Source organism: Artemia franciscana, chromosome 17 (assembly GCF_032884065.1).
Source record: "Artemia franciscana chromosome 17, ASM3288406v1, whole genome shotgun sequence".
NCBI lineage: Eukaryota > Metazoa > Arthropoda > Branchiopoda > Anostraca > Artemiidae > Artemia > Artemia franciscana.
In genome coordinates, this window is record NC_088879.1 from 13,614,652 (window position 1) to 13,675,376 (window position 60,725).

The window sequence follows — 60,725 nt, forward strand, 5'->3', positions numbered from 1 at the left end:
TTTATAAAGTTTTAATGCTGCCATCCACAAAGGACGTAGAACAAATAGTTGAAATTAATAAAAATACTTTAGCGTAAAGAGTGATGTATTTGGAAGAGACGAACCCCCTTATATACGTAATAATTTCTGTTCGTTTCAGGTTCTAATGCTGCTCCTTACTGCCACCGAAAAAAACTTTTTTTTATTTATTTTCTCATTGTCTTTTTTTTTTAAATTATGCTAGAAAATCCTACGGCCCCTTCATGGAAATTTTCTTCTCTCATGATAAATTCCTCCATGGAAAGATCCTTCCACGTAACCCCTCCCCCGATCCCCATTTTAACTTGAAGAAGTCCCCCTGAAGACGTCTGTACACGTCCCAATAACCATTACTGTATGTAAACAATGGTCAAAGTTTGTAACTTGCAGGCCCTCCCCCAGAGACTGACTCCCCCAGAGGATTAAATAGTCACGAAAGACAATATTTATTAGGTTTTTCGACTATGCTGAACAAAATGGCTATTTCAAAATTTTGATCCATTGACTTTGGGGGAAAATGAGCGTGGGAGGGGGCCTAGGTGCCCTCCAATTTTTTGGTCACATAAAAAGGGCACTAGAACTTTTAATTTCCGTTAGAATGAGCCCTCTCGCGACATTCTAGGATCACTGGGTCGAAACGATCACCCCTGGAAAAAAAAACAAATAAACACGCATCCGTGATCTATCTTCTGGGAAAAAATACAAAATTCCACATTTATGTAGATAGGAGCTTGAAACTTCTACAGTAGGATTCTCTGATCCGCTGAATCTGATGGTGTGATTTTTGTTAAGATTCTTTGTCTGTTAGGGGGTGTTTTTCCCCTATTTTCTTAAATAACGCAAATCTTCTCAGGCTTGTAACTTTTGATGGGTAAAATTAAACTTGATGAAACTAATATATTTAGAATCAGCGTAAAAATGTTACTCTTTTGATGTAACTACTGGTATCAATTTTTTTTAGAGTTTCGGTTGGTTACTATTCAGCCGGGTCGCTCCTTACTACTGTTAGTTACAACCAGGATTGTATGCACCCCTGGGATCCTACCTAGTGCCGTACAAATACATACAAAGTATTATTTTACTACATTTTTAGAAAATAAAGTGATTCCAAGGGCTGTGGACCTTGGAAAAGGGTTGGATTTGGTGTTGAATTAATAATTCTTAACTTTTTTTGTCCTTAATAATAAACTTTGATGGTTTTATATAGCATTGATTTTGTGTTTATTTTTATTCGTGTCATTTTTGAAAAAAAAACATTTTATTGTCTCTTAATTGTTTTTTTCCTGCTTCACTTTTAATAAGCTTGGCTTTTGTTATTATTTGGATACGCAATTAATTTATGCTCGTTTATATTATTTTTTGAAAACTCGTAGTAATTATAAAATCTTCTTTTTTATTGTTTTTCTTGTGTCACTTTTAAAATGCTTATATCTTTTGTATTATATCTTTGATTTATTGCAGGGGGGTTATTTCATGGTAGCAAATTGGACCGAACTAGAGAAATATTCAGACTTAAGCCAAGAGCCTGACCCATTGAAAGATTACAAATTTGTTAAATGGTTGAGTAAAACTAAAAAACTTCAAGGGATTCCACCAAGTGCCTTCTATTCCAAGGAGCATAAGAGGTTGGGAGAAAACTACATCCGGTTCTGTTTCATCAAGCAAGATAGCAACTTGAAGAAAGCTGATGAAATTTTGACGAAGTGGAAAAGTGAACGGTAAACCCTAATTCGTCTCATATCGTTTGGCTGACCTTTGGTAAAACAATATAATTGTTGGTGATAATCTGGATTTGGTTAGTGAAAAAAAAATGTTTATTCAATAAATAGTTGTTGAAGTTTTAATCGAGTTCTGTTTTTGCATTCTTAGGTGCCTTGTTGTTAGTATCGTTTTTTTTTCGGGAGGGGGGAGGGGTCTTGACTGCTTGAAAAAATAAATTTTTAGGTATGATTATTTAAATATTACTGTCTGATGTTTCTACATCAGACAATAATATTTAAATAGTGACGTCTAAAAAAAAAAAAATTTTCGTGGCTCATGTGTCCACGAACATTTCGCTTGACTTTTGTGTTAACTACAATTGCTTTAAAAAGGCTTCTTATTCCAATTAAACGACCCGTATGTTTAAGGGGTTGTTCTTTAAGAATTGGGACAAAAAGTCAACTTTAGCGTAATCAGTGAGTGATTAAGAAGTGGGCAGCCCCTTTTATGTTCGGAATAGTTTCTATTTGTTTTAAGTTTTAATGTTGCTCCTTACTTTCATAAGAAAAACTTTTTTTTTGCATTCAGTTTCTGATCTTTTTCCAACCTCCCCCTCCCCCTCCGAAAATGTCTTTATATTTACCAATAGCAATTGCAGTATGTAAACAATGGGCAAATTGCATAACTTCCAGCTCTTTCCCTAGGGGTTATGGGTGGTCATTTCACCCCTAGAGGCCTAGTTATTGGATCTTAACTACGCTGAGCTACTCAAGTACCCTGAACCAAGTTACTTTCTCAAAATTTTGATTGAAAGTCTTTGGGGGAAAGGGGGGCTGGGGTTAGTTATCCTCCAACCTTTTTGGTCACTTAAAAAGTGCACTAGAACTTTTAATTTACGTTCGAGTGAGCCTTTGCCCAATTTCCTCGGACCATTATTTCGATGCGATCGGTCTTGGGAAAAAATAATAAATATAAGCTCTTATCTGTGATCTTTCTTCTGGCAAAAACAAATACAAAATTCCACGTTTTTGTAGATAGGAGCTTGAAACCTCTACAATAGAGTTTTCAGATTTTCTGAATTCTATGATGTGATTTTCATTAAGATCGCTTGACTTTTTGAGGGTGTTTCCCCCTTTGTTGAAAATCAGGCAGATTTTCACAGGCTTGTAACTTTTTATGTGTAACACTATACTTGATGAATTTTACATGTTTGGAATCAACGTAAAAAGCTAGCTCTTTTGATTTATTAATTGTCAACAAAATTGTTTTTTTCAGGATTTCGGTTACTATTGAACCAAGCCGCTCCTTACTTTCAAATTCTTGCCATGAACTGTTTGATGAAAAGAAAACTTATTTTATATATATATATATATATATATATATATATATATATATATATATATATATATATATATATATATATATATATATATATATATATATATATATATTATATTATATATATATATATATATATTATATTGTTCATTTATTTACAGTTTGCTGCGCAAATTTTGCCTTTCCAACTTCCTTCATTCATTCTGTGAATCGAGAGGATATAATGAGAGAAATTAAAAAAACAGTATTGAATATCTACATGGTACCTACAGAGCGGGGGAATGTAATCCCCCCCTTGTTTTTGACCATATAACTGTGAATGAAAAAGCTTCATTTTCTTATAATTTTTAATTTCACTATTCTTTATCTAAAACAGCAGCACATTATTGACGTAGGAAGACTGAAGCTAACCTAAAATTTGGTTTGACGCATTTTTACGTTTCTTGAAAAGTTGTCTGGGTATTCACATTATTATTTCGTCTTCCCAGTATGTTGTTGTTGTTGTATTGACGGTTAGAAATATGAAAACACTAAATAGGAATAATATTGTGGCTGGGGAAGGGCTCCTGAACCACTGCATTAACATTTTCATTAGTATCAAATTGCCTGCTGTGCAATTGATTTCTAGATATTTATTAAATTGATTTTGGGTTGGCAATGCAGTCACAATTTTTTTTTAGGAAATTTTTTGGAAATTCTTTTTTTTTAATTTTTAAATTTAAATTTTTTTTAGGAATTTTTTTTTTTTTTGAAATTCTTGGAAATTAGGCCAAGCTACGTGGGCACATAAGATTATTCGTCTGTGTTTTTATTTCATAATTAAAAATCGTTTTGAAAGACCATCCTGTTGTTTTTGCGGTTTTTTTTCCAATGCGTTGACTAAATATTTGTACAAATAACGAGGGGTGTTAACTCACAAGACTGTGGAAGGGGGGTAATTTTTTTTTCTCAGTGAAAAAGAAAAAAGGCTATTTTTCCATTAAAATACAAAAACACATGGATTTTCAAAAATCTGGTCTTGATAATTTTCCTGGGTATTCAAACGATCATGTCATCTTCTATGTGGGCTGATACTATTGTATTAGAAAAACAAATAGATGAAAAGATTAGAAACGATGAGACAAGAAGATGAAGGATTGTGGCTGAAGAAGTGTTCCTAGACCGCTGCAGTAGCTAGTTTGGAGAGGAAAAATAATTAGGAAATAATTGGCCGTTTTCTATCTGTCAAAAAAAGAAATGCGGATTTTTTGCTTTCCTTGTTGAGATGGTAAGGGTAAGAGTTCCTTTTTTCTTATTACCGTTATTTTCCCTTGTTTTCTTATTTTGTATATTACCGAATTATGCTTACCATTATTTAAAAAAAAAAAAAAAAAAAAAAAAAAAAAAAAAAAAAAAACTGCCAAAATTCAGTAAAGACACTATGAATAAGTGCTGACTCCTATGGAATACCCCCCCTGAGTGTCGCTTACTTTCCGCCACCTGATGGGATCGAAGTGCCACAGAATTCCGCCACATTTGGCATGCTTTCAATATGCTTGGTATTTGCCACCTATTTTCGTGGTTTCTAATGGTGCAGTTTCGTATAGTTTTCATTTATGTTTAGTGTCGTACCACAGAAATTACTTTCATTAAAACAGGTTCAAAAATGTTAATGAACATGAAAATTTGACTTTGGAACCTCTTATTAGTTAGTAACTACACCATTAGTCATATGATTAGAAACACCTTAAGCGAGATAGGAAGTGTGTTTTAAAATACAGTTATACATCTGTTATATTATTTTTTTCAATTAGGAAAATTAAACAGATGTTTAGAAGTGCTAATTAATTATGAAGATTACCAGTATCCAAATATCTCACTTCATCTGTGATTTAGTTTTTTCTCCACCTTTGAAATGTTAACTCTTGGCATAGCCGTAGCGTTCATGGGCCTCACTGTCGCTAGCAAAACAGCCTCAGAAATGAGGCAACAAGGTAGGACGTTTTTTCGTGAGGGGGGGGGCTAAAAAAAGAGGCAGAGCTGGAGTAATGTCTTAACATAGTATTATAATATATACTTGTTGTTGTTTTTTAGTGTCAAACAACATGTTCTTGGTCCTATTTTTAACCACTTAAATAACTATAATTATCAATCACGTTTTGAAAGAAAAAGTAAAACAACTTTTTTAAAATTTTGCGCTTATGTAGAGATATAATTTCATCTGGTGTTTTGTTTTCTTTTTCTTCTTCTTTTTTTTAAGAGTGACCAAGTAAGTATTTTTAAGGCAAGAGGGCCAAAACTGCGAAGCCCCTAACTTTGCCTTATCCGCAACAATGGTTCCCTTTTTGTGTTTTTTACATTATATTTTTAAACTAAGGGAGGTTCTGGTGTTCCGAACCTTCGCTAAACGAGTTTCTGCTCAAAAGGGTGTAAGCTGAACTGATGTCTGGCTGCTAGAAAACACCAGAATTTTATGAAATATATTTACAATCCGCCTAGATTCAACACAGTATATTAAAAGCTAGAAAATTGGTCACTTCCTTTAAACCTGAAGTTTTTGTATAAACGCGATAAGTTTTTAAAGTTTTGATTTTTATTTATTTTATAGTAAGACAAAATGACATGATATGGTTTTACATACTACGAGGGGTGGCTTTGTTGCTGCTGCACTAATGTTGTTTTTGTATATTGACAGAATGTGGCGGGTTTTTTGATGGTGCAAAAACAAGATCAGGAATCATTGAATCGCCCGGTTATCCTCATCAATACCCTGTAGGGATTAGCTGCCAATGGAGGATTACGGTAAGTATCATTTTGTGTGATTTGTTTTTCTAGAGCTACTTCTTCTAACAAATATTGAAATTAGTGAAATGGTAGTGGGTGCTGTTCTTTCGCCCTTGGAAGATTAAATAAGGATAGGAAGTGCCATAACCTTGTCATATTCTTGTAAAAGAAAAGGATGATTCTTTCCGATAAGTCTTTTACTCGGAAATTATGTACCCTTGTTCAAAGCAAGGACGTAAGCAGGGGGGGGGGGCTTCATACGCCTAGCCCAAAAAAATTCCTGCGTGCGCGTATTGTGAGAAGTTTCTGTGGTTTAATTCTTTCAATAGGTAGAAAACATTATGTCTCAATTCTGATGAAAGAACCAAAAAATTCCTAGATCCATAATTCCCAAAAATAATTATAGTAAAGAAGATTTTGAAATGTTTTGGAAAAAATCGTCATTAAATTTCACCATCCAGAGTATATTCAAATGGGTGCTAGGCGTATTCCATAGAAAATTATCCCAGCAAAAAATTTACCCTATGAAAATTCCCCCCGCTGAAAATTCCCTCCGTGAAATTTCTACCAAAATCCACCCCCCCCGCGGTAAATTCCTTCCACAGAATGAGTACCCATAGGGAAAGTGTGACAAATAAAAACAAAGAAGAACAGAAGGAATCTTGGAATATTCTGCCTTTATTCCAAAATTTAGGCAATATTGCATAAATTCAAAGACATATATTCTAATATTGTATGTTCCAAAATATTCTAGCACTATTTTGCCGAGTGTCTGAAAGCATTGGGAGGGGCGTCCCCTCTGTTTTCATAGGTGATATTCCTGCGGATAGCTATTGTGAATGATATTAGCTCACCCCTTGCGATTGAGAACGCGTCCACTAGGCGTATATTAGAAGTTATTCTCGTCTAAAGTGCCTGTAAGGGGCAATTTTTTGTGTTTTGTTTTTGTTTATTTCCTTTAGACTTTGTCCGGTACCTACAGTTATAGTAGATGATACCAGGTGACCCCTTGTGATCAAGAACGCGTCCACTAAGCGTACATCAGAAGGTATTCTCGTCTGGGGTACCTTTAACAATATTTTTTTAATTTAATATGAATAACATTGGGTCAAACTCTAAGACAGAACTAATCAAATTTAAATTGGCATCTTAATTTCCCTTTGGCTGCAAAATTTTTCATGTGCGGAGAAATTTTCAGGGAAAATTGTTCGGGAGGAATTTTCTGGGAGAATTTCTTTTAGGGGAGAGAGGGGGGTTGCGTAGGAGTATACACTAGATCCCATGTAAATGATACTTTGAAAAGCCAGTCTGACTAGTTCCATTATTAAGTGGGGCCAATTCACAAGAATGTTGGGGGCTGAGGGCAAAATGCATTTCCGAAATCTTGGAGAGAGGGCTTCTTCGTTTTTTTTTTACAATGAAAGTAAAAAAAAAGATATTATTTAATGAAAATACCAAAAAAAAGTTTTTTTTGAAAAATAGGAGGGCAAGTGTCCCGATTGGCTCCATTCTCCGTTTTTTTTGTTTTTTTTTATTACTTTAATTGCTTATTTATTCATTTCCGATGCTGATTCCTACTATGTTAGCAATCCTGTCTATTAATTTATCAATTATCGTCTAAAAAGGAAAAATGTATTCGTGCCTTTCTCCAAATATTAAAGATTATTTTGCATAGTTTCGGTACAATAGAATTGTCGTGTCTTAATTTGGCTTTTTTTCAAATTTTCCAAGTTTGACTTTAACTTTGAGGTTTATTTAACTTTAAGAGGTTTGGGCGAAAAAAACCCTTGTAATGAATAGTTTTAGAACAAAAACAAGGTTATAAACAGGTGTCTTGTTATTTACTTGCTAACAACCTTTTATTATATCGGTGGCTCATTAGCTCTTGAAACTATTTTATGCTAGACAGATTGTGTGAACTATTTAAAATGTCAAGAAGAACTAGTTCGAGTTTGACATCCCTCGAGGAACGTCCACAATAAAGGCCATATCCAGGGGGAGGGAGGCTGACCCCCCCCCCCACCGAAATGGTTTTTCAACTTTACAAACACATAATAAAAATGCACATAAAAAATTAACATAAAAATTATGTTGCGTTTTTAAAGTTTTTATTATACTCCCCCCCTCCTAACAAAAATCTTGGATGCCCCCTTGTTCACAATGCTGCCACTTAAAGGATTTCACAGGATATAAATGAACTCTCGGTCATGGCCAGGTAGCTGTAACTTCCCTAATGGAAAGAGCTTTTGGGTCTAGGGCTCATAATGTCTCTTTTAGGTTTATTTTGTTCAAAAACACTTTGTTTCCACACAGTAGACAAATTGTTCTGTTTTGACCCAAAACATAAACAAATATCCTTTCTTCTTTCCGAAAATAATTAGGCGTACACACCTGCCCTAGCATATTTATTATATTTCTTTTAAAAATTGAGTTTTTCCAGGCTCCAAAAGGTCAAAAAGTTCTTCTCAAAATAATCGATTTTGATATTGCAAACAGCAAAGATTGCAGTAGTGACAGTCTGCTAGTTAGTGACTCAGGTGATGAAACACTACAAGACGCAGTAAAGCTCTGCGGAAGCTCAGCACCAGAGAATATCACAAGCCTAGAAGAAGCTTTGGTTCTAAATTTTACGTCAAATCAACACGACTCTTGTCGGGGTTTCAAAGCAGAATTCCGGGTTCTTGAAGGTAAGCTAGGACGCCGATGAATTTTTCTTTTCAGTTTCTCAATAACAATCATATCCACTACTACTGCTACTAAAAATTGATCATTTCAGGTCCAAGCCGCCACAGGAGACCAGCTGCTCTGGGGGCCTTTTTACGTATTTGACTTTGACCTTTTCATAATTTTGTTCCTGTTTTTTTTTTTTTTTTTTTTTTTTTTTTTGACGCTAGAGCGCAAGTTTGGCTTAGTCTTTAATGCCAAGTCTATGCCCATTTGTCTCCCCTGTTCTAACTTTTCCGTTCGTTCTGTCTCTGAATTGCGGTGTTTAAGCACTCATATTTGTTCGAATCTATTAACTTTTAGGATCAATATTGTATGAAATGTTAAAGAAAAGTTTAAAGTGGGCTATGGTAAAATAGTGGCTAATAGGTGATGCTGTATTAATTTACGTTGTTTTCTCTTTTTTTCCTTACTGTGGCAAAGAAAATCTGGCGTAAGCACTACAATTATTTTTGCCACAGAAATGCATTATTACTTATGAATTATTTTTTCAGCTTCTCAAGAACAATCAAATCCACTACCACTGCTATTAAAAATAGATCACTGTAGGACGAAGCCGCCTGAGGAAATCAGCTGCTCAGGGGGTCTTTTTACGTATTTGACTTTGACCCTTTCATAATCTTGTTCCTGTTGTTTGTTTTTGGTTCTTTTTTGTTTATTGACGCTAAAGCGCGAATTCGGCTCATTTGGGTTTGTCATAGCCGTTTTTCAGTAAAAAGCTTATCTCTTGCACGATAAGCTTTCAATCTATTCAATCTATCAAATCTATCAATCTATTTAATCTATTCAAAGTCTTGCTTTTTATCTCTTTCTATGAAGTTTCAATTTTATTAAAACGAGCCCTTATGACCTCTTTCTACGCCAATTAGGGACGATCTACTTTTTGTTTGGCCCTAGACAGATGATCAAAAAGCATAAAGTTCAGCAATCTGTCATCCCTTGTTTATAAAACGCAGCCTAACAAACTTAATATTTCTTTTATTATAGACCTAGAAAGTAGGATATCAATTAAAAGCAATAAAATAAACACAGAAACTCGGTTTCAGTTTTTTATCATATAACTTTGAAGCATTTGCTATGAACTGTTAGCGTTAATACTTTTTTATGTTGATAAATCAATAAAAGGTTTGACCTCTCCTACATTCCCAGTCAAGTATTTTACCCTTGTTAGTGATTGGACGCCCTTGTATTGGGACCACCTATAGAGTCATATTTTTAGAAAGGTTGTACCATAAGGTTTTATTTAGTCACCATTGTAGTCCCGCAGACTTTTAGTCCATCCATATCTACTACTACTACTACTACTACTAATAACTCACTGCAGCACCAAGCCGCCTGAGGCCAACACAGCTACGTACGCTAACTAATAAAATTATTCAATAAGTTTAAAAATCTCTTGTAGGCTTCAAATAATACCTAAGTTTCCCATTGTTATTTAGTTTTAGTGTAAAACAATGATGCAAACCATGAAAAATGCGTAGTTTGATCCGCATTGGCTACATTTTTAACCTTAATTAATAAGTAATTTTGCATCAATCTCACAAAATTTAGAAGATTTATTAACCTTTTGTTATTACTAGGACCGGATTCGTATGTATTTACATATTATTAACGGAGTTAGATATCGTAATGCTCTTAAGTTTAAAATACGTATCAAGGCCTTTTGAGTCATCCAGGCCACTTTTATTTTACATGTTTCACAAAAGCACATATTTTCACATATTCTACCCATTCTTGTATACATCCATCGCCTATAGTCCATTTCTTAAGTATCATGTTTCCAGTTAGTTTTTTTTTTCAGTAGAAACGAATACATGGATGTTGAAATTTGGTTTCAACTGCCTCACTCGTGCTGTTCATTAGGCAAGATGATGGGTGGGTGACCAAAGAGGAAGTATTCTCATAAATTGACAAAGTGCGTAAAGACAGGAAGAGACAGCTACCCTAGTCTGGTTGTTTTCACTCAATTATTCATAGTAACACTTCAACATCCATGAGCGGAGCTTATTGATCAGTGCCCCATCGTCAAAACAGAAAAATACGTGCGTAATATCAAACCTGTAGCACAGGGATAGAAATGCCTATAGTACCAACTAAAAAATCTGACCTAGGGAAGAAATATCTGCAGTTCTCCGATGAGACATTTAAAAGCAATTCTTCCATATTATATCATTCGTGCTAAGATACATCGGTATCTACTTCACAGCGTTTTCAGGCTATTCAACACATTGCTACAGCTAAAAATAAGGGGTAAAAGGAAACACGATCAGGCCCTCAACAGACTTTTGCAGCATGTGAGTCTTCATTTAGTACAAATTTATGTTAGGGCAGACATCCCCTTTTAAAAATCTCAGTAACCTCAATAATTCTTACATCAGTGATGGGGAGTGTTCTTTTAGCCGTGACAAGGCAATTTTAAGACGAAACTGTCGATCTTTAGGATTTAATAATTTGAAGATGTATATAGTTAGTAAGACTTTCAAACAATGAATTAGCTACTTCAATGGGATGGTTTTTTTTTTATTAATGCTCTGTTTTTATAACTGAGCCAATCTATTTATCTTCGATGCCGATTTTTTTTTCACATACTTTTCATGCAATAAAAATCGTATTTTTCTAAAAAAAATTTATATATTCTGTCATTTTACTTATATATTGTCCAAAAAATAATTAAATATATATGTACATATTTCGTAATTATATCACATATGAATCCGGGCCTTAGTTGTTACCATGCAGTGCTACCCTATCTACTCACATCTTGGTTTACATTCCATCGTGCTATCAATCTTACAACTTCACTTGAGAACCAGCGTTGCAACGCGGTACAATTGTTCTGTTTTTGGTACATTTTATAGATCCTGGCACACTGTGGCACATTTGGCCATTCTTTAGTACAATCAAAACTTTCTGTTACATTTCGGTAAATTTTCACTCTATTCGCCAAGTCAAGTTTTCCTCTTTCTAAATTTTCGACCTTCTCCTCCAGTTCGCTCTTAGGGAAATGAGTGAGAGAAAAGAGATATTTCGTCATACACAAACTCAACACAAAAATAAATCTCCATTAATTTCAGACTAATTATCATGCGACAAAACAGCTCTTAAATTCAGTTCCTGAGATTGGGTGGAGATTTATGCGAAAAAAAAAATGCTTGCTTTCAGTTTATATCAGCATTTTCCCAGTGAAACGGAAACTGATTTAGAAAGCTGCATCTGTACCAGAAAAATCTTTTGTGCTACAATTTGGGTCAGAAAAGTGGTGCACTTTATCTCAAAGCGTTGGTAGCGCTATTGCAAAAGTGGATTGATCAAAGAATTCGTAGTAACAAACTGCAAGTAAGGAGCGACTTCTCCCAATGTTAAACGAAACTCTAAAACCACAATTTTGATGACAGTAGATACATCAGCAGAATTGGCCTTTTATCCTGATTCCGAATAAATAAAATTCATTAAGTTTAATGTTACCCATTAAAAGCTACGAGCCTGAGAAAATTGGCGTGATTTTCGAAAAAGGGGGTAAACACCCCCAAAAATTCAAGGAATCTTAATGAAAGTTACAACGTCAGATTCAGCACATCAGAAAACTCTGCTGTGGAGGTTTCAAGCTCTCATCTGCAAAAATGCGGAATTTTGTATATTTTTACACATATTTTTCACACATTTTTTTTCACACATATTTCGAGGGAGGGGGAGGTTTTCTATGAGAAGAATCCTCCACGAGGAAGGGGGTGAGTTTTCAAGGGAAATTTTAGGTTAGGGGAATTCGCCAGAATTCCTATGCAAAGTTCCTCTTATTTGTCTTACTTTCTCTTTGACGATTCATTTTACATCTGCAGATGTCCCGGAAGAATTGTTCGGGGAAAATTTCGAGCGGGATAGGGATTGTCTGGGGGATTTTTCTGTGATGGAGGATTTTAAACCATCTGCATATGGTTTAAAATCCCGTTTCATTAGAACAATTAGAAAACTGTTGGAACAGAAGCTGCTGACCTTTGGATTGGAATAAGAAGCTTTTTTAAAGTACTAGAGAACTTTTATGTCAATAGTAAAAGTTTGAGGAGGGGGCCCCTTCATATACGTAGTAGTTCTTGTTCGATTTGAGTTTCATTGTTGGTCTTATTTCCAGTTGAAAAAATTATTTTGTTGAATTCTCTAGTGACTGGTTAGGCTTTGTTATTCTTTACTTTACAATATAATGATTATTATGACACTTTTTCAATATTTTATGTTTGTTATTTTTGCTTTGCTTTGGCTACAGATTATGCTAATTTCCAAGAATTTTCAAGGCTTTTTTCTTTCTTATGCGTTTATTATGCTTAGTTATACTTTAATGTCCATACATTATTGTTCTGTGGCATGCTTTTTATTATGTTTTGTTATGCTTTACTAGCCTTTTCTTGGATAATTACCATTTCAACTTAAATTTTTTTCTGTTTAGAAATTCTAACATGTGGCGACTCATCACCTTCATTAGATTTCTATATCACAAGCCCGAACTATCCAGAAACTGCACCAGAAGAAAAATCGGAATGTGAAGTCAACATTGAACATGACTGTGAAGTTGAAATATGCCAAGTTCGGTAAGAATCATAACGAAAAATTAATATATTGCATCGGTTTCAACTTCAAATCACTAATATTAGAATTTTGACACAAGCAACTTAAACTAGCATAAAAAGAATAAATTCCATAATATTACTATGCAATAAAATTGAATAAATAATATATGTTTTACATTGATTTAATTTTGGGTTTAAAGTGCTCCCTCTTTAGATTTGCTATGTGACAAAAATATTTATGTATTTAAAAAAAATACATTTCTAAAATTAATAACAGGATGCGTATCAAGCAAAAGTGTATCAAGCATGGTGAAGCTTTGCCAAGTGGTGCGGGGACTACGCCAAGCATGGCGGAAGTGTGCCAGCGGGGTGGAACTGTGCAGCGCTCGGAGATATTCAGTAGATGTCAGAAAGTGGGCAAACTCTTGAAAGACTACTACAAAAAAGAAAACTTAATGTAATACAATCGGTTATCCCGTCTTAAGTTTCAACTCCTTAAGTGAAGATCTGTGCTTATTTTCCAAGAATTTATGAATAAGATTTAGGTTGTTCATGTTAATCCAACGTTCTGTTAGCTATTTTTTTTTTTTTAAATAAGAACTATGAATTTCAGCCATAAAAAAGTAAAAGTTTATGCTCATGGTCCACAGATGAGACAAATTTGCTTAACATGGCAATATAACTATCGGCTCGAGCGATCCTAATTACTTTGACAGGCAATTTATTGAGTTGAAAAATTCAACTGTTAGCGAAAAATAGGTGGTTTTCTGGCTTCTTTTTTCCCGCACAACAACAGCAGCTATGTAAATTGCTGTTTCAATTTTATTCTGAACAACAGTAACTGTCGTAGAAGAGACAATTGCAATAGAATACAACCCAGTATAATGGTTCATTGATACAATTCACGAATCATCTGAATTTTTATCGCTGTATAAGGACAAGTTTGTAGTTAAAGGAGCTGAAGTGGTTTCCCCCACCAGGAAGCGGTGATATCCTCATCAATTATTTTTGGTGTTAATCAGGATCGTTACTAGCCAAAATTTTTTTTGGAGGGGGGGGGGCAAGAGATTTTACCGACTGGCTGGCCATTTTTACCGATTTTTTTTTGTCAATAGTTAGCATAATGTCCGTTTTGAATACAATACGTAAAATCACTGCGTGACTCGGTAAAACCGCTTCATATACCAACCGAGGTTAAGATTTCGGTACATATTATGTCACTATTTTAATGTTGTTTATTTAACCACATGGAAAGGTGTAGCATCATCTGTAAAATCACGGAAGGAGTCAGTAAAACTGTCGCATTTACCGACAAGTTCGAAATTTCTGTTGATGACATGTCAGCATTTTCGTGGTTTTTATGAACCGAACAGCGACTTTTGGCTTTTTTTTACCGAGTGAATAAAAGCATTGAGGGAGTCCCCCTTCGTGACGGCATGGTGTTAATATTCCTACATATGAATAAAGCCACTTTTCTTAGGGAAAAGTTTTCGGTGAATTTTGTGTAGAAACTGAATTTGGTTATAATTACTTAATTATTCTTATTATTGTCTGTCATAACAATGCTGCCAATGCTTACCAAGGAATGCTGCCAATGGCAAAGGTAGGATAGGAATATTTTGGGGCCCAAAAATCACTAAAATCCTTAATTTTTTGGAAATTCTTGATACTTCTTATTCAAATAATCAAATAATATTTTTTTTTGTATTGGCCCGTTCGGAAAAAGGTACTTTTGCCCCCCACTCGGATTATATATTCTTGTATACACACTTGCATGATAACTTCTTATTAATTTGTTATTATTGGAAATAATCATTGAATTAATCAGCATTGAAATAATCAGCAATAAATCAGCGTTAGAAACTTGAATATCCTAAAATTTGACAATTAAATATTACAATTAAAAACATAAGCAGTTTTGGCAATACAACTTGACTTGTTTTGCTGAAAATGTTTTCGGCGAATCTTGAAAAATAGAAATAAAAAAGTTTAGAAGTGAATGAATGAATGAGCGAGGGGTTTATTTTAAAACAGCTACTCCCAAGCTCAAATAGTCGAAATTGCACCTTGATCAAATATATGCAAAGATTAAAAATAGCACGGTCAATAGGAACATGTAGTAACGCTTAACGCTTGTAAGTCTAATATTCAGGCAAATTATTCTAATCTAACCTAAAAAATGTAAATTCCGGTCAGTGAATATACTGTAGTTATCAAGCCAGCCAAAACAAAAAGAAGATGCGTTTATTTCAAATTGATTTGGAATAAATGGAATCATTTTATAAACTCTTCAATAAATTTTAATAATTGTTTTGGAAATGTAAAAGTGTAATAAATAAGGAATGACAATGAAAACTATGCACATTTTTCCCTGCAGGAAAAAGTTTTTTTCCTGCAGGAAAACCATAAACACATTTAGATAAAACTGATATTAAATTATGAGTGCTCTTATAATTATAAAAAAAGCAGATGTTAATTTTAAATTTCTTTAGACCAAGACATAACATAATCATATTATAAACAGAAAAAAAATAACGAAACAGAAATAAACTGGGTTATAGACTCGTTTTGACCCAAACAGGCAAATATGACAGCTCTGTAGTAAAGGGACATCGAATAGTCTCCGCAATATCCCTTCCTCCTCCGTACTATAAGCTTTTTTATAACAAATTTGCATAAAATATATATTTGTTAGGTATGTAAGTATGATGAAACAATGAATCGAGGAGCTCCGTGACTTGTGTATAATTTTTCATTCATAATGGGAGGGTCCTTGGGTCCGAAAAGGGCTTTTTAGACGCATTTTTTTTTTAATTTGCGACAGAAAATTTTAGGATTATAAAAAGAGGAGGTTTGTCTCATAATATCGCTTTATATTGCTGGACATATTTGGAATAAACTTAAAAATAGAGATTGGGGGTGACAGGTCCCCTCTAACTGGGAACCCTTCTAAATACGGACTACATATTTGGTCTAAACACGAGATAAGGATGTTGATCCGTTGGTAGCTTTCCCGTTTGTGTGGGAGTTTTTTTTTAATAATAATGTTTTCTAATCTAACAAGTGACGGTTGACAGATTACATTGGGTTTATTTAATGTGCGCTATATATTGGCAAATTAGGGGGGTTGAGGGCAAAGTATAGTGAGTCTGCATGCAAAGGATGTGCCCTGGCTGCGCTGGACCCACTTTAGTCACCAGTACTACATAAGCAAAACAATAAAAACAACATTGGGGTTTTCCGCACTGAAGAGCATCCTCTTCTCTGAGGAAATTCCTTCTTACTCTGTCTATTCCTTACCATATCTTAATCCTTTTTTTATTTATGTCTCATTCAAAAGGAAGGACTATAGAGAATAAACAAGAAATTTTATTGTTATAACTTTTTTTAATGAGAGCATTAAGTGAACTGTGTTTAATCTTAATAATCGAACATATATTTTTTAGGTTGGATTTTGAAGAATTCCAAATTCAGCCACCTGTTTGGGGTGATTGCCAGTATGACCAGTTTTACGTGACTGGAAATGGAGGGAAGCTGCCAACACTTTGTGGTGTAAATAACGGATCTCATAGTAAGTGTGTAAATCAGCCTTTTCTCATCTGTTTTTCAAAGTGGCACATTCAGTGTTGCCACAGACGTTACGTCCATAACATTTTTGTTACACTTCAAACAGAAATTTACTATAAGCCTTTTCTGGCAACATTCGAGGTCAATATTGTTGACCAAAAATCTGTTCTGGCGAGACATTGTTGGCCAGGAATCATGTTTTAACGATAAACAAAGGCTGTGTTGGTCAACATGGTGGGTGGAGACGATCCATAATTGGAATTGTTATTTGTCAGATTTGTTGGCCCGATTTTAGCAGGAAATTTCAAGGATTAATATAAGGGGAGTTTTATATAAGGGGAGTTTTATTTTTTTCTTACAATTTTAGCAAAAAACAAAAACGATTAATTTGCCACAAACATTGTTATATTAATTTATTAATTTAATCTCTTACCTACATGAAAAGGTGTTTTTTTTTTAATTACACACCCCTTTTCCCTCAGCAGTGAAAATTGCAGGAATAAACAGAGATTTAATTAAAATGTTAAAAAAAGGTTTAATTGATTTCAAAAATATTGCCGTTTATTTCCAATAATAATAAAAAATTTGGTTCTCATGACGATTATTATTGATCCACAATTTCTTATAAACAAATCTGTTCTCGCGATTATCGATCAACATCAACACGCCAGAAAAGGTCTATTGAGGGTGAAGTTCTGCAAACCTTAAGCTTATGCTAGGTTTTGATATATTGATATATTATGATATATATATATATATGTATTTATATGTAATATATGTATTTTGACGGAAATCATCTTTGGAATCCTGCTCAGCATGGTTTTCAAAAAAATAGGTCTTGTAATATTCAGCTTCTTGAGGTTATTTTGGATTTTCAATGTTTTGCCGATTTAGTTATACCCTTTGACTGCATTTACATCGACTTCTCGAAGGCATTCGACAAAGTCTCAATACCCATCCTTCTTAAAAAATGTGCAGCTTATAAATTGGGTAAAAAAAAAACAATTGCATTTATTGCTGATTATCTAAATGGGCGAAGTCAGCAGGTTGTTGTTGGTGAAGCTATGTCATCCTCAATTGATGTGTTAAGCGGAGTCCCCCAGGGTAGCTGCCTGGGTCCAATATTATTTGTTTATTTATTAATGATCTGCCTTCCTCTGTTCAGCATTCTACTGTCAAGATGTTCGCGGATGATGTAAAACTTTATATACCAGTAAAAGACCAAAAATATGTGCAACTTTTACATGAGGATCTTGACTCTCTAACTTATTGGTGCGAATCTAATTCCATGTTCATAAACCCTTCTAAGTGTGTTGTTCTACACTATGCTCGTAAACTCCCACCTGTGCATACTTACCAGCTGTCTGGCATACGAATCCCTTCTAACGAAATAGTGCGTGACCTTTGTGTTTACTTTGATACCCAATTGAAATTTGATAAGCATGTTTCGGAAATTGTAAAGAATGCAAATTATCGTTTATCGTCTATAAGGAGAAGCTTTAGTAGGTTTAACCTTCGTAATTTCTTACTACTATACAAATCAATGGTCCGCCCTCTTCTTGAGTATAATACTTCTCTTTGGTTTCCATTATGTTTAACGAATGAGCATAGGATACAAAAGGTCCGGAGAAGGGCCACTAGATTGGTCCCATACCTTCAGCGCCTTTCCTATCTGCAGAGACTTTCTAGGCTTCAACTCCCGTCGTTGAAGTTTCGTAGACGTCGCAATGACCTTGTAAATGTGTTTCGTATAATTAAAGGAGTGGATGATGTTGATCCAAATTTATTTTTTAAATTTAGCCATTATCACTCTACTCGTCAGCATGATTATAAATTATATCCCCCAAAACCACTGAAAAAAATTGGTCAATTATCTTTCGTTAGTAGAGTTGCCGGACCATGGAATGGTTTGCCTTTGGATGTTGTCAAGGCAGAGAGTGTTCGAATTTTTAAGAGTGCATTAGTAAATACGCCTTTTTATTTAGACGCTTTTGTTGTGTAGTTTCGTGTTATTTAGAAATTTTTGCTGTTTAGTTTGTTGTTGCCAATTTACTTTAGATTAGTATTATGATTTTGTGTTTTTGCGATAAGCATTGATGCTTACCGCTATTTGTAATAATATATATATATATATATATATATATATATATATATATATATATATATATATACATATATATATATATATATATATATATATATATATATATATATATATATATATATATAAGTATATTATATATATTTATATATAAGCATATTAAATTTTTCTGTGGTATAGACGCTTATCTTTCCATATGTAAAAATATGAGATATAGAAAAATTTCGGTATTTAAAGATACCATGCAAAGAAACGCCTTATATTAGATACCAATACATTCGAGGAGGCATTAGAAATGAATTTTTAATTGCAGTTTATATAGCTGAATAGTTGAAGCTAGGAAACACTTTTGTTGATTTATTTCTTGTAGAGCAAGACAAGGAGGTAGAGTAAAATCAGTGAATTATAGCGGTGTAGAGGTGAGTACCTTGACCTTTTTCCCTTAAGCGTATATGCCCGACAGTCATCGTTTAGATTCCTGCATATAGAGTCGTCAATAGGAGAAGAACAGACTGGATCCACCATGTGCTCTGACTCGTTTTCGTGGTGGGCATGGCACACCAAACGTTTCGTTTGGTGTGCCAAAAGGGTTTTTATTTAATTAAACATTTTCTTGCAGCTCAGAATCTAAGGCCTCGAATGCTCAAAAACACATTCTTCTGTTGGTTGTTGATTTTTCATGGTATAAGTTTCAAAAAGTGTAAGCCCTTTGTCATGGTCATTTTCAATTGAGAACATGCATAAATTAAATGTGGTGTTCCACAAGTCTTCAATCTCTAATTTGTTAGTATATTTGGAAACGTAGACACTCCACTATTTTTCGAATTTTCAGAGAGGGAGGGGTTTCTGTTTTATGCAATGTAAACTCTTTTCATTGTTGCAGATTTTTCGATGCGGATGTAAATTGTTCGTTTCAAGTTAGTTTATTTCAGTGTACCTATCAGTAGAGGGAAGGTTGAAGACAACACTGACGTTTATGCTTATGACGCTATGCTATGACATTATGCTGCTGATATTATGACAACACTGACGTTATGATGTTTATTTTAGTGTACCTATCAGTAGAAGGAAGGTCGAAGACAACACTGACATTTATGCTAGACCAGCTTCAAAGGAGCTTTTACAATTGTTGGGACACCTATCACGTGTTTGGAACTGAAGGCAGTAATGCACCTCCGGTTGGGATTGCCAGAAATGCAGAACGGTTTATGCCAACCCAGCCCCAAATGGCTTACCCGGTAAACGTGACTGTTGCACTGGCAAATTATATGTAAGTCTCACTTTTATTAATATTTGTCTCACGGTTGGGGTAACCATATAAAGCGTGTGCTTCCATATTTTATTGTTATTCAATCATTTTTCGATTTGTTCCACTTTAACAAAACATTTCAAAAAAATATTGATTTTTAAGATGCGAACTATCAGATTGTATTTCATAGCCATAGGCTATAGTTTGCATGTTTTGTACATACTATGCATAGAAAACAGTGTTTTTGATTGTGTTTCTGTATCCCTCAAGAAATTTTTTTTTGAAATACATGTTGAAAAATATCACAGAAATTTGCAAATTAAATTCAGTTTGGAGCTGTTTTGGTGTTGTGAGATGGTTTGGAGTCTCTGCTCAGTCACAAGCTCCTTCCTCCGTTCCTACCGCTGAGGAAGGGGCCCTGCTTGCATGGCTTCATAAGCGGTGTCAGGGGACCTGTCATGAATTTAGCTGACCAAAACCGTGACTGCAAACAACGCTAGCGCCCCTCGAGGGAATAATGGCCTAGTAAACGGAATCACGTTGTGCTCCTTTAATAAATGATAATTCTTTTGGGTTTATTATGTTTTGGTCGGAAGTGATTAACCTCTTTGTACCCATCTTGTTTATAATGTGTTGCCCCCTCATAGTAGCACTGACGTCCACTGGTTGGACTGTTGCTCTCCATTAATTTCAGTGACTTAATAACATGAAAATTACGTTATGGATAGTTACGACGTTTGAAGAAATTTGTCGTAGCGGCATTTTAAATGACAAATTCAAACGTTTGGGAATTACAGACCGGGACACCGGGACACAAATGACGACCGGGACACTCAAAAAGAAATTACAGACTGAGACACCGGGACACAAATAACGACCGGGACACAGGGAATATAAATGACGACCGGGACACAGGGACAAAACTACAACGGGGACGCCGGGGGGCACAGGGGGGATATATAAATGATAACCGGGACACGGGGAATGTTCGATTAGCAATCACCATCAACAAAGCTCAAGGGCAATCATTATAATAATGAGGTATAGATCTGAATACGGATTGTTTTTCCCATGGACAATTACATGTTGCTTGTTCAAGAGTCGGTAAACCTGACAATATATATTATATATACATATATATATATATATATATATACTAGCTGTTGGGGTGGCGCTTCGCGCCACCCCAACACCTAGTTGGTGGGGGCGCTTCGCGCCCCCCCCCAAGCCCCCCCGCGCGCGTAAGTCGTTACGCGCCATAATAGTTACGCGCCATTGTAGTTGTGTTCCTATGTCCCACCTGTGAATATAGATAGATATATATATATATATATATATATATATATATATATATATATATATATATATATATATATATATATATATGGTTTTAACTACGTAAAACTTGCGAATATACAACATTCTTTGCTGTCCCATTGTCTTTGCATATAAATAGATTGTCAGGTTTACCGACTCTTGAACATGCAACATATAATGGTCCATGGGAACACAATCTGTATTCAGATCTATACCTCATGATTCTAATGATTGCCCTTGAGCTTTGTTGATGGTGATTGCTAATCGACCATTCCCTGTCCCGGTGTCCCGGTCGTCATTTATATCCCCCTGTTTCCCCCGGTGTCCCCGTTTTAGTTGTGTCCCTGTGTCCTGGTCGTCATTTATATTCCCTGTGTCCCGGTCGTCATTTGTATCCCGGTGTCCCGGTCTGTATATACATTCGTTTTTTAGTTTTGTTTTTCTCCTTTATTTTTTTCCTTTTTTTTTCTTTTTTAGCTTATTTAGATTTTTAGATTTTTTAGTTTTTTTATTAGTTTTTAGTTTTTTTTCTTTTTAGTTTTTTTGTCCCGGTCGTCATTTATATCCCCCTGTTTCCCCCGGTGTCCCCGTTGTAGTTGTGTCCCTGTGTCCCGGTCGTCATTTATATTCCCTGTGTCCCGGTCGTCATTTGTATCCCGGTGTACCGGTCTGTATATACATTCGATTTTTAATTTTGTTTTTCTCCTTTATTTTTTTCCTTTTTTTTTTCTTTTTTAGTTTATTTAGATTTTTAGATTTTTTAGTTTTTTTATTAGTTTTTAGTTTTTTTTTCTTTTTAGTTTTTTTGTAGTTTTTACCTTCTTTTTAGTTTTGTTAGTTTTTTTTTTTACTTATGTCCTGGTCGTCATTTATACTCCCTGTGTCCCGGTGCTTTGTTGATTGCTAATCGAACATTCCTTTTGTCCTGGTCGCTTTCTCTTTGAGTGTCGTCATTTATTTTTTTCTTTTTTAGTTCTTTTAGTTTTTACCTTTATTAGTTTTTTTTAGTTTTTTAGATGAAAATTTTTTTTTAGTTTTTTCCTTTTTTCTTTTTAGTTTTTTATTGGTTTTTACCTTTATTTTAGCTTATTTTTCAGTTTTTTCCTTTTTTTTTAGTTTTTTTTTATTTTTTATTTTTTTTAGTTTTTTACCTTTTTTTAGTTTTTTTAGTTTTTTTAGTTTTTTTAGTTTTTTAGCTTTTTTACTTTTTTTTATTAGTTTTTAGTTTTTTTGTAGTTTTTGCCTTTTTTTAGTTTTTTTATTGGTTTTTACCTTTATTTTAGCTTATTTTTCAGTTTTTTCCTTCTTTTTAGTTTTTTTTAGTTTTTAGTTTTTTTAGTTTTTTACCTTTTTTTAGTTTTTTTAGTTTTTTTAGTTTTTTAGCTTTTTTATTTTTTTTATTAGTTTTTAGTTTTTTTTGTAGTTTTTGCCTTTTTTTTAGTTTTTTTAGTTTTTTAGCTTTTTTATTAGTTTTTAGTTTTTTTGTAGTTTTTGCCTTTTTTTAGTTTTTTTAGTTTTTAGCTTTTTTATTTTTTTTATTAGTTTTTAGTTTTTTTTGTAGTTTTTGCCTTTTTTTAGTTTTTTCAGTTTTGACTTCACCTGATCCAGTTTTTTCAGGTGACGTCACCTGATCCACGATCCACAGATCCACAGACAACTTATTTTTATATATATAGATAGTTTTTTTTATTTTACTTATGTCCTGGTCGTCATTTATGCTCCCTGTGTCCCGGTGCTTTGTTGATTGCTAATCGAACATTCCTTTTGTCCTGGTCGCTTTCTCTTTGAGTGTCGTCATTTATTTTTTTCTTTTTTAGTTCTTTTAGTTTTTACCTTTTTTAATTTTTTTTAGTTTTTTAGATGAAAATTTTTTTTAGTTTTTTCCTTTTTTTCTTTTTAGTTTTTTATTGGTTTTTACCTTTATTTTAGCTTATTTTTCAGTTTTTTCCTTTTTTTTAGTTTTTTTTTTATTTTTTATTTTTTTTTAGTTTTTTACCTTTTTTTAGTTTTTTTAGTTTTTTAGTTTTTTAGATTTTTTACTTTTTTTATTAGTTTTTAGTTTTTTTGTAGTTTTTGCCTTTTTTTAGTTTTTTCAGTTTTTTTTTTTAGTTTTTTATTGGTTTTTACCTTTATTTTAGCTTATTTTTCAGTTTTTTCCTTTTTTTTAGTTTTTTTTAGTTTTTAGTTTTTTTTAGTTTTTTACCTTTTTTTTAGTTTTTTTAGTTTTTTACCTTTTTTATTTTTTTTATTAGTTTTTAGTTTTTTTTGTAGTTGTTGCCTTTTTTTAGTTTTTTTAGTTTTTTAGCTTTTTTATTTTTTTTATTAGTTTTTAGTTTTTTTTTGTAGTTTTTGCCTTTTTTTAGTTTTTTCAGTTTTGACGTCACCTGATCCAGTTTTTTCAGGTGACGTCACCTGATCCATCCACAGATCCACACACAGACAACTTATTTATATATATATATATATATATATATATATATATATATATATATATATATATATATATATATATATATATATATATATATATATGTATATATATATATATATATATATATATATATATATATATATATATATATATATATATATATATATGTATATATATATATATATATATATATATATATATATATATATATATATATATATATATATATATATATATATATATATATATATATAGATGTATGCTTTGTGAGTGTCTGTCCAAAACAGTAATAATAATTTTAAACCTTGCCGGAGAGCTGGCCTTTTCCGCAAAAAAAAAAATTCATAAAAGAGGCTCACAGTTGCAGGTGGGGGTGTCATTAAAACCAAAAACTACTACATATACAGCTAAAACCCACTGCAGCACCAAGCTGCCTGAGGCCAACACAGCTACGCGCTGCTCCTTATCCATCCTAATCTATTCAAACCCTCCCTATCTACACCCTCCCAGAAAGGTTCCATTTTCCTTAAATCTTTCCAAACAAGATCCTCCCATACCAACTGGGGACGACCTGCTTTTCGTTTGGTCCTAGAAGGTTGGCCGAAAAGGAAAATCTTTGGCATATATGCAAATCTTGGTTGTCTACTTACTACTATGAGCTGCAACCAAACTACGTACAACGTAGCTCCTATAACATAATAACTTATTTTTGTCTGCAGCATTTCGTTTTAATATCAATAGCATAGGGTGAAGGGGCTAGTTTTTCAAACCAAGTCTTGATAAAGCTTTGGTAATGCTTGAATACAGATTGAAAATTGTAAAAAAATAAAAAAAAACAATTTTTTGAAGCTTTCGAAAGACCACGGATGATATCTACGTGTTCTGGTATTTTTACATTTAATGTTCGTCCAACCATCTGAAGAATATTTGAGAGATATGCATATCTCTGATAGATATGTAATTTGAGAGACATGTATAATAAATTTTGAAGATTTTTGAGAATATGTGTGATGTGGATGAAAAGCCAATTTTTTTGTGGGTTGCTAAGAAACCACTGCCTGAGAAGCTATGATTTATGATGCCCTTTATTTGGCTTTAATGGCAATCTCTTGTGCCCAAGTGTTGGGGTTCTTTGTGTTTTTTTCTAGTGGCTCCTTGATTTGTAAAAAAGGCTCACTAACTTGAAAAAAGCCAAGGGCCGTTAGGAAGAATAATTTCGAAAAATAAGATAAAATCAGCCAAGAGACATCAATAGAGATTGCAATTATTGAAGAGAATTGCGCGTTCAAGGAAATTATAACAAGTATATTTGCTATGCAGAGCTAGTGTGGTATCCTTAAAAAAAAAGGAAAAAAAACTGAACAATACTATTTTTAGTCCAGCGAAAAGGACAACGTTTCCTGAAAGAAGAGCCTGGAAAATACATGTCAACCAAATCCCTTGCGATTGTGTTGAAACTAAAGTGCCAAGAGGTAAGTATATTCATAGTCATTTAACAGGGTGACGAAAGTAGTCCAAAAGTATAAGGGTCATTTAAAAAATCGAACACCCAAGTATCGCTATTTTGAACCAATGTGCTTGCGCACTGTCAATGCGCATGTGCATGTACGACGGGTATTAGAACCATCAGCACACGTGCCAAATTCAAACCAGAAGGAGCGTGAAACGGACTTTGATTGGATGAAAGTAATCGTCTTCAACTAATCAGATACCTTTTTTACTGATGTAAAGCTATTGAAAGGGAAGATAATACCCTAACAATTTTTGTTACAAAGGCAGAAAAATAGAATTGATTAAAAGGTAATTTAACGTATTAAATGAGGTAACGTGTGGTGATTTAAAGTGTTAAATACAAGGTACAGTCCTATTTTAAAGTGACTTGCGAGCTACCATTGGCCAAATTTATGTTTCAAGTGAAAAAAAGAAAAAAAGTGAGTAAGTCGTGCTAGTTTTTAAAGATTAAAATTTAAATCTTATGTTTTATCATTTGTCAATCTTAAAATTCCTTAAAGGCAATGAAGACTGTTCGATTAAGAAATGAGTCAATTAAGTCCTAGTTAGTTTTAATCAAATAATTAAGTCAATTAAGAATGGAAAAGGGATACTTTATCTAATGTACAAACTTAACCCAAAAATTAGTAGCCAAAACTATTAAACTTTTGACATATTTTGTTTGATTTCTACTATACAAAAGAGTAAGTGGGCAAAATTCAGCCCCCTTCGGCCATCTAATATTTAAAAAGGAATATTTAATGCCATTTTGTGGTAAAGTGTCTTTCTTGAAATGGTAGAGCCAAGAATTTTAATGGGGGAAGAGTTATGACACCAAAAGCTCAAAATTTGTCCTATTATACATAAATTGTTATTTTTCTAATCTTAGCTCTTGAACCCTAGGCACTATCTTCTGGCTATAAAACTATCGAGTGAAACTAAAACCAGAACTCAGCATTATCAAAAACAGTTACAAAATTAGGTGAATATCTCGTAAATGTGGTACATAAAGATGAAATACTACTTGTTGAAATAAGAAATGCACAAACTGTTCTATTTGCCAAAATCTTCAGCAAACTTCTTGGAGTAGGATCACTTCAGCTATTACAAGAAAGGTCCGGTTGATGAGGGAGGGCATTCTACTGCTGCTGTAGGGAAATCGGCTACAGGGGTAGGCGTATCTCTTTTTGGATAAGCGGGCTCATTAGTTGGGCGCCACTGTTATGCATGGTCCGGTAAAGTCTCAGTGCATGACCACCTCTTAAGGAAAAATGTATGTTCCTTATCTTATGCTCTTTCAATGGCCATGGTCGCTCTTCGGACCCTAAACTCGAATTTCTAGAAGTTACCACTTGAGATCTTTCTTTGACATAATTGTAAAACAGATTCTCTATATTTTCTATTGTCCATTCCAAGCTACAGTGCATGAAATGATTATGAAAGTTGGCCCCAAAAATTGGGGCCTCACTTTTTACCACACTTTTTAGACTTGGAAGGTTTGCTTGTGAATGAATAAATTTCATATTTTAACAGGAAAGCCACGTAAAGCTTTTGAAGTATCGAAGCTCCGCTAAAAAGAACGAAGATTGCTTAGTAGATAAAACCTAATAAGGTTGACTTAACTGCTACTACTATTAACAATTCACTGCAGAACTTTTATTCGACAATTAACTACAGTAATTAAAGATGACTAATTCAACGATCTTGTTTTTGGAAAAATATCTGCTCGGTTTAGATTTAAAACTTCAGCGGTCACAGTACCTTTTTTTTAGCTATCTCTAACTGCAACTAATTAAAATAATAAAGTATCCTAAAGAGCCTAGAAGAGATTGCGAATTTTCATCACAACATGAACATGCCTCACGTGCGACAAAACATCTTTTCTGCTTTTTTTTTTATTTAAAATTTTTTCCAACTCGATATCTGACTTTTGATAATTGTAAATTATTAACATATTAGTACAGCAGGAGGGGGAGGTTTTTCTCGCTAAGGTTGGTCGCTAATCTCCAGTCTCTATAAAAACTTTAAAAACACGTCAAAATGTGAAATTAATGTCAGGGGCTAAAAGAGCTAAGAGGGAGCTTTCTTGGGGGGGGGGGGGGTGGTCGTGAGCCCCTTCTTGGAACTTTGAAGTCGACGTCGAAAGTAAATATAGCAGCAGTGGGAAATTTCTTCCGGAAGGGTCTTAAAATTCGAAAGTCGAGTGTTACATGATTTAGTTTGTTTTTTGTTGTATATGTATGTATACGGCCTGAAATATGGCTTTAAATACAGTCATTCATTCATTCATAAAAGCTAAAATGAATAGAATTTATTCCTTACTTTTTTTTTCGTGGCTTAGTAGATAAAACCTAATAAGGTTGACTTAACTGCTACTACTATTAACAATTCAATGCAGAACTTTTATTCGACAATTAACTACAGTAATTAAAGATGACTAATTCAACGATCTTGTTTTTGGAAAAATATCTGCTCGGTTTAGGTTTAAAACTTCAGCGGTCACAGTACCTTTTTTTTAGCTATCTCTAACTGCAACTAATTAAAATAATAAAGTATCCTAAAGAGCCTAGAAGAGATTGCGAATTTTCATCACAACATGAACATGCCTCACGTGCGACAAAACATCTTTTCTGCTTTTTTTTTTATTTAAAATTTTTTCCAACTCGATATCTGAATTTTGATAATTGTAAATTATTAACATATTAGTACAGCAGGAGGGGGAGGTTTTTCTCGCTAAGATTGGTCGCTAATCTCCAGTCTCTATAAAAACTTTAAAAAACACGTCAAAATGTGAAATTAATGTTAAATCCGTCTTGATTTCTGGGAATGTTTCTGGTCTCCGATGTCATGATGAAAGTAAAGAGTAACATAAAGAGTAACATTCTTTTCAGGTGTCAGGGGCTAAAAGAGCTAAGAGGGAGTTTTCTTGGGGGGGGGGGTGGTTGTGAGCCCCTTCTTGGAACTTTGAAGTCGACGTCGAAAGTAAATATAGCAGCAGTGGGAAATTTCGTCCTGAAGGGTCTTAAAATTCGAAAGTCGAGTGTTACATGATTTAGTTTGTTTGTTGTTGTATATGTATGTATACGGTCTGAAATATGGCTTTAAATACAGTCATTCATTCATTCATAAAAGCCAAAATGAATAGAATTTATTCCTTACTTTTTTTTTCCGTGGAGTTCCAGTCTCCAGTCTCCAATATCTAGGTTAATAAAATATGCATATTTATTTTTAATCATTATTTACAGTATTTAAGAACCAATCGTCCATTTTGGTTATTTCACACTTTCACCTGAATAAACTGTTTTTATTCATCTAATAAATTCTACCATCTGGTTCCTTTAGTAATGTCCAATTCGGGATTCCCCACTGCGGAAATATCAGAAAAATTGGGAAGAAACGAGATCATTACATGCTCAAAAGAATAAAAACTGATGAATTGAGCGTCTTCCATGACTAGCATTGTTATTGTAATGCAAATTGGATTGATTTCCCCCTACTTTATAAAGCATTTCTAAAACTAAATATGGTAGTTTTGACTATTGGTTCAAATAGCCAAGCAGAAGGTTTTGCTATCCAGACAAAAAGTTTGGCTCAACACCGTTAAGTTTGACCTCTAGCCGATCCGCAGTTTCAGGAGACACTGAAAACGGGTCAAACGGTTTTATTTTGGGGGAGAGGGTATAAAAATACTTCAAAAATGCATTAAAAATTTTATATTTATTTTTATTACGTTTTTGACGAGTTGGATGAACACTGGTCAAGCAAAATATCGCACCCCTGGGCTTTCCTTACTTTTCAAGACTTTATGGTACGTTAATTTTCACTTCACCATTTAATCAGTCAGATTTCATTTTTATTCTGAGGGTTTCCAGTATCTGTAAACAGTTTTGGTCCTTCGTCCCAGCAATTCCAAAATATAGAAGCCCTAGGGTAGGATAACAGTAAGCTCCATTGTAACACTTTCCAGATAGAAGTGAATGTTTTAAGCCTTTAATACCTCATCCCCCAGGGTAAGGATTAATAGACATAAACTTCAAGGTAACGGGAAAAACCCTTCTGACAGGGCCGTATCCAGGGTTTATTTTTTCGGTGGGGTTTTACAAAATAGTTTTTTCGGAGCGGGGGGGGGGGTGGTTACCAAACACTTTAGAAACGCATTAAAAAATATATATTTATTTTTGTTGTTTTTGATGAGTGGGATAAACATTGGTCAAGCGGAAATATTCACTTTCTGTGTTTTCGTCAGTATTTTCATTTGGCCTTTAAAAACCCCCTTTTAGATAGTTTTCTTTCTTTATGTTATGGCAGGCCAGTGTGGTTTAAGAAATTATCTTCTTTTTATCTGTTTCTCAGCTCCATCTGGATGTCTTCAATATTACGAGGGTATATCTGGCCACATAAAAGGATTCAATTTTGATGGTTTTGGGTGTTTTGCACAGGTACCTTACTGCAAAGTTCACGAAATGGTCGACCCGTCAGACTGTGACATGCGAGTTGGATTCACTGGTACCCTTTTCATTATTTTTTTCCACTTAAAAGTTTCATTTTACCCCTAAATTAAAAAGTGGGAATTCATTTTAAAAAAATGAAACGACCTTCTTTAAAAGACAAGTAACAGAAACGCGAAGAGAAGACGTCAGAAAACTAGCAAGGCTGGGAAGGAGCGTACAAAGAGAAAGGGCCTTGGGGTTAGCCACACTACCGTAAATTCTCCCTAATTAAGGCACTTCTTATTAAATTTTTGAACCATTTTCTATCTTTACACCCCCTCCCCCCCCCCCCCAAAAAAAAATGTATACATGTCTGATGCTGAAGTATATCCAAGAATTCAGAATATGATTTTGGATTAAGCTTATTCTGGAGGAAAATATTGATAAAAATCAAGCTTTGATGGAATCCCGACAGTTCGTGCAAGAGTGGGGCGAAGTCATTTAACCTCTAAAAATTACCTTTAACTGTCTTAACTACAGATATATTCCTGAAAGTTTTATCCTCCCATCAAAACAATTGTCAAGTATCCAAGAAACTGTCCAAAAAATCTGATTAATTTTTAACTGAGACCTGTTGCCATACTTTCCTAAAGATTTAGTTGGAAGGTTTTTCTACGGAGTTTTTTTTTTAATAAGATTAATAATTAACACGATTAAAATAAGATTACATAAAAAAATAGTTAATAAAAAAAATTCTAGCTAACCTTAGGCTACTTCCTGAATCTAGGATCTTCGTAAATTGTAAGAAGTATTGAAAACTTTTTCCAGGAGTTTTCAAACTGTTACTAACATGTTTCGGAAACATATTTTGAAAGTTTTTTGAATAATGAATTGATAAAATTTTGTACATATTTTAAAAAACAATAAATGGTTAAGCAATAAAGAATACGTATTAACAAATTATGAATTCCGATACCTGTATGCACTTTCTTTAAGGGTAAAAACAACTTTATTACCCACAGTACAGCCATACGCTGTGTGAGTCTGTACATCTAAGACGTTTGTACTCCCTATAGGTACACGCAGTACGTACCTACGCACTTACGTTGCATAAAGGGATGGTATACTGAGATGCCATCATTGACGCCATCTATTGTTAACCAAGGTGTAGAAAACTCAAAGTGAGGATGGTTAGTTCAAATCTAGTGCTGCATTTCATATGTCCCCTGAACCATTTATTTGGCATCAAACATTTTTTAGGTCATTTGAACAATCTTGATTATTCAGTATGCATCCAGGAGGAGGCAGGGTTTTGTGGTATTGAATACGCAGAATCCCAACCAAATTCATTTTCGATGACAAACGTCACTGAACTGCCACAGCGAACAGTCCCTTATGCTCAGGTCTGTCATTCTTTCTTCTTGTAGGATAAGTCAATGTTAAAGTGAAACAAATCTATTTTTGGCACGTTTGAGAATACTGATACCCTAAAATAGTGGGAAATAAAAAATTATCAGTTCACACGTGTAATAATTTGGAATTCAGGGGCTAGTTCAAATTTCAGCAGTTGTCAAAGTTCTATGAAACAAGTTATTTACCTTATAGGGATACTAGGGAATAATAAATACAATTTTATCGGCTTGGTTTTGCTTTATTGTTATCAGCTCTCATAAAAAAAGTTATAGTAATTCCAAATTATTTTGAAAATTATGAACAGATTAAACAAAAAAAAAAACACTAAAATGAAGGATTTACCTTTGCTCACAACTTTGAAAGCTTTAACTGGACTTTATTCACTTCACTGTAACCGTCATAAAAGTGTTGACAACCCCAAACAATTTGCAAGTTCTGCAAAACAACGAATTTCCTTTCAGAATAACAGTAAAAAAGATCCAGTTAACTTTTTTTTTAAATTAATTATTCTCAGGTTTCGCCGAGTTGTGGTATTTAAATTGTAAATTGGTCTTAAAGGTATTAACCAGTTTATATGTATTTAGCCAAAATTAGGAGATTCAGCTTCAGTATTTTAACTGTGGGAGCCTGTATATCAAAAGTTCTCTTTTTAGACTGTATGCCCCTTAAAACCGACCATACCCACATCCTCTTCAATATACTCCCAGCCATTTGAATTTAAATACGTTTTGTAAATCATACTCAAATAAGCCCTAAGAAACTAATTAATTTTTTTTCTCTTCTCGTTTTTAGGTGGTGGATATTTGTGACGCGGTTCTTTCACTTCTCCTTTCTAGCATCCCAATCAAATCATAACTAAAGCTTAATTTTAAAAGTAAAAACGTCATGTTTAATGAAATTATTCGACATGGTAAATAATGAGTGAGTGAGGTTTTTTTTAAGCCTCTGCTAACAAATCAGTTACAATAATTCAAAAGGTTCTATGACAGACAATAAAGATATTACGGGAGAGCGAAAAAGATAAATATTGGCTTTAGAATTGTAAATTGTTATTTAAGAGTACTTAAAGCTTTCTCTTTGCCCTCCGAGAGATGGCAACACTAGTCTTGATATCATAGTCTCTGAATTCCAGCTATTTTGGTATTTGAGAAAAGAGATATAATTTATTTAGGAAAAGAATGGAACTGGTAATTATATTGAGAACAAAATAATATACAGGACAATGGACTGAATCATTTGATTGAGCACATTTTATTGTCTGAAAAGTATCCGTTTTTATTATATAATGGTTGCTCTTTTAATACTGCTAGTATTTATTTTCTATATTCTTCTATTCTTCTTTTCTCTTTTTCTATACTCTTCTATTTTCTAGTCTGGAGACCGATTATGTGCAAGTGATTATTTAGGAATTGTGAGGTCACGTAGCGCCATGCCTGAAAAGGGTGTTCCAGTAACAGATGACAGGTTCTGTGGCACGGCTCTTGGTTTGACAGACTGCAACGGGCCTATTAGAAGTAAGTAGCTTGCTAGTTGAACAGTTTCCATCATTTTGAGTCCTTATGCCAAACCGGTGTTAGAATCAAACTTCATAAAAGGAAGATGTACATTGTGCATTCTCTCCATAATACAAATAATTTACTGAGATAATTAATTTTCATATATTAACTATAAATGAAATATATTAAGTAAAATTGTACTAAAGAAATTGTCAACCAAAATAAGATTTAAAAATAGGCTCCTGAGCTACTCAATCTACTATATCTTTACTGACAGTTTATTGAGGTGATAAGTCACCTGAGACCAACAAATCTAGGCGTCTTCCTCCTCCGCGTCGATCTTTTAAAGGCTTCACTCCCTTCTATGAAATTATAGAACAATCTCTTCTGAGATTGTTTCCAATTCAATGATGTCATTTTTTTGCTTAGCCCCAGAGTGATGGTCGAAAAGCATGATTTTCGGCGGCCCATTATCATTCATTCTTATAACATGTCCTGACCATCTTAGTTTTCTTTCATGATAGCCCTGGAAAGTGACATCGAGTCCCATTTTTGTATGGCTTATATTTTGAAATCCGGTCATTCCAACGAATAAGTAAAACTATCCTTGCGCAATTCATCAGGAAAATATCTACCTCTTTTTCCTAGCTTTTCAATCCTACCTTCTTCCTATCCTAATTCATCAGGAAAACTTTTAGCTCTTCTTCCTACCTTCTCAATCCTAATTCTTCCTATTCTAATTCATCAGGAAAATTTTTAGCTCTTTTTCCTATCTTCTCAATCCTAATTCATCAGGAAAATATTTAGCTCTTCTTCCTACATTCTCAATCCTAATTCATCAGAGAAATATTTAGCTCTTCTTTCTGTCTTCTCAATCCTAATTCATCACGAAAATATTTAGCTCTTCTTCCTACCTTCTCAATTCTAATTCTTCCTATCCTAATTCATCAGGAAAATATTTAGCTCTTCTTCCTACCTTCTCAATCCTAATTCATCGGGAAAATATTTAGCTCTTCTTCCTGCATTCTCAATCCTAATTCATCAGGAAAATATTTAGCTCTTCTTCCTACCTTCTCAATCCTAATTCTTCCTATCCTAGTTCACCAGGAAAATTTTTAGCTTTTCTTTCTATCTTCTCAATCCTAATTCATCGGGAAAATATTTAGCTCTTCTTCCTACATTCTCTATCCTATTTCATCAGGAAAATATTTAGCTCTTCTTCCTACCTTCTCAATCCTAATTCTTCCTATCCTAATTCACCAGGAAAATTTTTAGCTTTTCTTTCTATCTTCTCAATCCTAATTCATCAGGAAAATATTTAGCTCTATAAATAAAGCCCCCCAAGTCTCAGTAAATACTTAACCCCTGTTGTTAGTTTAGCTTCCAGAATTCCAAATCTTAGTAAGATTTGTCTCCTCATTCTTTCAACTTGTTTCAAGTGGGTAAAAAACTTGCGCTTTTCTCTTTATATCTTCAATATATATACCATCCTTGCTAAGAATAATAATTCGTTTTTATCAATTGTTTTTTTTTCAAGTTGTTTTTACCGTTAACTAAATAGAAAATAGTTGATAAGTTTCCTCTTTTGAGGCAAAATAATAAACTATTAGCTTGCATACATGTCGCATCGAAAAACTAACAACAGTGATGAGGTGTCTGGAAACACAGAGCAAAGCTTGTTTTAAGAACACATCGCAATTAAAACCCGTCATTAAGGAACTTTCTTCATCTTTTTTTCTATTTTTTTTTAGAAGAAACTTTTTCTTGAGTAAAACTTTTTCTTCTTAAAGTTACGAAGGGCTCACAACTACGGCATTTCATCGACAGTGAAGGAACAAAACAAAAGTATTGCTGAAGATAGGAATGAACATTGGGAGGATATTGCGATAAGTTATTAGTCTTATTGTAATAGCAGTATGTCGAACCTCAGATAGTCTAGAGTATAAAATCCTCGATAATCCAAAAAGAATTCTGACTTTTCTGACTCTCAGGTTTCAAAAATCTGACAAAAATGATTTTTTAAGGTGTAATCTGTCGAAGAAAAAACAATTTCAGCACTACAGAAGACATTAGCCAATAGCCTTAGCTTCAGAAAGGGATGTTTAGCCAAAATTCTGAGATTGTGTTCTTGTTTAGTTTGTTTTCCTTATCAGCATTATCAGCATAAGCTATCCATTTATTCGACGTTTTCGTTACCTAACAACTCAATCAAAGCTTCAATTTCAACTATAGTTGCCATGATCATACAATATCGAACAAAAATAATTCATGGCAAATATTTCTTAGGGCATTAGAAAATTTCTAAGGGGCGGGACAGGGGAGAGTGGGAAGCTTCAACAAGTAGTTATTTTAGCCACCAAATATTAATTTGTTTTAATTCGTAAACTTTTTTTTCTGTTGTTCTCCCGAGGGTTTTGGATGATCCTTCAAGAGAGCCCTAACAGAAAAAGCTTGTTATGAGTCGGAAAGAAAAGCGTGGCAGTCTTAGCGGCCTGATTGGGTGTAGGTGCAGGGATATATTTATCTAAACATGGATTACCAAAAAATCCGCCAAGTCTCTAAAATGTGATGTTTAATCACAAACTCGGTAAAACAGTTCCAGACCGTAGTCACACTCCATGTTTCTATGGAATGATCCTTGAGCAATATTCTTACACATTCCAGAATCTAAACTTACGAGTATTTTCTAGAATATTTTTATAGAAATGTTGTGGTTAGTTGTACTCAAACTAGATACGAAGCTAATCAGAACCAATCAAGACAATATAGCTTACATATATATTACAACTAGCTGTTGGGGTGGTCCTAGTCGTCATTTGTGTCCCGGTATGTAATTTCATCAGTTGACAAACATGACGTCAGTCGACAAACAATTTTATGACGCATACAGCTCAATCCTTATAATGACGTCAGTCGACAAACATGACGTCAGTCGACACACAAACATGACGTCACTCGACACACACACACATACAACTTATTTTTATATATATAGATAGATAGATGTATAATTACATTTTTTGAAACTAGTTTTTTCGAAGGAAAGTAAGAGCATCGTTAAAACTTTAAAGGAACAGAAATTATCCTGTATATAAGGAATAGCACCCTACTGCTCAAACTCCTGCTCTTTAGACTGAAGTCTGCTCTTTTGAAACAATTTTCTAATGAAGCAAATAGATTCACAAGTGTTTTTACGAGTCAATTACTTTTCAAAACAATTTTAACTGAAAATGCTATTGTTTAAAACAAATGCAGCTCAAAACAAATACTACTAAAATACCATTCTCGAAGTATTGTCTCAAAAAAGTTAACATTTTTACGTGACTACTTTTAGACCGGAGCTTTGGAGTGAAAAGCTTCTAAGTGTAAAATTTGGGAGGTTGAGAGTCCCCTTCATATCCTGGATAATTTCTGTTCGCTAGGATGACTTGGATAACTTTTTGTTTTGTTTCAATTTTGTATGTCACTCTTTACTTTCGTTGGAGAAAGCTAGTTTTCTTTTTTTATTAATATTTGTTTATTTTTAATATCATTTTCAGGGTTAAGGTGGAGGTATGAAGGGCTACCGTCCTCCTCAGCCCTTCGCTTTTTAGACTAATGTTTAGGTGTATTTTAAGAATCTTTCGCCTAACATTTAGGTGTATTTCTTAATTAGAAATACAGCTAATGTAGAATATTCTTATTTAGAAGGGAGCCAAACCCCACCCAAACCCACCGAACTTTATGGATTCAGAATATGCTCTTTAGTAATCCAAATATTCAATCTCAATGCCTTATTGATGGCCATTATCAACGGAACCACACTGGAAGATAGTAGATTTTCGGCACTGGAATATAGCAGGGATATAACAAGCACGGAATTCGAATGACAATTCACATGACTTACTACGTGTTCCAAAAGAATTTGGTCAATTCTTGGCATTGTAAATGTAGAAAAAAAAACAATTATGTTAAAAACAAATGATTAATTGTTAATAGAATAAATAGTAGATTATGTTAATATATAAACTTAAAAAAAAAATCAAATGATTACACGGTCATACCGATCAGTGGCAGTTCCTGTCAATATAAAAAATAAGCCACTAAACATATAGAAATCACAGCCATAGCTATCATCATACAAATACAAACAGATAATACATATATTATAATCGAGACTTCATTTATTAGAAATTCTGTTTCTATTGATTACTTTTGATTACTATTTTATTGATTACTCTATTGATGTTGCTTTTTACATATACCTCGTTTCCATCACCTGCTTGATCCAGGGTTATCGTGAGGGAGGCTAATCGTTGCCGTTGTTTACATCCAAGTTGAATTTGTGGATAAAAAATACGCAAATCATCTTAAAAGAATGAACCTCTTAGAATATTTGTCGGGGGGTGGGGTCTAAAATATCAAAATAAATTTTAGATAATCACTTTGATGTTTTTCAAGGGAGGGACATTTGAAAAAAAAACTTGTTTTAGAGGGTAGTTTCTCACCTTAGCGCCTGTTGTACAGGCTTTCCAGAACATATAAATCTAACGCTATATATAGCCCTAAAAATATTTTCCCACCAAAAGGAGAGCTATCACTCCGCAGCATTCACATTACGCTCAATATAAAGATATTTATCAGAGTAAAAGGGAGGTCGTGAAGAGAATTATCCCCTTCTCACTTCCTCTTTATTCATTTCATGGAATCTTTACTGTAAGTCAGAACATTTCTGACAAATTAGCACCTTTTGAGGCTCCATCCAGTAATAAAGTAATAAAGGTTCAACTGAATCAAATCAGTCAAATGATGCTTAAAATAATTTCTATTTTGTGTGGACTTCATATACATCTGGGGATGAATGATCTAGCAGAAAGTGTTATGGCCACAGAGACTAGGAGGCTAAATAGTTTTGACGATTCTAACCCCATGGGCTATCTCAGGATTTTCTCTTGAAAGCATTGTCGCAGTCTTCGGGCAAAAAGTGTTGTCTTGCCACACGAAACATAATAAAACGTCAATTTTCTATATCTTAAACTAATTTATTGTTTAATTAGACATAAAACCTGCAATTTTCACTCACGAGCCCTCTACCAATGGTTTTATAATTTGCATAATTGTATAATTTGTATATAGCCTCAATACTTCAAGAAATACGTCAAGTCACGAAAATTTAAGGGCGGGGGGCAAAATGTATTTTCCAATATTTAGAGGGGGAAGATACCCAAAAAGAGCGTTTCCAAAATCTTGAGGGAGGCACAGATCTAAGGCCCAGGTCTCCTACCCTCTCCTCCAACTGACGCAATCATTATTTCTTGCTACGCTGAATCATATGCTGGACTTTGGTCAGATAGATGGTGTTCGCGTCATACTTTTTCCAGAATTACTCAAATTTTCTTATGCTAATGAGTTTTTATTAGTAACTTTAAACTTAAGAAAATTTGCATTTTTGGAGTAATAAGGAAAAATAAATTCGCTTGATGTATATTTACGATGAAAAATTGTCGCCACATCTTTTAGTTTTGGCTATTATTGGAAAATGTCACACTTTATTTACAGTTCGTCAGAAATATTTGGTCATCTTTATTTGCTGTTTTTTATACTGACCAGATTGATTAAGTTTAGATACGGGCTATAATATCATAACTATGAAACGAAACTGTTCAAAATTATGATAGGTTTTAGCGTAATTCAACCATTATTTCAACCTGTAGATTATTTTCTATATTTTTCAGTAAGTTTAAATTAAATAAATCGATATTATTCTTGCATTTCATTTTTTTAGGTTATAGCAAGCCCTTTATCGTTCGAGTTTTATCAGATGGTGACGAATATTCTGAAAGCCCTGATTATATGAATCGTGGATTTCATCTAGACTACACTCAGATTCCGTGTCAACCTCCAACTGGTTAACAAGTTTTTTCTTATTATTCACATATTCTTAGAAGTTAAATGGAATAAATGAGTGATCTAAGCTTGTTCTTTTTTAACTAAGCTACCGTATTCCTTAAGAAAAAGGTATTTGTGAGATCGCCAAGCCTGAAGGTACGAGAATAAACTTCCAATCGTCAATTAAAGTAAAGTTTCCAGTAGTAAAACAAAACAAAAAAAAACTTCGTGGCAAAAAATTCGCAATTCGTGGCACTTTTAAGTATCTGATTTGACGCTAGTCTTTTACATCGCTTCTTGTGTCCAAAGTACAGAAACAAGGATAAAAAGGCAGCGTGGCCTTGGAATATTTCCAGGATCAGTACAGAACTATAACAAAATATGTCGCTTTTTCAAATTTATGTTTAGTATGATGTCTCTTCCCTCATCCCTTTAGAGCAGTGTTTCTTAAACTTATTTAGACACTGTACCCCTTTTTACCCACAAAATATTTTAGGTACCCCTTCTCGTTTACCGTTACCAAGTATACTATAGCTAAAATATAAATAAAATTGCCGGTCCTAGAGTTAAGGTGTTGTTTTACTTTTTGTTGGTCGGCCTGGTACCCCCTAAAAATTTTTCGTACCCCCAAGGGGTATGCGTGCCACAGTTTGAGAACTACTGTTTTAGAGACTATGGTCTCTATTCCTGCACTTTATAGTCCATTAAAATTACTTTCCTCTTTTTCCTTTTTTTATATGGTTTGCTTATGATTTGTAATTGATCGTGAGCTGTGGTAATGACATGGAACTTCTTAAACTGTATTACAATACCTGAAAACATGAAAACGCATGAAATACAATACATGAAAAAGGTAAAAAATAAATGATGGGAAACCAACTAACTGTGTAAACAGGGTTTACACGCTTGCCCTTAGGCTTTCCGCTACCTGCTGCTTTACGCGGCCGTCGGATTAGTTACATACACTTACCTGCTAATTACAATAAATTATTATATTTTCAAAAAATGTCGGACAAAACTACCTCAGTACAAGTGACATATCTGCTTTTAAACTGACATTTTTTTTTTTTTTTTCTATTTCACAAGAAATGCATTTTGGCACGCAGGGTCAGAGAAACAGTTTAAGAACTTATGACCTGAGCTCCGAGGGGTTAGGCGAGGTGTAATTTCTTGAAATTGATTCCAGACTATTCCAGACAAGAAAGATTTCCAGACAAAAACACACAAAATCATATTTCTTATTTTCTTAAAAGTACAATAATATCAAAAACAAACTACCAATTGAACTAGAGTAATTGAGATATCCATAGAGTAGGCATTTAGACAGTGCCTTGGTTATCGACCCCCCCCCCCCTCTTTGCCTACGATATATAGCAGGTAAAAAGGTGTTTTGAGGCAGTAACAACTACATAATTTGACTGCAATCTCATCTTACAAATCTTCCTGTTACGAAACTTGATAAAAAAAAAGTTCCCATAACAACCTTAAGAACTTAACTTTCCCTCTATTGCATAATTTTAAAATGTCACTTACTTTGTTTCGCTTTCGCATGGTGACATTCTCTCAATCGCAATATGCATATCTTCAGAAAAGGGATGTAAAACCAACCAAAAGCATTCGGTACGAGGCGAGAATAATAGCTGAGTTGTTGTAATTCTACTGGCAGTGGGTATAGTTTCTTTTCACGTGGTAGACTCAACAACTTCCCAGAACGTCAGAATGGTTTTCTATGTCTAAATTCTGAAATCCCATTGTGTGCCTTTTTTTTTTTTTTTTTTAGATCTTTGATTTGGCGATGCTTAGATCAAATCCCGATAAAATAAATAAGAAGCACAGTAAAAAGTATGTTCAGGTATTACGAGCTTTTAGACAGGAATAGATATTCCTTACCTGCAGATATCTGCCAGAAAGCTTCACCCGGAGATCAGTTACCACGTGAACACCACGATTTTAGCAGAAGCAATCCCCCCAAAGCAATCTTTGACCTCCCTTTTAAGAGGATTTAAGCTGCTTTATGTGGTAAGTTAGATTGAATATGATAATCACTTTGACTAGTAGGAGATAAATTTTCGATGGCTGTGATTATTTCTTCAAATTCACAATTAACACATTTGTTTTCAGGATTTGCAAAAGTTTTTTTAAACAGTTAAGAATTTTATAAACCATATATAAAAGGAAGTTTTGGGATGCAAATATGTACAGCGGAATGTATTATTTACACTACAAGGTTTTCCTTTCCTAATATATATTCAGTCTATTTCATCTGCAGATTTTACTTTTTCAGTTGTTACTCTGTAATGTTGAAGGGGAATCTCTGTCGTCAAAAGGATTGAGATATCTCGATTCTTACATTTTCAAACAGTTCATGGTAGCGAACTGTAGTAGGGAGCGACCCGGCTCAATAGTAAACGAAACTCTTAAAAACGGAATTTTGATGCTAAAAGCTACATCAAAAGAATCGGATTTTCATGTTGATTTTAAATATATAAGTTTCATCAAATTTAGTCTTCGTCATCAAAAGTTAAGAGCCTGAGAAAATTTGCCTTATTTTGGAAAATAGGGGGAAACACCCCAGAAAATCATAGAATGTTAAAGGCAGTATAGTTTAATTTGCTTTTCTCTTACGAAAAAAAGAGCCCGGCACTCGACACACGGCAGGCTTCTATCTATGGATTCTCATTGTTGCTTGTCTTCTAACCGTAGACGTGACCATCTTCCTGATGTAATGACGTCGCCACCGGTTCAATACAATATCCCTGGGAAAAATATGGTTTCTTTCTTGAAGTCCTGACCTATTTATATAGACTGTCAGACGTTGCTAAGTAGGGTATTAGATCAGTCTACAACAAAGTCATGGACAGATTCACATGACCAAGGTCGGCCAAAAGATTATTTTTTCCATAAGATTTAAGCCTGATTTTTGGTGGTTCCAAATCCTATTTCAAAAGAACACATAATTCTCCAACCTAAATTTATGGCTATACGCATCATTTCAGATTATAAATAGGGACAGTAATAATTTTTTATGCATCATAACTATAAATCACATAGTCAGTTTAAATACTAAAGACATAAAACATTTCAAATGAAGATAAAACACTATTGTGCAGGAGGGATAACAATTATCTGAGGGTGACGCACACACCCTGACCTTCTCCAAAAGTCTACAACATTCACAAGCGACACTTTTAACATTTTATGGCTCACTATAAGGGTTCTGTCATTTTTACCACCAAAACTCTTGCTGTTCAAATTCAGCCGTTGGGCTGCTTTATGAATAATAGCTCTTTCTTCAGAGGTAAACTCCGACGAGAACTTTATACTATTAGTTGTACCAGATCGGATATAGTCATTTAAATATTTGTAAACATCTTTTCTGAAGTGTTGTTGCTGTTGTGCTGTAAGTGCTGGGCCACCATTGAAGCCTAAACCACTACGTCCTAAAACAGTGACAACGTCAATGGGAGCTGCTATACCTTGTTCGTTTTTGCCCAGTCCACCACCCTGCCATCCGAGCATGCGAAGAAGTTTTTCCCCCATAGCAGTTCCTTCAGCTCCTTTAGACTCCTGTACACCTGTTAAATCCTCTTTTGAAATGTCACTCTCGGTTGTATCTAACTTGTATCGTACGGTATAATGATGCTTCTTTAGGTACCTGTAAGCATAATCGTATGTTAGATCATGAATATTAATTTTAGTGGCAAAAATAGCTGAAACTACTGGATGTTCCCCTATAAAAATCTCACATTTTTGCCCTTCCACAACTTTACTGACATTATGCAGCATTTTCATTTTTGCAGTAAAAGCTGACCTGCTCAGTATTCCCATTGCGGTTTCAACAGCATTATTTGGCTTTTCCAATTCAAAAATAACAAAATCTGTCAATTTATTAGTAGAAAAATAATCAATCTCAATTAAAGTATTTTCATTTAAAGTAGTTTCTAATAAGTTTTTTGGGAATATATCATGATCTCCAGAATCCTTGTATACAGTAAGTTCCTTACGTTTCTCATTAGAAGCTCCATAGTTTGGCTTGGATCTAGTGACTTTAGCTTCAGCAGCATTGTCAGCAGAGGCAAGGACTGGTTTAATTTTTCCTTGAGTTTTCGCCTGAAAATCTGTCAATATTCCACCTCCCATATCCAACAAAATTCTCATAAAATCAGCAGGGTAGGTACATCCAAGAAAGTGTACGTTCACAAGTGCACGAGATAGACACAGTAATCGATTGTTCGGACATTCACCCCAGTGCATTGTCAAAAACTTTTGCCGCATCTCCCATTGTTCGTTCGTTTCATATTTATCTCGTAATTTCCATACTTCTTCCATGGCCTGGAAATAAAATAAAAAATATGTAATCTCATGTCTTAATCTTGAAAGTTGTACCTTGGCATAGTGTCATGACATGCACCATAAATATGTTTCCAGTTTGCATAATAACTTTAGAGATTCTGAGCTGAGAATTAAAATAAACAAGATTAATTTTTAAATTACCAGGTATGCTACAAAATACAAATCAAAAAGTAGAAATGTTCTCGCTAATACATTATAAACATTTTCGCATTTTATATAACAACTGCGAACTGAGAGATGATTTATTTTAAAATTATCAGCAATTTTTCTAGCTTCAATTCAAAAGCCAGATTTATTGTTAAAGCCCTAAAAAAATAATTGCACTTTGCATAATGTACTTTGTTTTCGATTTGACACCATTATTAGGGGGTTTGGCTATTTTTTTTTACTATCGGCTGTGTTGGTCATTGCTGCTACCACTGCAAACACAATATACAGCGTTCAGTTCTTTTTTAAATGTAACAGTGTTGAGTTCTACATGTAAATGCATCCACTTTCCTTGTGTTTATTTAGTTACTATTGGCTGTTATCACATTTTCATAGGCTGCAGTTATCACTGCAACCATGACATATTTCAGTTCTATAAAAATTTTCTTATTGTTCAAGCCAAGGGATAGTAAGTTTCTTTTATAGGGGTTTCTGCAAAGGCTGTTCTAATGGTGTACTTTGTTTTTTTGATCATTTTTAGGAGTTTTGAGCTATCTTTTCCTATGGGATATGTTTGTCTCTTGCTAGGTTGTAGCTTCCATTATAGCTGCAACCATGATCTTGATTATGAAAATGCATTCTTTGTAAAAAGAAATTGGTTTTATCTTAAAATAATTTTTGTTAATCACTAAAGCAACTACATGTAGCAATGTCCTTTAAAATGGGCTATCAAATAGTCATCTATGGTGTTCCAGTGCCTAGCAAGTTGCAGAGAAAAAAACGGAAAAAAAGATACTTTTGATCCAGAATATCGTGGTTCCAGTCACATTCCTTGTTTTTATATTATATATATATATATATATATATATATATATATAATAAGTTGTCTGTATATATATATATATATATATATATATATATATATATATATATATATATATATATATATATATATATATATATATCTATATATATAAAAATAAGTTGTCTGTGTGTGGATACAAATGACGACCGGGACACCGGGACATAGGGAATATAAATGACGACCGGGACACTCAAAGAGAAAGCGACTGGGACACAAGGAATGTTCGATTAGCAATCACCATCAACAAAGCACCGGGACACAAATGACGACCGGGACACAGGGAATATAAATGACGACCAGGACACTCAAAGGGAAATTACAGACCGGGACACCAGAACACAAATGACGACCGGGACACCGGGAATATAAATGACGACCGCGACACTCAAAGAGAAATTACAGAATGGGACACCTGGACACAAATGACGACCGGGACACAGGGGAACAACAACAACGGGGACGCCGGGGGGCACAGGGGGATATATAAATGACGACAGGGACACGGGGAATGTTCGATTAGCAATCACCATCAACAAAGCTCAAGGGCAATCATTAGAATAATGAGGTATAGATCTGAATACAGATTGTTTTTCCCATGGACAAGTATCTATTTATATGCACAGACAATGGGACAGCCAAGAATGTTGTACATTCGCAAGTTTTACGTAGTTAAAAATATATATATCTATCTATATTCACAGGTGGGACACAGGGACACAACTACAATGGCGCGTAACTAATATGGTGCGTAACAGCTTGCGCGCGCGGGGGGGCTTGGGGGGGCGCGAAGCGCCCCCACCAACTAGGTGTTGGGGTGGCGCGAAGCCACCCCAACAATTAGTATATATATATATATATATATATATATATATATATATATATATATATATATATATATATATATATATACATTCCATAGTGAACATTTGACAACAATTGCTTACCTATGTTAATCTTTTTTTTTTTAGAATTCTTGGAACAAGATTGAAAAAAATTGATAAACCAGTACTTGGGCAAATTCCTAACACTATAAGGTTTGATCAGTCAGTGGATAATATTAACCAAAATATATAAGATTTCTTTTGGCTTAGCAGTGTTTGATTCATGAAGGAATGCTGCTTCTTCAGGAACCTAGCACTTGAATTCCAGGCTTTCATTAAAAGATTCTTATAACATATCACATTCCTGAAGAATAGAACAAAAAACTAAAACACAACAAGATTAAATGGATTTAAAACTGATCAATTAAGATATTCTTTAGACTCTTGTTGTTGACTCTTTTTTCTGCCAAAATTTTGGCAAGTTTGAAAGTGGAAAGTAAATGCCAATAAGGGTGGTTTTTAAAGTTCCTATTAAGCAAAATGTGGGATTTACATTCTAATTGCCAATGTCATGGATCCAAAATCCAAAAATTCCATAATCTTTATAATAAAGTGATATACAGCATGCGTAGTGGAATGACCTTTACAAAAACCAAATTGGCTAGATGGTAAAATTCAATTTTTATTTATAAATTTTGTCATTTTTTCATGCATTACCTTTTCAAATAGCATAGAGAATACCAGTTAAAATTGAAATTAGCATCTAGTTATTCATTTGGCAATTATCTCCATTCTTATGTAAAATTGATTTTAAAATAGATTTTAATGCTCTTTTTCGTATTCTATCAACTCCTGGGAATTTGAAGGGACCAAGCAATGTAAATACTTTTTCTAACTCTTGCATTTGTATCTCATCCTCCTGAGTGAAAACTGAGCCAACTGAGTTGTTGCTTCAATGGGTCTAGTATTATTATTAATTTATCAAGATACACTTGAACCAAAATCTGAAAAATAAGCACAAAATCCATTAGCGATATCTGCATCCTCTTTTAACAAACCCCATCTGGAGAGGTAATAACATTTGGAATTTCTTCTTTAAGTTGTTTCTTATGAGTTGAAAGTATTCCATTTATTATTTTCCATGTTGCTTGTCTATCATTCTTATTTAATTAAAATCGAAAGAATAATAAATACATTTTAATTCTTGTTCCTTTTTGTTCACTGTAGCCCAGTATTCCTTATAAAGTTTATCATTTTCAAATGAAGGGAATTTTATTTTCTTTACATAAAGGCTATTTGTCAATTTTATCTTATTTTTTTTTTTTTTGTCTCAGCTGTGAACCAAAGTGGTTCCAGACAGATGGGTTTTCTAGAATCTTTTGGTTTGGCCATACAACATGAATCTATGCCTTGAAGAATTTAATCCATAAATAAGGCATATGCAATTGCCATGTCATATGTTCCATATACCTTTTCCCAGTCTATCTTTGAAAGAAAGATATTTAGTTTCTCACAATTTTTAGTAGAAAAATTAAAATATTTCCTCAAGGGTTATGGCTGAATGCCCTTAAACTGCAGCCATTATCAAATTCTTGCTTCTTTAAACTTAATATAACATAATTTGAAAAATGATCTGAACCTGGAGAAACAAGCACTCCCAAAAATTTTAATCACTCATACCATATCTGAGGCAAAAATATATCGTTGATTAGCATAGCACTAAATAAAGTAACACAGGTTGGGGTAGTAATTGAAGGTAAAAAATCAGCTAATAACATAGCAATAAGAAATTTTAAATTCCCAACACTACTCAATTCAAGTAAATTAAACTTGAAATCTCCAACTACAACAGATGGCATCCTAAAGGATCCCAATTTATTACATAGATTATCCATAGATGCTAATGACTCTGCTATTGGGAAACTTGGAGCTCTATATACAACTGCAACTATTATCTCTCCACCATCTCTGCATAATTGCATGACAAGGATTCAAGTAGCCCTTCACACCAAAAAGAAAACATCATCTAATATCAAAACAGAAAAATCCTTCATACATAAGCACCTAAGCCACATTTTCACATACTACTACAATTACAGGAATAGAGAGAATACTTATAAATTAAAAGAAAAAAATAGGAGATATATCAGTTGTAAAAGTCTCTGTCAGGCTTATTATGTCAAAAGAAAGATTTGACTCAATTAGCATTATACACAGAATGTCCATAGCTGTTTCTAGCCCCCAAACATTGTACTTGGCAATTGTTAGCATATTGGGCAATTTAGCACCACAGACATCACTGGATTTCATGAACTTGGTTTCTTGAGATCTAACACCCAAATATAAATGTCCATTTTTATCATAAACCTTATTGCACAGACTGGGAATGTTCAAACTCAATAGCTCAAGAAACTGTAGCTCTAGTTGTTTAAGTCTATCCATTTTTAATTTTAAGCCAGCACTATGATCAGCACCTTTATCCTATTATGTTGCCATAAGGAACCACAAATGATTGGGGTAGTGATAGTACTTGGGCCAAATTTTGAACTAGCATAACATTTTCACCTATCTTCACAAAAACACATCCTTGGCTAGACCAAGCATTTCTGGTTCCAACAACTTCTTTTGAGGCTGGTAGAATAGCTTGACATCACTTTGTTAAACTTTATGTTACAAAAGTACATGTGTTGCAAGGTTTGACCAGTTTTTTTTTATTATTTCCTGGGCAAGTAGGGGGATTTTGAAGGTTACTTTGACCAGAGGGATATGAACACCATTTGGCTTACCAAGCATTTTAACATCAGCAACATCAGATTTCCCTATTCGAACCCCAAGCTGTCTTGTAGATAGATTTAAAACACACTCAGTTTGTACAAACACACACAATCTTGTAAGCACTAGACAGTTAAGTCGTAAATTATTTGCAACAATGCTCCCATAAGCAGCTGAAATTTGCTTCTTGATATGCACAAGAAGCAACAAAAACAACACAAAATATAATGACTGTTATCCTGACAATGCACCCTGACCATCCCTTCTCATATTCCTATATACAGTCCTAATATTAAAGTTCTTTGGTGTTTTTTTTTTTCTCTTGATGCATTTTGTACCAGGTAGCTCTGGTCTAAACATAAATAAATTCACTTTCACCTGAGCTATTGATTGCTATACTGGATTTGAAATGATTTTAGAATGTGGATAACAATGGAAGGATAACAATAGAAAGACAGTCTGATTCAAAAAAATATACTGCACTTATATGGTAAGAATTTCATTATTCTCTTTTAGTTTTACCTATACCTTAGGGCTATATATGGGACTATCAGGGAGATTATTGTGAGAAAAGTAACCATGATACTTGGAAAGAACAGAAAATTAGAAATGTTCACTTTCAATGAACTCACCCTTGGACCTTGAAAAAGGCCTGTTTCCAGTTTACCATTTCCTTGACAGAACTGATTCTAAAGTCTCTGGATGCCAAGACAGTTCCTCAAGATTGGCAAAATACAAAAAAAGGAACAATGTTGCCAATTACCAACCCATTAGCATCACTTCAACAGTCAGTAAAATTTTCAAAGGTATCACAAATATAACAATTATAAATCATTTAATTGGCAACAAACTATTCATAGACATCCAACATGGCTCCAGATCTGGATGCAGGTTGAAATAAATCTTACAGATGCTCATGACTATGACACTGAGCTGCTACATCATGATACTCTAGTTGACACAATCCTCCAAGATTTCGCCAGTAGTTAACAAAGTCTATCATTGTCAACTGAAGGCAAAACTAACAGATATCAGCATCCATCTAGAGGTTGTAGAGATTGATTGTCATTTGCCTCAGGGAAAAATTTTGTGTCCAATATTGTTCAAAATTTGTTTTATTAATGATGCTCTACAAGCTGTGAGAAATAAGATAAGCACTTATCCTGATGAATGAAAGCTTATTAGGTCTAGAGAGTCATCAATGACAAGAGCTTCTGTACAGAAAGACTGTGATCACCCTGAACAAGGGTGATCAGCAGAAAATAGAATCTATCCAAAGATGGGTGACAAAAGCTGTTGAAGGATGCAACAATCTCAACCAACCATCTTGACTGAATAAACTATAGCTCCCAACATTCATATAGAGACATTGGTGAGGTGATGTCATAGTGACTTGTAATATTTTGAATGCTGACTATTCCTGTCAAAAGCCTTTTCTATTTAATGAATCCTCCAGGACACAAGGGCATAGCAAGATACTTCTCTGTGGTTGCCTATTGAAACAACCTTTGTGGTATTGCTGTCATCTCTCTCTCTGTTGATGCCTTGAGATTTCTGTTGACAAAAATTTATTTATGAAGCTATTGAAGACAGAATTGGATGTAATCAAGTCAATGGCTCACCATCATCACTGACCAGCAACTCTATAGAATTATTCCTAATTTCACTTGACATTGCAATTTAAGAATGATACTAGACTACTTTTATTTTATGAAGATGTTTCCTTTTGAAGAGCTGTAAATCTGCACTGTTACCTTATTACATTTGGAAATAGTAGAGAATGGTAGGCTGATCAAGTGGCACCAGGTCTAGGTTACACTTCTTTATTTAGCTTAGTATTTCAGGTAAATTTCAACTTTTTTTAATTGCTTCTGGGGCAAATTTATTTTAGAACCCTTAAAGAGGCTTAAAAGCAGCCCATAGTAGACTAACCAAAAGCTTAGAAATGCATTTACAAAAAAAAAACTGTCTACTGAGAAAAAATTGTCATTTGTAGCTGATTCAGGAATAGTAATTATTACTTCTGGTAAAATTCTAGTTTAGCCTAGCTACTTTTTCTTATCTTGGAAAGGGGTTAGGCTAGGAAAACATAACTTTCAGGGTTAGGTCTACAGATTAAAGTATGTCCCAATAGGGTATTTTGAAATATGTAGGCCACCTCTATTCCTTCTCTCTCTAGAGGGCTCTAACCTTTGATGGCCTTTAAAAATCTCAGTGTTATAAAAGTGAAACCCTGCAAAATAGATCTTGAGCTCAAATGAAGTACAACAAAACCATTTTCAGCTCACAACTTTGTTCAGCCCCAATTTATGAGATTTCAAAGATCTACAAATAAATTTCCTAAATTTAGAATAAACCAATTGATATGGATTAAAATTTGGTCCTGGGTTCATTACTAAAATTTCTATTTTACCTAACCTAGGCTTACCCCTTTTCAAGATAGCAAAAAGTAGTGGAACTAGAATTTTACCATTACTTCAATGTTTTTTGACCACAAATTTGAAGGGATTCTTAAATAGAGATTGAAATCCTTTCAAGAAAGTAGGTTAAAATAGTAGAAAAAAAAAAAAAAAAAAAAAAAAAAAAAAAAAAAAAAAAAAAAACACCATTGCTGAAAACTTTAGAGAGGGAACTTTCAGCCTATATATTAGGCAACAAATAAAATTACATTTTTGTATGCGTACCACAGATTTGTCCTATTTCTGTTGTTGTTATGCTTCTATAGGTTATGTTTTGGAAGCATTAAGGGCTCAAAGTGGAATTCATGGTAAAATTCTAGTTTTGTGACTTTTGGGTATCTTGGAAAGGGGTTAGGTTAGGAAAATGAAACTTTCAGGGATGGGCCTAAAGCCTAAAGTATGTCCTGGGAAGGTATTTTGAAGTACCTACCTCTACTCCCTCTTCCTCTAGAGGGTCCTGACCTTTAAAAATATATGTCTTATAAAAGTGAAACCTTGCAAAATAGATCTTCTGCTTGAATGAAGTACAACAAAATTGGTTTTAGCTTCACAACTTTGCTCAATCCCAATAAATAAGGTTTTAAAGATATGCAAATATGTTTCCTAAATTTTGAAAAAAAAACAACATTGATATGGCTCAGAATTCTACTCAAATAAAAGGAAGTACATTTTGAGAACTAAAGGCAGAGAAAAAGGAACTGATAACTGAAAATTAACATAAAATGTTGTTTTGTCAAAATTCCAATAGGTAAGACCTGTCATATAGGCAAATCTCAGGGCCCTCTAGAAGGAGAAGGAGTGAAGGTGGGTACTTTAAAATACCTTCCTGGGATATACTTTAGCCTGTAGACCCATCCCTGAAAGTTTCATTTTCCTAACCTAACCACTTTCCAAGATAGCCGAGTGGTAAAATTCTAGTTAATTGACTTCTTGCTATCTTGGAAAGGGTTTAGGTTAGGAAAACAAAACTTCCAGGGATGGGTCTACAGGCAAAAGTATGTCCCGGGAAAGTATTTTAAAGTACCCATCCCTACTCCTTCTCCCTCTAGAGAGCCCTAAAATTTGCCTACATGACAGGTCTATACCTATTGAAATTTGGACAAAACAACATTTTACCTTAATTTTCAGTTACTAGTTGCTTTTTCTCTGCCTTTAGTTCTGAAAATGTAATTCCTGTTATTTGAGTAGAATTTTGAGCCATATCAATGATTTTATTTTCCAAATTTAGGAAATGTATTTACATATCTTTAAAACCTTATAAAATGGAATTGAGCAAAGTAATGAAGCTGAAAAAAAATTTGTTGTACTTCAATTAAGCAGAAGATCCATTTTGCAAGGTTTCACTTTTATAACACACATATTTTTAAAGGTCATCAAAGGTCAGAGCCCTCTAGAGGTAGAAGGAGTGGAGGTAGTTGCTTCAAAACACCTTCCCAGGACATACTTTAGTCTGTAGATTCATCCCTGAAAGTTTCATTTTCCTAACCTAAACCCTTTCTGAGATAGCAAGAAGTCAAGTAACTAGAATTTTACCCAGAATGGGAATTTTGGCACTAAAAGTTAGCAGAATTTTGTCCAAAAATATTATCCGAAGTTTATTTAAAAATGAGTTCAAACAGAGGGATTAACCTTCCATTTTGGACATTTTTACCTTATTATGAAAAGAAAAATATATATAGGCTATTACTGTTTTCCTATGTTGTTGTTGTTGTTGTTGATTCCAACGTTTTTGGAGCATGAATCAGCTCCGTCACGTACGTATCAATCTTGTCCAGACAATGTGTATGGAGAATTTTTAAGAAACGATGACTACTTTCAGATTAGTGAATCACTTAGAATCGTTATTTGCAGATTCTTTATTGGTGGCAAACCATTTTTTCCACTAGTATAGCCACCTACGTCAGACCACCCTAATTAATTCTATAGTATTTACAGCCGTAAATTACAATTTACATTAAATTTCGTGGGAAACACATTAAACTTATACAATATATTGAATACATTAATAAACATTTGACTTGATACAACATGACCCAAGACTGTTAAAGCACATCGAATAAACTTGAAGTTCTAATAAAACAACCCAGTGCAGAAACAGACACCCTACGAGCCCACGGAGGGGCGGATGAATGACCCACCACCGCACGGAAAGTAAAGGCACCAAAGAGCTTTAGAACTTTTCTTTTTAATATTTCACGCTGGATATAATACTTTTTACACGACATTATAACATGGCGGACATCTTCATATACATTACATACAATGCAATTTGGGGAGTCAACCAAATTCCATTTAAAGAGAACAGAATTCACTTTAGCATGGCCAGATCTGATTCGAAATATTGTTGTGGCAATTTTCCTCTCACTGTGAATTAGGTCCAATGGAGGAGGCTTAAAATCATATAGATCCAAGATTGTATTAGTGGACTTTCTTGTGAAATCAGCTTTCTCATCAATTGCGGATTTGGCCTCATAACCCTGAATATATTCACTCAGGGACAAGTTTACATCCAACAATTCACCATTTCTGCAAGCCCATTTTGCCATTTTGTCAGCTGACTCGTTCCCAGGAATACCTGCATGTGCTGGGACCCATGTAAGTTGTAGATCATAACCATGTATTAGAAGGTCATCAACTATTTTTTCAATTTGTGCAGCAGTTTCTTTGGCATCATTTCGTTTCATAGCTAAGTAATTTAATACAGATAGAGAATCAGAACAAATCAAAAAGCTACCAACTATACCGTTTGACTTAATATAAAGAAGTGCTTGATAAATAGCAATCATTTCTGCAGAAAAAACAGTAAGCTTGTCAGGTAGCTTAAATCCGCAAGAAGTACCAGTTGACGGGACTACAAAAGCGCAGCCTACACCCATTTCCGACTTAGATCCGTCAGTATATATGTGAGTAAAGTCAGTCCATTGCAGAGTCAGCCTATACCACTCTAATTTTAAAATTATTGTTCCTGAATCATTAATTCTATTATCTAGAGCTAAATTAATTACATTACCTATTCCGTTGAAGCGTGAGGAAAGGTCATCTATATTTGGGGTTGGAACTAGGCCTGGAAGGCCAGCATTACTCATCAGACAAGAATATTTATAGACTGTAGGGGAAAACCTTGGTCTAAACTGGAGATCTTGATTCCATGTAGCAATGCATTCTTTATAAACAATATGATTTGTTGATCCCATTTTTTTTAGAAAGTAACGGGCTTGAAGATTATTTCTTCTCCTCTGAAGTGATGTGACGCCAAGCTCACAGTAGAGGGCTGGGGTGGGGGTGGTTTTTAAGCAGCCTAGAGCTCGTCGGAGAACTTGATTAAAAGCTGAATCAAGTTTCTGGAGGTTGTGCTTAGTTGCTTCCCTATAGAACATGCTACCATAGTCCAGTTTGCTGGTGATTGTTGCTCCAATTAGTTTTGAAACACAAGAATATGGGGCTCCTCTTTTAGAGAGGCAGATTGCATTGACAAAGTTTGCCCTACTTCTCAGGTTACCAACAAGATAGTCGATGTGGTTAGTCCATAGCAACTTTGAATCCAGTAAGACTCCTAGATAGCAAAATTTCTCTGCATGTTGGATGTCCACTCCTGCTAAAGACACAATGGGGGGTTGAGCATTTGTTCGATTTTTCCTTGAGAAAAGAACACTTACTGACTTCTCTGTTGAAAATGACATGTAGTTTTCCATTGTCCAATTTTCTAAGTAATACAGGGCTTTTTGGACTGAAGCCTTAAGGCATCCCCTATCTCGAGAGGAGGCAGCTACTGCAATGTCATCAGCATATAAGTATAGTTTACAACCCAGTATCGTATCTAAGTTTATATCGTGACAATATACTAAAAACAATAAAGGACTTAGTACCCCTCCTTGGGGGAGACCCACATTATTTGGAGCACTAAAAAAGCCAGACGAATGATTTTCTAAAGTTATTTCTATTTTCCTCTCAGTCAAGAAATTACCAATCCATTCCACGATTTGAGGGCTAATATTTAGCTTCTTTAGTTTTGCCATTAGAGTAGGGATATTCACTCTGTCAAATGCTGAAGTCATATCAAGGAAAACAGCTAGAGTTTCTTTTCCTAGGCGGAATCCCTGTTTTATTTGATTTTCAAGCCTCACAAGACAGTCTATTGTACTGCGTTGGGGCAGAAAGCCTAGTTGTTCTGGCTGAACTACTTTCTCAATTTCTGGTAGAACTTTCTTTTTTATCAGTCTCTCCATTAGCTTGCAGAGGCATGAAGTCAAGGCAATTGGGCGATATGATTTTGGGGATGTAGGGTCCTTTTGGGGTTTCAGGATTGGTATTATTGCAGCTTTTTTCCAAAGCGATGGGACATAACCTTCCTTGATGGACCTATTAAACAAAGTTAAGACAGAAGCCTTAAGCAGGGGGGACATGTTGGACAGCATCTCATTGTGAATCCTGTCTGGGCCCATAGCCCCTGGTTTTAATTTTTTAATAATCGTATCAATATCCTGTTCTACAAGTTCAATATCATTCTTAGGGAAGACCTGTGTAGGTTGCATAGTGGGTCGGTTTTGAGTAGAAAGTTGTGGAGGAATGTTTGCAATTAGATACTCTTTCAGAAGTTTTATTTTCTCGGGTGTTGTGGCGGCAGTGGTTCCGTTGTGTATCATGATGCCAGATATTGGGGAAGACCTTTGTCCAGTGTAGACTTTCCAGCTCCTCCACAACTCTTTGATTGATGTAGTCTTCGTAAACTTTGTCTCAATTAGAGTCTTCCATCCATTCTTGATTTCTTGGGGAACAATTTTCCTAAAGATGGCTTGTTTTGCATTCATTTCAATTTTGTTTGTAACTGTAGGATTTCTTCTAAACTTGTTTCTTGCCGTGTTTCGTTCCTTATAAGCTTTTTGGCATGCAGCATTCCACCCTGGTGTGGAGTTTCTAGATTTTCTTTTAAGTTTTACATACCCAAATACCCTTTCACTAGCATTCACCATAACTTGAGTTAACTTCTCATTAAGCTCCTCAACAGAGGTAGGTAGTTCAACATCCGTCAGATCCGAGTCTACCTCTCTCTGCCATTCAGGCCAGGACTCCTTGCGGAACTTCCAACTCACCGACTTCATTAACTGAAGTCTATAAGCAGAAAAATTAAGCACTGACATTACTGGGAAATGATCAGAGTCAAAGGGTGACGGTATAATAACCTCAAAGTCAACTGAAAGGTCTAAAGAAGCAATTGTTAAATCTATAGTAGAAGTCTTCCCATTTAAGGGGTTTAGCCTAGTACCTAGATCTATTGGAGTGATAAGACAAACCATATTTTGAGGATCAGTAATAAAATCTGCCAGTAAATTAGAATTATTATTTGGAGAAGATGTTGAGTCCCACATTGGGTTATGAAGGTTGAAGTCACCAGCAATTATTTTCCTCTCTTTACATTTCTGAAAAGCATCTTTGAACTGTTTAAAATCAAAGTCAGTTGCAGTCCTGTTATAATAGTTGATAACGGATATCCAGTTATCCGTTCCATCCTCTTTGACAGATATAATCCCAATTTCATTTTTTCCTGGGGTAAAATCATCTACTATTTTAAACGGGATATTATCCTTAACTAAAGTCATAAGTCCTCCCCCTGGTCCTGTCTTCCTATCCCATCTAGCCATGCTATAGCCTTTAAAATTTGGGGAAGTTTTCTGTTCATTCAATAAAGTTTCCTGAATTAGTACAATATCTGGCTTACTCCTCACTAGAAGGTTTTTCAATTCTACTACCTTTGATTTTCCCATTCCCCTAATGTTTAGTTGGATTACCCTTGTAGTCATTCTTTGATTTTTTGTTTATGAACACGCTTATTTAATGTCTTTTTCTCTGGAGAGGACAAAATTTTCTTTGGAACAAAGTTATCTTCATCCATACCATCCTCTGAGTCTGTTTCATTTCCAGAAACAAAGGATTCAGATTTCTTCAGTGAAGACAGGATCTTCTGTACCTCTGACTTCGAGCTTTTGCTTAACTTTACACTGGAAGCAATCAGTGAGCACAATGATGACACTACTGTGGTTAGTTGGTCTATTTTTTCTCTCAGTAAGACAACTTCCTTGTTAATTGGTTCCTGTATTTTTGCTTCTGGTGGGATTGAAGGGTGAACAAGGACTGGAAAATGTTCAAAGTTTAAAGCTGGTGGTGGTGTGTGCAGAGTCTTCCCTTTGGTGTCAGTGAAAGCTTGAACTGCATCTTTGAATGATATACCTTTTGTGACTGACGTTTTCAGAATTGCAGCTCTAAACTTGTAATCCTGGCACTCTTTACTGAGGGCAGTGTGCTGTCCATTACAGTTTGCACATCTTACTTTTTGTTCATTTCTGTTTTTGTTTAACTCAGGGCAAGCTGTCATGGGGTGATTATCTCCACAAATACCACAAGTATCTTTACCCCAACAGTTTAGAGAGTTATGGCCAAATTTCTGGCACTTGAAACATCTCAACGGTTTTGGTATGAACTGTTTCACCACAGTGAGGGCACTCCATATAGGAATTATTGTAGGAAAATCCATTTCTTGAGAGAAGTCAACATGTATAGTGTAGCTAGTGTATGGTTTACCATCTCTAGATGTGGGATGAGGGTTTAGTACAGTTGCCTTTGTAACCTGTTCTACTTGCTGAATCTCCTTACAGAGTTCTTCAGGAGTAGCTAAGTCCCTGGGAACGTATAGTACTCCTTTTCTGCTTGAGTATAGCATATTTTCTGGCTTCATTTCAAATTTGATCACTATATTATTCAATGTGAGATCCCTTATGCCTAAGATCTTATTAGCAATGTCTAGATTTTTTGGAACAACTTCAAGAGAGCCTCTAGGACCTATTCGTGGGAGTATTTTCCCATAATCATTTCCTAGAGCTACAGCCAATCTACGCCCTAGATATCCAGCAGAAGTCTTTGATAGAGGGACTAGCATACCCTTGTCATTAGTGTCAGTAATTTTTGTCATATCATGACCTTTAGCCAACAAATTTGGTACAGTGGGTCCACCTCTAACTCCCCCACAACCTCCACCCTTCCCAGGACTACCAGGAACCATTACTTCTTTCACGTGACAAGCTTACTTTGCAGAAAAAAAAAAAAAAAAAAAAAAAAAAAAAAAAAGAAAAAAAAAAAAAAAAAAAAAAAAAAAAAAAAAAAAAAAAAAAAAAAAAAAAAAGTGAATGCACAAATACGATTAAACAGACCTCAATAAAGTAAAAAGAGAGGCAAAAATACAAGCAAATAAGGGCACTATATACAACACATACATACAAGTAAGCAATATTTCATATGGCACAAGATCTCAAGGAGATAAAAGAGCCTAAAAGGTGGTCTGAATATCAACCATACAGTCCCTTCACTGTTTTGCATTTACCAAAATTCAATAAACACTTTTTCACCTTCACATTAATTTGTTATTTTTTTTTTTCAACCATCAAAATCTTCAGGTATTACTATTTTCTACAACTTGAATTGTTGCCAAGCAGCGTTTTAACAGCACTTAAATTGATTATTTTGAACTTGTATCACTAATCCCAAGTTGAATAATTGCAGTTTAACCACAAAATGTTTTATTCAACCATGTTCTTATAGGCTACCAATTCCAATAGACTAGAGAACTTTATTATGACTTTTATATTCCTGTGTAATTCTTAAATTACTTTCTTCTGCATTGTTCATTTTTAAACTTTCCGCACAATACGCCCTTCGACGATTTCTCGTTGCCTACCTTTTAAACAAATAATACTTCTACCACTTTTGCATTTCCCGCTCAAGGCTTATCAGTTATGAATAAAAAAAAAAAAAAAAAAAAAAAAAAAAAAAAAAAAAAAAAAAAAAAAAAAAATCTACTGTTTTCCTATTGCAGATTCAAAATTCTTTTCTATTCCTTCCTTCTAGTGAAAGTGCGCTCACAATGGTCGTTGTACCTGAAGCCTCGTTTTGATTCGGTATTTTATAAAAGGGTAACATTACTGCGGAAGTTGACCAGAATTGACGCCAGGTCGGAGATAAAATCACTAAAACCTTGAGAAAAAGTCACCATATATAAAAAACTAAATTTATAGTTTCTCTGCTTCTTCCTTCAAAGTGATTGGAAGGGTGAGGTTTATGGCTATCTCAACGATTAGAAAAAAAGCTCAGGCGATAATGCTAAAGAGATAGGAGGTTTTCTACATAAAGACCAAAAGAACATTTGGCAGTTGATAATGGTGAAGCCGTTAGCTGCAAATAGCATTGTTGTCCGACTTGGGGGCAAAGGAAAATGAAGAGCTCATTAATGGTAGTAGGCTCAACATTAGTAGCATATTTGCTTTACGCAAGTGCATCTTTAGCCCAGACATTTCCAGATGGGGCAGAATATTTTACTGACTGCCTTTACTTAAATGTCAATTAGTATAGTGCTCATTTCTTTTAGACCTTGTATCCTGAAGAAGAATTAATTCTTGTATTTTTTTGTAAGAAGCGTTCATACAACTAATTAGTTAACCAGAACGGGCGCTTTTCTTAGTGTTAGATAGTTTTGCTGCTTGGTTGGTAAACCCACTGATTTCGCCAAAAACGGCTGAACTTTTTACTTACCACACTGTTCAGTAATTCCTACAATTAGACCCTCTTTGATTTGTAATCAACAATAAAATAAGACAGCTAAATTACAAATAGCTCCTCAAAAAATTTTCTTCGACTTAATTTTAACATTTCTTGGTGCACAGCCACCCGAACGCTCTCCAGAGGAAATTTCCATACATGTGCACTGAAACATAACAGGAATAGGGAAGCTATAGGATATGGGTCTTAATAATATAGGATTTATCTAGTCAATATATCTGATTTTTACCGGATCTAAGTCTTTACCTGGAAATAGCTAAAAGTCACTGGAAATGCTGTTGTAGTTACCATACATTTTGCGCAATAAAATTTGTACAATAGTGTACAGATTCTGTACACCGAATCCACAGATTCTGCTGTGGATTGTATTATACAGACCATTTAATACTTTGATTCTGAGGACATCACAGAGTTTAATAAAGTAGAATAGTTCCCAGTCCCCCTGTACTATGGCTGGAGAAATTAAACTAGAATCGAATTGGAAATTTTTGTTCAATTATCTATAGTTCTCAGTCAACCGGCTCATCATCATATTGTAATGGATTAATAAGCTTATCAACCTCATTTTCTCTACCCTGTTATGTGAAAAGTTTTAGCCCAGAAAGAACCGACTTATTTGGAAGATCATAGAGCTGGTTTTTTCTTTTGAAGCAGGGGGATTACTATCATCATCTTCCTAATCACTTGTCTAATTCATATTTAAATAGAATGCCTATGAATTGTTTGTTATTGCACTATTTCCGTTTGAAATTTTTGGTGTAAAAGTGTGCCATCTTTGTATCAGAAAGAGCTGAGGACTGCGTGACCATGAATATATTTCGGAAAAGGGATTTTTTCAGGTAGAGGGATTTATGTCAAAAAAAGAAAATTTCAGATTTCAGATCCCTTAACAGCACTATTTATTCTTAATTGTGAATAAATAACTTGAAATTTTTTCTTTGGTTAAATTAGTGTCTTGTAATTAAAATCAATACGAAACTGAGCCCTGATTTTACACTAGTTTGCTATTGCTAGGTACTCTGTCAGTATCACCTTTTATTTCACCAATTCAATCATTTACCTTAGTTTTATTTATCTTTTGATTAATCTAGGAATTAAATGGATAAAACTACTGCATTTACTAACTGAGAATGAAATTTCAGTAAGTTCAGACTTAACTGGTTTACATATCAGTGTTGTCAGCTTTTTAATTCATCTCATGATTGTACTGATTTTTTTTCTTCTCATTTATTGAATTAATGACCCTATAAAACCGCAGACCTATATATCATGATTTTATCGGCTCAATTTTTGTTTACCGACTCATTACAAGTGTTGAATGGAGGGGGCATTCCTCGTTCGTAAATTCAGTCTCTAGTTGTATGGTCCAGACCGAGAAATGGATTATATAATATGATACTCCCTCGCATAATTTTTGTCATGCTGAAGTACCCTCGTTGTGGAGATCAACGAAAAGATCTAGGGTGCTACAGGTGGCAACAAAGTAAAAAATGCTCGAAGTTGACAGTAGTTAAACTAAAATCTAAAATCTTAATGCATTCTATAAATGACTTGGTTATAGCTAACCAACCAAAGTTCTGATAAGGTCCAGACAAAAAAAAAATTACTTTTTATCACTAAGGCAATTTTCAGAATTTCAGGTAAAACATTCAGAATAACTCACTAGGGGTCCTTTTTATATGCTATAATAGCACCTTTTTCACAAGTTTAAAAATTCATTAGAACAATTCCCAATATTCATAAAAGACTACGGCTGTGCTGATTCTACTTAGTGACATGAGTTACGAAAAGTAAACAAGAGTTCAAAAGTAAAACGATAAGACTAGCAGTGACAATGGAAGGTAAAACATTTCAACTTGGCTGAAGTTTACCAATAGTCAACTAAATTTAAAGGTCCGAACGCACACAGTGTTTTATATTGCCATTCCATAAGACAAGCTATTTAGCGCAAGAATATAGCATAGGATCGTCTATTATTGACCAGTCCTCTAATCTGATATCAGTTTACAATCTTTGGTAAGCTGAATTGGCTAATGTAAAATTAAATTTATGCCATATACACATTGGTTACTCTCAGGGCCCACACTAGCTTTTATAAGCCACTGAAATAGCTGTTTACAATTTCCTAAGCCTTGTCTGTAAAAAAAAAAGAAAAAAAAAGAGAGGTAGGTTTAATGCTTTCCAGATTTCAACATTTCTCGGAATGCTTGAAAAGCTCCTCTTTTTTCCTTGTTATAA

The 60,725-nt window shown here is 34.2% G+C and overlaps 3 protein-coding genes across 3 annotated transcripts in view; 2 read left to right on the forward strand and 1 right to left on the reverse strand.

The window, feature by feature from the left end:
* Positions 1-1,862, forward strand: part of LOC136037879 (kynurenine aminotransferase-like) — a 38,108-nt gene extending 36,246 nt beyond the window's left edge. The window contains exon 9 of the mRNA XM_065720733.1: positions 1,480-1,862. Coding sequence (XP_065576805.1) covers positions 1,480-1,740 — 261 coding nt within the window. The 3' untranslated portion in view covers positions 1,741-1,862. The remainder of the gene's footprint in view (positions 1-1,479) is intronic.
* A 3,028-nt stretch (positions 1,863-4,890) lies between these two features.
* LOC136037880 (cubilin-like) lies at positions 4,891-38,552 on the forward strand. The gene is made up of 11 exons (XM_065720734.1): positions 4,891-5,030; positions 5,732-5,838; positions 8,261-8,507; positions 12,983-13,124; positions 16,550-16,674; positions 19,822-20,041; positions 25,146-25,240; positions 29,613-29,765; positions 30,950-31,092; positions 32,475-32,616; positions 38,363-38,552. Exons 1-11 carry the CDS (start codon positions 4,952-4,954, stop codon positions 38,488-38,490), a joined length of 1,581 nt encoding a protein of 526 aa, XP_065576806.1. The 5' UTR covers positions 4,891-4,951; the 3' UTR covers positions 38,491-38,552.
* Positions 38,553-41,463: 2,911 nt separating this feature from the next.
* Positions 41,464-45,571, reverse strand: LOC136037883 (uncharacterized). The gene is made up of 2 exons (XM_065720738.1): positions 45,539-45,571; positions 41,464-42,798 (listed from the first exon to the last, which is right to left on the reverse strand). The coding sequence occupies exons 1-2, from the start codon at positions 45,554-45,556 to the stop codon at positions 41,566-41,568; spliced, it is 1,251 nt and encodes a 416-aa protein (XP_065576810.1). The 5' UTR covers positions 45,557-45,571; the 3' UTR covers positions 41,464-41,565.
* Positions 45,572-60,725: the final 15,154 nt, after the last annotated feature.

Excerpts from the sequence above, each read along its gene's own strand:
- LOC136037880 (XM_065720734.1), top strand. The coding sequence starts at position 4,952 with ATGTTAACTCTTGGCATAGCCGTAGCGTTCATGGGCCTCACTGTCGCT. Across the intron at positions 5,031-5,731 it reads CTCAGAAATGAGGCAACAAG|AATGTGGCGGGTTTTTTGAT; the intron begins GTAGGACGTTTT and ends GTATATTGACAG. Across the intron at positions 13,125-16,549 it reads GTTGAAATATGCCAAGTTCG|GTTGGATTTTGAAGAATTCC; the intron begins GTAAGAATCATA and ends TATATTTTTTAG.